This window comes from Hibiscus syriacus, unplaced genomic scaffold, assembly GCF_006381635.1.
Source record: "Hibiscus syriacus cultivar Baekdansim isolate YM2019G1 unplaced genomic scaffold, ASM638163v2 tig00110339_pilon, whole genome shotgun sequence".
NCBI classification, from domain to species: Eukaryota; Viridiplantae; Streptophyta; class Magnoliopsida; order Malvales; family Malvaceae; genus Hibiscus; species Hibiscus syriacus.
Genome location: NW_024062692.1, coordinates 925145 through 989486, shown reverse-complemented (window position 1 = coordinate 989486; position 64342 = coordinate 925145). Strand labels below are relative to the sequence as shown.

The 64342-nt window shown below is 35.4% G+C and overlaps 3 protein-coding genes and 3 pseudogenes across 3 annotated transcripts; 1 reads left to right on the top strand and 5 right to left on the bottom strand.

Moving 5' to 3' along the window:
• Window positions 1-22812: 22812 nt before the first annotated feature.
• Window positions 22813-24140, bottom strand: LOC120120546 (annotated as a pseudogene).
• Window positions 24141-35524: 11384 nt separating this feature from the next.
• On the bottom strand, window positions 35525-46051 carry LOC120120545 (annotated as a pseudogene).
• Window positions 38199-45719, bottom strand: LOC120120526 (glycine-rich domain-containing protein 1-like). Its single transcript, XM_039140159.1, has 6 exons — window positions 45704-45719; window positions 45290-45360; window positions 44943-45197; window positions 44305-44596; window positions 38829-38992; window positions 38199-38615 (listed from the first exon to the last, which is right to left on the bottom strand). Exons 1-6 carry the CDS (start codon window positions 45717-45719, stop codon window positions 38226-38228), a joined length of 1188 nt encoding a protein of 395 aa, XP_038996090.1. The 3' UTR covers window positions 38199-38225.
• Window positions 46052-46807: 756 nt separating the features above from the next.
• On the top strand, window positions 46808-48195 carry LOC120120544 (ras-related protein Rab5-like). The gene is made up of 4 exons (XM_039140167.1): window positions 46808-46916; window positions 47750-47811; window positions 47884-47977; window positions 48078-48195. The coding sequence occupies exons 1-4, from the start codon at window positions 46808-46810 to the stop codon at window positions 48176-48178; spliced, it is 366 nt and encodes a 121-aa protein (XP_038996098.1). The 3' UTR covers window positions 48179-48195.
• Window positions 48196-48721: 526 nt separating this feature from the next.
• On the bottom strand, window positions 48722-50220 carry LOC120120543 (annotated as a pseudogene).
• Window positions 50221-50757: 537 nt separating this feature from the next.
• Window positions 50758-53846, bottom strand: LOC120120457 (phosphatidylinositol/phosphatidylcholine transfer protein SFH3-like). Its single transcript, XM_039140089.1, has 13 exons — window positions 53684-53846; window positions 53319-53583; window positions 53135-53234; window positions 52779-53045; window positions 52629-52706; window positions 52422-52523; window positions 52291-52340; window positions 52083-52182; window positions 51860-51988; window positions 51686-51776; window positions 51217-51602; window positions 51050-51130; window positions 50758-50953 (listed from the first exon to the last, which is right to left on the bottom strand). The coding sequence occupies exons 1-13, from the start codon at window positions 53727-53729 to the stop codon at window positions 50930-50932; spliced, it is 1719 nt and encodes a 572-aa protein (XP_038996020.1). The 5' UTR covers window positions 53730-53846; the 3' UTR covers window positions 50758-50929.
• Between the last annotated feature and the right edge of the window lie 10496 nt (window positions 53847-64342).

The window sequence follows — 64342 nt, the reverse complement described above, 5'->3', positions numbered from 1 at the left end:
ACATCAACTTGTCGGAAGAAACTTTCAAGTAAGTGTAAAAATATATTATTTAAAGTATTTTACGATTTATTGTTAGTTACATTATTGATTTAGTATTTGTAGTAGAAATTTTAAGATATTTAGATGAACATATTTGATTTATTATTTGTAGTAGAAAAATAATATTTATTATAATGAGGAAAAATAATATTAATTATAATGACAAAAAATAATGGCACCAATAATTAATTATCTATTAATAATCTAGGTAGGTTGGTGGTTATTAATTATCCATTAATAACCTGAGTAGGTTAGTGGTTGGTGGTTGAACGGGAAAGTATAATGAATTAGAGAGTAATAAATTCGAAGTAATAATAAGTAGCTATAAAAAATCCGAAGTAATAAATTTAGTAATTATAGTAGAAAAATAAAATTTATTATAATGACCAAAAATAATTGCATCATTAATTATCCGTTAATAATATCAATAAGTTGGTGGTTAATAATTATCCATTAATAACTCGGGTAGGTTGGTGGTTATTAATTTTCTATTAATATCTCAGGTAGGTTGGTGGTTGCACGGGAAAGTATAATAAATTAGTGAGTAATAAATTCGAAGTAATAATAAGTAGTTATAAAAAATATGAAGTAATAAATTTAATCAGTATTATAATGTAATCATAATATTTAAGCATTATTTTTATAAAAAAAATTGTTAATATATTTACATTTATAATAAAATAAAAAATATTGTTAATATTTTTTATTTTATTATAAATTTAATAATATTAATTATAATTTTGCAAATAATTTATTTTTATTATAATTATAAATGTAATTTATTCTGATTTTTATGTGTAGAGAAAATGAGCAACAATTTTTTCACGATTGTCCATTACAATGGGCATATTACAGAAAATGAGGTCGGAGTTATTTTTCAGTCTGAAACACCTATAAATATGATGTTTAAAAGGGACATCACATTTGTAGAAATTAAGGAGATGATAGAAAGGAAAATCTGAGCTACAGTTGATGGTTTGAGGTACAGATTTATGGTATGTCCCAATCCGGTCAGGTATGCTGCAGTACCACTTCAAGAAGATGATGATATTATAACTATGGTTGAATTACATGACTCGACAAATACTCCAATTATTGAGTTATTTGTTGAGGTGTGTAACATATCTAATGTGCCTGGGTCATCAAGAATTGCGGTTGGAACTTCATCTCAAATGGATTTCGAGAGTTATTTCGATAACCCGATATATAGGTCGATGAACAACTTTGGGGCGATGCTAGAAAGTGAAAATGAAGTTGGTGGAAAATATGGAGCCGCAGAGTATGTCGCTGAAAACCGTTGGGAAGAAATACTTGATGATTCCAGTGGAGATGAAGAAACTGAGGAACCCCTTTTGGTTAAGGATGACGATATGTTCAATGGTGATGAAGTTGATATCAATATTGATGAATATCCGACACCGTATCAACCTACCCCTCACATGCAAGAGATAGATTATGAAGCAATAAGGGCACTTTAATTCCCATAGATGCCACATTTAACTTTATGCTACATAACTGAATCGTCCAATAACTCTGGTGAATTATCAGTTGGGAAGCAATACAGAGAAAAAAAGAAGTTACATTGGTGATTAAAGAGTATTGTATAAGAGGTCATGTAGATTGCAAGATTGTAGAGTCCAACCAGAAAACTATATACGCGAAGTGTGTTAAATATGAACCTGAGTGTAAGTGGTTGATCAGAGTGTCCAAAATGCAGAGGTAAGATGCTTAGGTCATCACAAGGTACAATGGTCCACACACATGTTTACAAAACTCTATCGAACAAGACCACCGACTACTGGACTCCGATGTGTAAAGGTATTGGTTAAACAAAATCCAAGGATCCTTTGGTCGGTGTTAGCTGCATCTATTCGAGACAAGTTCGGATACAATGTAAATACAAACCCATTTGGCATGCGAAAGAGAAGGCAAGGAGGTTGATATATGACGATTGGGATACATCATACAATGAGTTACCTGATTTGTTACAAGCTATGAAATAATTCATAGCTGGAACCATCGTGAAGTCTCATACCATACCTGCATACAACTACGAAGGTCAACTTCTTCAAGGGAAGAGAATATTCCATAGACTCTTCAGGCCATTCAAGTCATACATAGAAGGCTTTCCATTTTGCAAACGTATGGTCCAAGTAGATGGTACGTGGTTATACGATTAATATAAACATATATTGTTGATAGCAGTTGCGCAGGATAGTCAAAGAAATATATTCCTAATTGTATTCTTCATCGTTGAAAGAGAGACGATATAGGCTTGGGATTTCTTTATGACTAATCTACGTAAGTATATCGTCTGAGAAGATGGAGTTTCCTTGATATTCGATCGAGGAACATGCCTTTTGGCAGCAATTGAATAACCGAGAAGTCGTTGGACACCTCCGCACGCATATCCCACATATTGTATCTGTCATATTGATAATTGTATTGAGAAGTTTCATAACAGCCGTATTTGTAGGGAGATAGTGAGCATGGGTAAGTTTTATTTTCAACATTTGTACCCATTTATGTGTTTGTTTATAAATTGGCGTTAACATAATATATATTTTGAAACAGGATATGAAGTACGCCAACCAAAGTTTGACAAAAGATTGGACGATTTGAAGGTCATAGATGAGTACGTTTGGAAGTAGGCGTTGAAAATCGAGTGGGAGAAGTGGTCGTAAGCATACGATGGTGGTCGGTGATACAGACACATGACAACAAACCTTGCTGAGGCCATTAATTCAGTACAAAAAAGTACACGCCATCTCCCAATAGCGAGTGTGGTGAAAGAGACATACTTTAGGTTGGCTAAAGTTTGGTATGATAAAGGGAAAGAGATTGAGTGTCTGATAAATCAAGGTAAAATCTGGGCTCCGACGGTGGTAGAAGCAATGGAAGCAAATGAGCGTTTGGCAACCTCTATGTTTTTTCATGACTTTGATCGAATTGGACATACTTTTGTTCTCATCACATGAATACGTCGCAACGAATGAGCATATCAAGAATTATTTACAGTTAATTTACGACAAAGATGGTGTGATTGTGGTCATTTTCAGCCGTGGAGATATTTGTGTGCTCATACAGTCACTGCATGTATACATACTGGAATCAATTCATACACTTATGTTGATGAGTGCTTTCACCTATAGAGGATATTACATATATACAACCATGAGTTCAGACCGATCCCAAATGAATCATATTGGCTGAAACGACATCATGATGAATGGTTGCCAAATCCACTACTTCGTAGAAGTCCAACGGGTCAATCTAAGTCTGCTCATATTCATACCAATATAAGATATCCATATTAGAGAGAAAGAACAACTGAAGAGATGTGGATTATGTAGAGGTGAACTTCATTCAAAAAGAAATTGTCCAAACCTTCCACGGTATAGGCCTCACTAGTAATCTTATTTCTATTTGAACGAATAATTTAATTTCTTTCCTATTTGTATTTCAATGAATGTTTTATCTATTTTTTAATTAATATGATGGCTATTTGTTGACCCTATATTTTAATGAATGTTATTAATATTAATATTTGAATGAATGTGAATTTTATCAATAGTTGAATTAATGCGATTAATAACAATATTTGAATTAATATGATGAATATTTGTTGACGCTATATTTGAATTAATATGATGGATATTAATAGTTGAATGATGGATATTAATTCAACTTAAAATTTATTAATTCAAACATATAAAGTGTTTACAACTCCTGTCGGTGACGGGGTGTTGTTGAATAATAATGCTGAGGTGCACGTCAGTTTCGTTGTGGTCGTTGCAGTTGTTCAGGAGTTTGTTCATCATAACCAACCTGCTCATTCACCGAAGGCATATGATCTGGTGTTGTAAATGCATGCCCACTACCACTCTGCTCTCCCACCTGAGGACAAATACTTATATTTGATATCATAGATATCATCTGATCAAAATCACATGATGCTCAAAACATGGGAGAAAACATGGGTGATTGATGATGAATAAGTTGAGGAGTGTAGGTTGTAACATAAAAATCAACAAACACTTGATGAAATGATCATGTACCACCAAAAACTTCTGGTGGGATAGTATCCATTACCGCTTGTTATGCTCTATGGTGAGATAAACTCCCATTTTTCACTCCGTCTTGGTTTCTCGGCTTTACCAAATTTGTTGACATTCTATAAATTATCGTATTTTTCTGTTCGTTATCAAGAACGACTTTCCATGTTCCCAATAATAATTCAGGTAATCCAAATTCTGGATGTCAAAATCATCCGTTTGTATGGGAGTGAGCATTGGCAAGTATGAAGCCCTGTTGTTTCAACGATTGATATGGTTGGCACAGCCCAATCCTCACCGTGCCTACCCCGCCCATCTAATATAAGGAGAGCGTCATGATTCTCTGGAATTCTTGGAATAGGTTGGTGGAAGCCGAATTGCCTCAACACTCTATCGGAAAATTGGAACTCAACAAAAGCAAAATGGATCAATGGTGTAACATCACACCAATATTGACAATCTTCCTATACATGTTGTGGCACACACGACATAATTTCTCCATCATCGTACGACCTCCAAATAAACTATAAAACAAAATTATATAGTTATTAATTAATTAAATAATTATAAAATTTGATGAAATAAATAAACAATATTAGAAACTAAATAAAAATAAAATTCGCTAATTAATTATATATATACCTCAACTTTGTATTTGATGTTCATCTTAAATCTAAACTCTTTCACATTATTGTGCGCCAACCCTTTTTCTTCTATTTTATGTCTCCATCTATATACCAATCAAAATAAAAATCGGTAATTATTTTTTCTATACAAAATATTCGTTATTTAATTTAAGATAAAATACTTTAAATCAAAATATTACCTTCCGACAAAAGGAAAGTCAACTGCAGTTCGACTAATCAGTGTTAACCATGGAAGTCTGTACTAGACCCACGATTATAATAACATCAAACATCCACTGATTTCCATCGTACACATGTCATTTACAAGTATTGACACCTTGCACATCTCACGATACAAGAACGCCAATATTGCCTATCCCCAACTATACTGAAGGGTATTCAAAAAGTTACCCAAAAATGGAAGATATTGTATATGAACAAGATTATCGGATTTATCCAGCATCAAGACTCCCCCAATCAACCGTAATATATATGCTCGAGTTGCATATATAATGTCTTGCTCAGTACTATAACCACCGATATAATACCCAATTTCCCGTATATGTTTCCGTACACAAGTCATAGGTGTCACATAACTTATACAAACATTCACTCCATCGTAAAACCCATAAAATTTTGTTTCAAAATTCAAAACTGACATTTTAATACAATAATAAAACATTCATTGAAATATGTTTCTACAAATTATCACTTTAAATCCATTCCAAAGTATTTTACTTAATTTTGATTACATGCCAACTAAATTTCAAAATAACTATGATTGTCCTACTGTTACTGATGAGTCAACCTTAGATTGATGTTAGTTGTTGCTTATGCACTCCTTACTTGGTAAATCTTTAATTCTACCTACGTGTGAAATCAAAACACGTTAAGTATTTACTTAGTGAGGCATAATATTATAAATAAACTACAATTTATTCATAAACATGTCATGACTATCAAAATCCGAGATAATACATATACTTCATGAGAATCCTTTCCAATATCTTTAATTAAACCAATAAGTGACACCTTTTTATGCCAAAATACATTGTTTTAACTTTTCATCTAACTTGAATTAGTGGCACATTTTTGCCAAAATGCACCGTTAGGCATTTAACTTTTCATCTAACGTGCAGTAATGACCCCTTTCTCTCAAAATGCACCGTTAGGCATTTAACTTTTCATCTAACTTGCATTAATAACACCTTTCTGCCAAAATACACCGTTATGCATTTAACTTTTGATCTAACTTGCATTAATGGCACATTTCTGCCAAAATGCATAGCTAGGCATTTAATGTAACATCCTCAATACCCGGGTTAGTGACCAAATTGTAAAGTTTCAGAAATTGGTGATTAAAGTAGGATAATTGAATAGTTCAATGATTTATTAGAAATATGATGAAGGTTATTTAGTAATTATTGAATGAATTAAAGGGTAAAATGGTCAATTGACAAAAGATTTTTATATTTCTTTTATAAGATAAGGAACCAGGTGGGAAAAGAGAGAATTATCCAGAGTTTTCTTTCTTCTTATTCCTCCTCCCGTATCTCCAAGCTCAAAGGTGAGTTTTTTGATTATTGAGTTTCTTGTTAAATTTAAGATTGGGTTTTGATTATTAGATGATAACTAAGCTTAAGGAAAGCTTAAGTTATCTTAAAATCAAAGTATGATGGAGTTATGAGGGATTAAAGATTTGAGGTTCTTGGGTGAAATCTTGAAATAGAGTTCATAACTAGAGTTAGAAGTTAAATTTGACTTGCATCAATCTAGTTAAGACATATTAAGGGTTAGAAGTGGAATTAAATCATGTTGCAAAGTTGGTATAATTCTTGGATTTCACAAGGAGGATATGATTCTGAGGTTTAAGATGAAATAAATGAGTATAGATTGGTTTAAGTATGTGTACTGGAGTTAAGAATATAAAAGGGGATGAAACATGAAAGATTTAAGCTGAAATGGATAAGTTTTCGGGTTCAAGAACTGAATTCTGGGCAGAGTGCATCGGTGCACATTCAACGTGTAACGATGCATCAAGAGAAAATCTCAGAATTTGTTGAAGGTGCATTTGATGCACATGGAGTGTATCGATGCACTCATTTAAAATAAATGAACATCAAATGCCATTAGTGCATCGATGCATAAGGAGTGCATCGATGCACCTGCTTAAAATACAAACATCGAATAGGATTTATGCACCGATGCATAGATAGTGCATCGATGCACCCGTCAAGGGATGCATCGATACATGGTGTAGTGCATCGATGTATACCTTCATTAAAAGATAAAAATAGCTTTCGTTTTAGCCTAAGGAATGATAGTTTAGAATATATCAATTAGTATACTGATATGTATCAATGTATTACTATGTAGATTTAGAACGTAATCTCGTTCCGGAAAAATTGAAGGATTAGAATCGAGTCAAAGCAAGGCTAAGGTGAGTACATATTAGAAGTATGGTACAATGGAATAAGACTTGTGATAAGTCTAATTCCTATGTTGATTTTCATAGCATAATAGTTATGAACATGCATACATGATAATTATTATGATACATGCATAAAGTATATATGTTCATATGATTTGATAAATGATATATATGAATAGATTCAAATGTACAAGTGACATGGTAAATGATATAAGTTATGTGATCACAAGAGAAATGGCATGAATACATGAACATATGAAACATAAGAATAATGCCCATGGTATACGATATGAGAGCTATAGGTATAGTTGGCATGCCAAGAGTCGAGGGTTCTACATGGTCCTTCGGGACATATATGTATCCTTTGGAACATTTACAGGGTGTTTTGAGACAGATTTGATCAATTGGAATATGTATATAGTTCTTAAGGAGTGGTCTTTTGGGACAAATACAATACATAGGTCCTTTGGGACAAATACAATACATAGGTCCTTTGGGATAAATTTCATAGCCCCTAGTGGGACCCATGCGAGCTGTGGTGACAGCATAGTGCACAACCTCAATGTACTCGAATATCTTGAGTTCTAAAAAATGTACATGGGCCTATAAAAGATTATCAAAGGTAATTACATTGTTATAGTTATATGTTACCATATTATTATTGTTTACATTGAATTGTATACGACATGATTGAATGGATAAATTGCATGTTCATATTCATACTGAATGCATTATTATTATATTTATATTCCTCACTAAGTCTATGACTTAGCGTGTAAGTGATTTACACGTAGGTACCAAGAATCAGGAAGAGCGGAAATAGGGTGGCAAGAACAGCAACACTTCTAGAAGATCAGATCAGAAGTAACGGATAAAGTATGTCTTTTGTCGTGTATAGTGTTGGCATGTAAGAAAAGTGTTTGTTACAAATGCTATGATCAATTTTGTCTTGTTTTGGTTAACTTGTGTAAAGTGACAATGTTATTTTAATGAAAGTTTTAAATTTCCTTGATTTTTCGTCAAGAGTCAAAGTTTGAAAAGTCAATGTGACACTTCGGACTCGTATCTGGGTCAGGTACGGGTTGAGAGTGTTACATTTAACTTTTCATCTAACGTGCAATAATGACACCTTTCTGCCAAAATGAACCATTAGGCATTTAAGTTTTCATCTAACTTGCATTAATGACATCTTAATGCCAAAATGCACAGTTAGACATTTAACTTTTCATCTAGCGTGTATTAATGGTACCTTTCTGTCAAAATGCACTGTTAGGCATTTAACTTTTCATCTAACTTGCATTAATGACACATTTCTTCCAAAATGCACAATTAAGCATTTAACTTTTCATCTTAGAGCAATTCTTACTCTAAATATTATTCATAATATCAATTTAATACACATTATAAACATATATCTAATGCGGTAAAACATACATTAAATCAAAACATTAGAGGTTAACTCATTGTGAGTCTCCCTCATCCCTTATAATTACAATAGATAGACTCTCCTGATAAGCCTCTCTAATAAGCTGAAATGATGTCTGACTATTCGACAACTTTATCTTTGCCCCTTTTCTTGCTAGACTCACGAGCTTGGTTATGATCTACATAAGCATCCATTAAAGACACATAACATACCAATGTTAGTATATTCCCTAACATTTATACTTTAATAATACATAAAAGTACTATTATTTCAAATTTCTATTACAATTTCAGCCTATCTTACAATTCCATGCTCAATAGTATCGATACCCCTACCATGGAATCGATACTTCTATACTATGGTATCGATACTCATTTTCAATATCGATACCATTTCTGTATTCTAGAATCCATGGCATAGATACCTTTCTCTTAGTATCGATACTCACCTCAGTATCGATACTAATTGCATCAGTATTGACATTGTTCACCAAAATTCTTCAAATTTAAACCTATAGTATCGGTATTGTTCTTCTAGTACCGATTGTTCTTCTAGTACCGATACCATGACCTAGATTTTCCATTTTTCAGCTCGATGTTTACCCAAATTTCGTCAAATTCCCTTACTTTTACCTCCAATAATACTATTAAACTATTCTTTACTTATCCCAACTAACTTCCCTTCATTTTGCTTTTTATAACATCTAAAATCTCCAAAGAACATCTCCAACCAAGAATCATACCACTTTTTCTAACATGTTTTTAATCACATCCAAGGCTTCTAATCTCTTATTTACTTCTTTGACAAGTCAAATATACTATTAAGCCTATATAAAAACTCATATTCCAACATAACATTCAAAAACTCATTTCCTTAAATCTCCAATAAAACATCCATCTCTTAGTTTTAATCATCTTTAACCCTTTCTTAAGCCTCTATAACACTAAAAGTTTCAATAAAAAACCAAAAAAGAAAGGATAAACTAGTTAGATGAAGCCTTACCTTTGGTTTTGGAGGAGAACACGGAAATAAGGAGAGAAAATGGCTTAATGTGTTTTTCACTTTCCCTTTTTTCCTTACTATAATACCCTAATTAAAATGAATTTTAAATTCATTTCCCTTTAAAGGGCCAAAATACCCCTTTCATTCTTCCATTCTTACCAATTGGTCTTAAACACTATTTCTAAATCATTTCTTATCCTTTATCATTTATTCAAATAAATCCTCAAATTTAAAATCTTTTCAATAAGGTCACTGACCTAATATTTGGGGTATTACAATTCTCCCCTTAAGAAAATTCGTCATCGAATTTAAAGAAGTACCTGAAACGAAGAGATGTGAAAACTACTTTCTAATGTCCTCCTCTCTTTCCCAAGTAGCTTCTTCCACCTTATGGTTTTGCCAGAGCACTTTAACTAAATGAATCTTTTTGTTACACAATTTCTTGTTCTCTCTAGCTAATATTCGCACTGGTTCTTCTTCATAAGTTAAATCTGGCCGGATATATATTTCCTCTGGTGTGATAATGTGGGATAGATCTAATTGGTATCTTCTGAGCATAGACACGTAGAAAACATTGTGGATCTTGTCCATATTCAGAGGCAAAGCTAACTGATAAGCTACCGGTCTGACCCTTTTCAAAATTTCGTAAGGTCCAATGAATCTCGGACTCAACTTTCCTTTATGCCCAAACCACAATATTTTCTTCCAAGGCAAAACTTTCACAAGTACCTTGTCTCCCACTTGAAATCAATTTATTTTCTTTTCAAATAGACATAAGACTTCTGTCGATCAGAGGCCATCTTTAGATTATTCTGGATAACTTTCACTTTTTCCTCTAATTCTTTCATCAAATCTGGGCCAACTAGGTCTCGATCCTTTAGTTCAAACTGATTTATGGGTGTTCGACACTTCCTCCCATACAATGTTTCATACGGGGCCATCTTAATGCTCAATTGGTAACTGTTGTTATAAGCAAATTCCGCTAAAGGCAAATACCTTTCCCATGATCATTTAAATTCAATCACACATGCCCTTAGCATATCCTCTAATATCTGAATAGTTCGTTCTGACTGCCCATCTGTTTGTGGATGAAAAGCTGTGTTGAAATTCAATCGAGTACTCAATGCCTCATGTAAGGACTTCCAAAATCTTGAGGTAAATATTGGGTCTCGATCAGACACTATCGATATATGCATTCCATGCAGCCAAACTATTTCTTTTATATACAATTCTACATATTTATCCATCGAGTAATCTACCAGAACTGGAATAAAGTGAGTTATCTTGGTCAATATGTCTACAATGACCCATATTGAGTCCTTTTTTTCCTGGTGACAATGGTATTCCCGAAACAAAATCCATTTTAACTCGTTCCAATTTCCACTCAGGAATGGATATCGGTTGTAGCAATCCTAATGACACTTGGTGTTCAGTTTTCACTTGCTGACATTTCAAGCATCTCGCAACAAACTCTTTTCATACTAGGCCACCAATACCAACTCTTTAAATCCTATATATTTTATTCTCGCCTGGATGCATCATCAAAGGACATCATTATCGAGAATGCAAAGTCTTCCACAATAATATAAACATTCATCAGCCCTCATTTCGAAGTCTTTGACCTCTTTTTTTCTACTTGCGCCATTCTCGCCAAGCATTTTTCATCTTGACCTTGGAGCTCTTTTACTTGATCTAAAAGCATCGACTTTAACTTAAGTTCAGCAATCAAAACGCCATCTTCTTTTAAAGACATTCGCGCATCCAAAGCCTGAGCGACAAAAGTTTTTCGACTAAATGCATTTGTTACCATATTAGCCTTACGGGGATGATAATCAATGATCAAATAATAATCTTTTAAAAGTTCAATCCATCTTCTCTGCCTCAAGTTTAGTTATTTCTGAGACAGTTAGTACTTTAGACTCTTAGGATCTGTATAAATATGGCACCGCTCACCGTACATATAATGATGCCAAATACGACCGTTGTCAATTCCAAGTCTTGTGTCGGGTAATTTCTCTCATGAGTTTTCAACTGTCTTGAGGCATAAGCCACAACTTTTCCATCTTCCATAAGAACACATCCCAACCCATTATGAGATACATCACTAAAAACTACATAATCCTTACCCGACTCAGGTTGTACAAGCACTAGGAATTCTGTTATAATTCTTTTTAGCCTTTCAAAACTTTCTTGGCATTTCTCTGACCAAACAAAAGGAACATCCTTTCGTAACAACTTAGTTAGCGATGAAGCTAACATTGAGAAGTTCTTCAGGAACCGTCTATAATAACCAGCACGCCCCAAGAAACTCTGAACTTATAAAACATTCTTTGGGGTTTACTAATCCGCTATAGCTTGAATCATTTTAGGATCCACTCTTATGCCTTCGACAGAGACTATATGACCCAAGAAAGAAATCTCAGCTAACCAAAATTCGCACTTTGACAATTTGACAAACAACTTCTTTTATCGAAGTATCTGAAGAACCACTCGAAGATGAGCATCATGTTCCTCTCTTGACTTAGAATATACCAAAATATCATCTATAAATACCACCATGAATTGATCCAAATAAGGTTGGAAATCTCGGTTCATCAAGTCCATAAGTGCTGCAGGAGCATTAGTCAATCCAAATGGCATCACCATAAATTCATAATGTCTATACCGAGTTCGAAAAGCTATTTTGGAAATATCATCCTCTTTAATCTTTAATTGGTGGTACCCCGACCTCATATCTATCTTAAATAACACTGATGTACCTTTCAATTGATCGAATAAATCATCAATCCTCGGAAGAGGATACTTATTCTTTATCGTTACTTTATTTAACTGAAGGTAGTCGATGCATAATCATATAGACCCATATTTCTTTTTCACAAATAGCACAGGTGCTCCCCAAAGAGAAACACTGGGTCTCACAAATCCATTATTGAGTAACTCTTGCAATTGGGCTTTTAATTCTCTTAAATCCGTTGGAGCCATTCGATACGGAGCCATATAAACAAGTTCGGTACCCGGGTAAACCTCAATTTTAAATTCTACTTCAAGGTCTGGAGGCAAACCCGATAATTCTTCCAGAAAAATCTCTGCAAACTCTTTAACTGTTGGAATTTCATTTACTCTTGATTCTGGTACTCGAGTGTCTATCACATTAGCTAGGAAAGTTATACACCCTTTTGACATCATTTTCCTTGCAGTCATGACTGATATTACATTGGATGGTGATTTCGTTTTTTCGTCGATCACTACAATCTCTGAGCCTTCCACATCTTTCAGAAATAATCACTTTTGACAATAATCGACCCATCCATGATGTGGAGAATACCAGTCCATTCCCAAAATGATTTCAAATTCATCGAAAGGCAACTCCATTACGTTTTCCGAAAACACAATCCCTTGAATCTTTATAGGGCATTTTCTACATACCCTAGTGACTTTCGCAGTATGAACCACATGGTTTACCACTATCATCTCACCTAACAATTGGGTCTAAAAGAATTACTCTAGATCTAACCAACTTTGTACTAATGTATGAGTGTGTAGAACCAGGGTCAACTAAAATAAATACAGGCTCATCAAAAAGATGGAATGTACTTGTTATGATCTCCGGGTCATCCCGATCCTCGTTGGACTTAATGTTGTAAATTCTGGAGACTCCCTGAGTCTCTTGTTGATGCATTGATTTAGATTGTCCCCTGGATCTACCCCTTCCTCTACTTCCATTATAGGCTGCCGCAGTTCTTTCAGATTGTGATACATTGTCCCCAAATTTCTTAGGACAATTTTAGGCAAAGTGGACAGTCTCACCACATCGGAAACAAGCTCCACTAAGAAGTCTGCATATTCACCGGTGCATTCTGCCACATGTCTGACATAAAATTCTTTCTCCAATTTCTCTACCTGAGCTAGCATCAAAAGACTGTGAATGTTTAGTTTTTTGTGAAGCTGTAACAGAACCCTCTATGTCAGTATATCAGGAACTCGAGCCCTTGCCTCTCTTAGTATAATAGAGAGTTGAAAGCGTTCCAACTCTTTTCCCCATATGCAAACTCTGCTCAGCTGTTAATGTCTCTTTCTTGAGCCCTTTCAATAGCCTTGGCTCGGTTAATAACTTCTTGCAAGCTAGGCAAATTCAAAGCCAACGCCATCTCTTTCAACGTTGGCCTCAATCCTTCAATAAACCAATCACGTCGAGCCTTGTCATTGGGAACCACCTCAGTAGCAAAACGACTCAACTTATTATACTCAGTATTGTACTCATGTACTGCTCGGTTGCCTTGTTTCAAATTAAGGAACTTCAGCAGCATTGCCTGTCTAAACTGTTCACCAATATACTTATTGCTAAATTCTTCCAGGAAGAACTGCCAGGTCAATTGTTCCGGTGGTGCATACATTATAGTATTTGACCACCACACTCAAACTGATCCCCTTAGCAGCGATACAGCTCCACCCAACTTTTTCAAATTCGAGCAGTGAAGACTTTAAAGCATTATCATTACATCATTTAGCCATAAGTCAGCCTCCATAGGACCTTCATAATTTTCTCCCTGAAATTCTGGAGCTCCCAAACTCTTCAGCTCCTTTGGGATCAACATCCTCGGTACTATAGGAGAAGGGGGCGGACGAGGTTGAAATCGGGTAAAAATGGCATCGAGAGCTTGTGTAAAAGCTTCAAACTCAGGCACAACATCCCCTGATGTGCATAAGCACTAGCATTTTCTGATGGAGTCGGCTGTTCACTATTAGCCTCGTAGCTTTCGCTACCATTTCTTTCTCTAATTTCTTGTTCCCCCGCTCTTCGCAAGTTTGAGGATTCTGACCTCTATTAGGACATAAATAATAATAACAATAAAGGTAGTAAGGATCGTCATCAATCACACTCTAATAACACCATATCAGTAACCTTGTTAATCTTCATGACATGTAATCTCTTTTACTGATTCAATTTAAAACCGGTTTTGATCGAGAATCGGCTAAACCTGTAGCTCTTATACCAATAAATATAACACTCAATTTTTCGTATATATTTTCGTACACAAGTCATAGGTGTAACATGACTTATAAAAACATTCACTTCATCGTAAAACCTATAAAATTGTGTTTCGAAATTCAAACCAAACATTTTAATACAATAATAAAACATTCATTGAAATAAGTTTCTACAAATTATCACTTTAAATCGATTCCAAAGTATTTTACTTAATTTTGATTACATGCCAGCTAAATTTCAAAATAACTATAACTGTCCTACTGTTACTAACGACTCAACCTTAGATTGATGAAAGTTGTTGCTGCAACACTCATTACTCGGTAAATCTTTGATTTTACCTACGCGTGAAATCAAAACATGTTAAGTATTTACTTAGTGAGGCATAATACTGTAAATAAACTACAATTTATTCATAAACATGTCATGACTATCAAAATCTGAGATAATATATATACTTAATGAGAATCCTTTACAATCTCTTTAATTAAACCAATAAGTGACACCCTTTTATGCCAAAATGCACTATTCTAACTTTTCATCTAACGTGCAGTAATGGTACATTTCTGCCAAAATGCACCGTTAGGCATTTAACTTTTCATCTAACTTGCATTAATGGCATATTTCTACCAAAATACACATTTAGGCATTTAACTTTTCATCTAACGTGCAGTAATGGCACCTTTCTGCCAAAATGCACTGTTAGACATTTAACTTTTCATCTAACTTGCATTATTGACACCTTTTGTAACACCCCCAACCCATAACTGACCCAAATACGAATTCGAGATGTCACATTGACTATTCAAAACATATACATTTATAAATACCATAAAAATTTAAACTTTCTTTAATATAAAATTTACCTTTTACATCAATACGTTTAAAACATTACCAAACTCGATCAGAGCATACATACTTAACGATTTTATTTATATGCCAACTTATTTATTACATAACAAGACATACTGTGTAATTTACTTATGATCTGATCTTCGAGTGGAGATATGTTGTTCTGCTGAACTTATATTCGATTCTCCTGCTTTCAGTACCAAGTGTAAAATGCTTACACGCTAAGTCATAGGCTTAGTGAGGCATAAAATATGATAATAATGCACTTTCTATAAATATGAACATATAATCTAATCATCCATTCATGTTACATATGAGTCAATGTAAATACTAATAACATGATAACATATAATCATGCAAACACTTTTGATACCTTTTGTAGGCCCATGTACATTACTGAGAACTTAAGGTACGCGAGTACATTATGGTTGTGCACATATGCTGTCACCATAGCTCGTATGAGGTCCCACTAGGGGCATGTGAAATTTGTCCTGAATGACCTATGTATTTGTCCCGAAGGACTTCTGTATATGTCCCGAAGGACCACTCCTTAAGAACCATATACATATTCCAATGGACCAAATAAGTGTACCAAAGTACCGCATATATGTTCCAAAGGATTACATATATGTTCCGAAGGACCACGTAGAACCCTCGACTCTTGGCATGACAACTATATCTATAGCTCTCATATCATATAACATGGGAATTATTCTTATGTTTCATATTTTCATGTACTCATGTCATTTCTCTTGTAATAACATGTGTCTTTTCTTCTATCATATATCACATGAATCATATATCATTTATCATATCATGTAACATATATAAATTATGCATGTATTAGAACAATCATCATGTATGCATGTTCATAACTATTATACTATGGAAACTAATACAAGGAATAGACTTATCACAAGTCTTAATTCCATTGAACTATAATTCTATTAAGCACTCACCTTAGCCTCACTTGAATCAAATTGATTCTAATTCTTCGATTGTTCCGGAATAGAGTTACGTTCAATATCTACATAGTCATACATTGATACATATCAGTATATTCTAATCTTCCACTTCTTAAACTAAAAGAAAGGCTACTTTCATTTCTTATTTAACGTAGGTATCGGTATACTCTATAGGGTATCGATACATCCTTTATCTGATGTATCGATACACTGCCTATGTATCGATACATAAATTACATTTGAAAGTTTTCGTTTCAAGGGGGTATCGATACACTACCTGTGTATCGATACACTTATTATATTCGATGATTTTTTTTCAAGAGGGTATCGATACATGTTGAATGGGTACCGATACTCTTTGCCCAGAAATCACATTTTAAGCACAAAAATTCACTATTTTTAGCTTCAACACTTCATGTTTCCTCCCCTTTCATGTTCTTAACTCACATACATATGCTTAAACCAATTTATACTCATTTAATACATCCTTAACCTCAAAATCCATTCTTCATATGAAAATCAATAATCATACCAAATTTTGAATATGTTCTAAATCCAATTCTATCACTTCATATCACTTAATTAAGTTGATAACAAGTCAAATTTAGTTTCGAATTCAACTAATCAACTATTTTCCAGAAATTCATTTAGAAACCCCTTTTCTTTAATCTCTTATAATTTCTTCATCTTTTGATTATAAGACAACTTAAGCTTTCCTTAAGCTTAAGTATCACCTAAGGATTAAAACCCACTCTTAAAATCAACAAATAATCAACTAACAAAGAAACTCACCTTTGCTCTGGCTCTCTCGTATGAAGAAGAAAGGAGACGAAGAGAACTCTAGAAGCTTGTTTTGCCTTCTTCACTTCCACATGGGTTTCCTTATCTTATAAAGGAAATAAAAATCTTTCTTGTCAAATGACCATTTTACCCTTTAATTCATTTCATAATTACTAACAGTTCTTCATAAAATATTTTCAAATAAGTCATTAAACTATTTAATTATTTCACTTTAATCATCAAATTCTAAAGTTTTACAATTTAGTCACTAACCTGGTATTGAGAATGTTACACCTTTCTGCCAAAATGCACAGTTAGGCATTTAACTTTTCATCTAACGTGCATAATGGCTCCTTTCTGCCAAAATGCACCGTTAGGAATTTAACTTTTCATCTAACGTGCATTAATGGCCCATTTTTGCCAAAATGCACCGTTAGGCATTTAACTCTTCATCTAACTTGCATTAATGGCACCTTTCTGCCAAAATGCATAGTTAGACATTTAACTTTTCATCTAACGTGCAGTAATGGCACCTTTCTGCCAAAATGCACCATTAGGCATTTAACTTTTCATCTTAGAGCAGTTCTTACTCTAAATATTATTCATAATATCAATTTCATACAAATTATAAACATATATCAAATGCGGTAAAACATACATTAAATCAAAACATTGGAGGTTGACTCATTATGAGTCTTCCTCATCCCTTATAATTACAATAGATGCACTCACATGATAAGCCTCGCTAATAAGCTAAAATGATGTCCACTATTCGACAACTTTATCTTTGCCTCTTTTCTTGCTAGACTTAGGAGCTTGGTTATGATCTACACAAGCATCCATTAATGACACATACCATACCAATGTTAGTATATTCCCAAACCTTTATACTTTAATAATACACAAAAGTACTATTATTTCAAATTTTTATTACAATTTCAGCCTATCTTACAATTCCAGGCTCAATAGTATTGATACCCCTATCATGGTATCGATACTTCTATATTATGGTATCGATAATCCTTTTCAGTATCTATACCATTTCTGCATTCTGGAATCCATGGTATCGATACCTTTCTCTTAGTATCGATACTCACCTCAGTATCGATACTAATTGCATCAGTATCGATACTGTTCACCGAAATTCTTCAAATTAAAACCTATAGTATCGGTACTGTTCTTCCAGTACCAATACCCTAACCTATATTTTCCATTTTTTTGCTTGATTTTTACCCAAATTTCGTCAAATTCTTACTTTTACCTCCAACAATACTATTAAACTCTTCTTTACTTATCCCAACTAACTTTCCTTCATTTTGCTTCTTATAACATCTAAAATCTCCAAAGAACATCTCCAACCAAGAATCATACCATTTTTTCTAACATGTTTTTAATCACATCCAAGGTTTCTAATCTCTTATTTACTTCTTTGGCAAGTAAAATATACTAGTAAGCCTCAATAAAAACTCAAATTCCAACATAACATTCAAAAAACCATTTCCTTAAATCTCCAATAAAACGTCAATATCTTAGTTTTAATCCTCTTTAACTCTTCCTTAAGCCTCTATAACACTCAACGTTTCAATAACAAACCAAAAACAAAAGGATAAACTAGTTAGATGAAGCCTTACCTTTGGCTATGGAGGAGAACACGGGAAGAAGAAGAGAAAATGGCTTAATGTGTTTTTCACTTTCCCCTTTTCCCCTTACTATAATACCCTAATTAAAAAGGAATTTTAAATTCATTTCCCTTTAAAGGGCCAAAATACCCCTTTCATTATTTCATTGTTACCAATTGGTCTTAAACACTATTTCTAAATAATTTCTTATCCTTTATCATTTATTCAAATAAATCCTCAAATTTAAAATCTTTTCAATAAAGTCAATGACCTGATATTTGGGGTATTACAACCTAGCTTAAACTCATTCGCCAACCATGATAATCTTACACGTGACCCTTTTGTAAATGTTTTTTCTGGCACCTTCCCAAGGTATGCCCCACATATTTCAAACACGTCCTGATCATTTTTTCCCACCACTGTCATTCCATTTGTAGGCACTCTGAGTTGTAGAATCACATCCTCCAAAGTGATCGTATATTCACCACACGAATATGAAATGTATGAGTTTCTGATCTCCACTGTTCAATTAATGCACTGATCAAACCGGTGACCAACCTATATTCTCTTACAAATGTGACATCGTAAAAGCCCACCATTTACAAATTATCGACAATATGTTCATCTGACTTCTCACAAGTGGTCACTCAACTATGAAGGACTCGTTGTTCGTCATCCTGCAATTTGTTAATCCATGTTATTAGAATTAATTCATCGTTCTCAAATAAAATATATTATTCAATCATAATACCAGTGCTCCCAAATGACAAAAAATGTGTCGACCATCTAGTCTCAAAAGAATATTTTCTTCTGCCATGCTTCAACAAATCTATAAATAAAATTAAATATTTCAAATTATAATATTAATCATAATTAAATAAAATTTAAACAAAAATATGTTAAATCAAAATAAATAGTCTAATTATTGTATATTTACAATAAAAACAAAAACAAAACAAAAAAATTTAAAATAAACTTACCAAACTACTCAAATACGATTTAATATGTAAAATAAAGATAAATACTTCAATAATTTATATTACTCAATAAAAAAACAAAAAAACATTTTAAACTAAACTTACCAAACAACTCAAATACAACTTAATATGTAAAATCATAATAAATAGTCTAATAATTAAAATTTAAATTAAAAACAAATATTAGACTAAAAACTCCACGAAAATTTTAAATTAACTTACCAAACCACTCGAATACATTTTAATTTGTGAAATCAAAACAAATAGACTAATTAATTTATTTTCACAATAAAAAAACAAAATAAAACAATAAATTTTAAACTAAACTTAACAAGGTACTCAAATACGATTTAATATGCAAAATAAAAATAATTAGTCTAATAATTTATATTACTAAAAAAATTAATGTGATAATTTAAACTACACTCACCAAGTTTTACTCAAATACAACTTAATATGTAAAATTAAAATAAATATTCTAACAATTATAATTTAAGTTAATCACAAAAATTACACTAAAAATTACACAAAATTTAAATTAAACTTACCAAGCCACTGGAATACATTTAATATGTAAATTCAAAATAAATAATCTAATTAATTTATATTTTAAATAAAAATTAACTAAGAAACAATAAAATTTACACTGAATTTATCAAATTATTTACCAAAGCACTTAAATTCTTTCTTCCTTCGATCGAACTCTTAAGTTTACCAAACTACCCGAAATTTTTTCTTTCTCTCGGCCTCACTTTCTCCTTCACTCAAATTTCTCACCCAAAATCTAAACCCCCTATTTTATAACAACCCAACCCGGTACTCCATTATTACACAATAATGGCACCACCAACTCACCTGATTCCCACGCAGCTGATTCCCACACATTCACATGTTCCCATCATTGTTCTTATGCATGCATGCAGGTTGGTTCAGATGTGAAGACTTCGTGTATTCTCGAAGTCCTCTGTCTTGCATGAAGACGTCGTGTGTTCCCAAAGTCTTCAATTTGCCTGAAGACGCCAAGTGATCCCGAGAACTTTTAGTTTGCCTGAAGACGCCGAGAAATTCTGAGGACTTTAGACTTGTACTGTAGAAAAAACCCTAGATGGGGAAATAATGTTGAATTCACATTATCTTGGAAAATTAACTTCCCAGATGCATTATTGTGGCACTTTTGCCGAAAAAAGACTTTCCTCTCTGCCCTTTTTGTGTCTTTCTTTGTGCCCCCACCATTAACTTTTTGACACATTTTTTTATTTAAGGCAAGACTCATTCAATCGTTCAAAAGTTATTACTTTCCTATTTTACTTCGTCTTCCACAATTTACCTCTAGAGTCTCATCGTCCATGTTAGCGAAACAAAACAGAAACCAATCTGTTTCAAAGCATCATAACGAGGAACCAGGAGAAACATTGAGTTTCACTTTATTAATAATCACACATCACAACTCTAACTCTCTGTGGAGAGATTACTCTTTAAGGAGCTTCACTTTGACCATCATTTTAATACTATCACCGGTTGTTGTAAAGCATCGGGTGCTGGACATATTGGAAGAGGAGTGAATTTTATTGATGAATTTAATATTTAAATTAAATTCATTTAACTTTTAATATTATAAATTAAAAAATAATTTTAATTTGAATATTAATAGGATAATTTTGAATATGTCAAATTAAAAGGTATTTATTACCTATTTAAATTTGAATATTAAAAATAATTATATCCTTTTAAATATTTCAAATTAAAATTATATCTATTTAATTTTGAATAATAAAAGGTGGTTTTATCTTTTGAATATTTCAAATTAAAATTTATTATCTGTTTGAATTTGAATATTGAAGATATTTAGTTTGAGTAAATCTCTCTTGAAAATCCCTATAAATACTAAGTTAACCTGTTATGTTAAACACAATTTCGAAACAAATTTTCAATAAATTTTTTACTAGTTCAAAAGAAGAAAAGTTTTTCTCCATTAGTTTTGCGATGATAGATGAAGGCAAGGATAGTTTGTGGTCTCTACAATTGTGTTACTGTACCTGATCATTTAGTTGTTGTATCTTGGGAGAAAGACGACCAACGATCTCGAGCAACAAGGAAACTGTGTATCGACAAACCTCAATTATTTCCGATCAAAAGATCAATAAAAAAAGTATTTTTTTCTTTCTATTTATTTTATTTTCAAGAAGTTTAATTTGGTTTGTTTTATCTTCTTATGTGTGATTATAGTCTCGGATTGTTATAATTTTAACAATCCTAAGACATGGTGAATTCTTTATCATTAATTTTTTATAATTATATTTGATAATTATTATCATTATATTATATATCTATATTATTGTCAGATTTAACGAATTTTCTCCAACAAGACATCCACCCTTACCGTCAAACTTTAAGGATTACGAGGAAAGACTCATTCAACAATGGGTTTTATGTACCTCAAAACTCCAATCAGGATTCTATCATAGATTATGAGCTGTTGGATCGTGGGACTAATCTTTCTCCTGCTCCCGGTTATACCATTTGATGGTGTCAATTGCCTATTAACTCCACTAACTATCCACGCAAATTATACACTGTCAGATTACATGCCACAGACCTTATGAATTCAAGAAATTATAGTCTGCAATTATCCTAAAGGAAAACTTGTGTGCAAGTAGCATAAACAGGAATGAATGCCATTTAGTTTGTGGCAGGTATGTTAAAGCGTTGGTTGGTAAAGCTTTACCTTCTTCATCCATGCTGATGCATATGCTTTTACTTGAAGTGGACCAGATCACATCCCCAGTTCCCAATTACAGCATATTTTGTTACTTGTGCATACTATTGTTTCAAAATATTGTTACTTGATGGAGAAAAAAGGAAAATAATTTGTGATCAACTCATGGTACATTGGATTGTAAAAGATTTGTGTTTATTTTGTAAAAATTATGCATAAAGCATATATACTTGTTCTTTACAAGTCTTGAGCAAGAACATATATCATGGTTGAACTGAAATTCTAGTTAACAAAACAAAAGAAATATGGGGCAGACATAAGAGATGGTTTCATTATCTCAAAGGCAAGCTGAAACTAATGCATGCAATGTGATAATGCCAATCAAGATGTTGTGATGATCAATAACAGGTAGAAATTGTACAGGGGAAGGCGATGATTCCATCTTTTACGTGGCTTCCACCGCCATTGCCTCTAGACCGATGGTTCTCTGTTCCTGATAAGGTTGAAAACAACATTCTGTGGTGATAAGAAAACAACTTGACAATTTGCTACAACTGATTTGAAAATGTTACCTGTTGCATATTTCTGAAACAGTGAGCTGGAATATGGTTTCTCCACTGGCGTCAAGAGTACGCTGCAAATCACCATCCGTAAATGTGCCCAGCAAGTGATATTCATCGTCTATAACCAGCAAGCATCGGCATCCTTTGCTAGACAGCTCCCCCAGCTGCTTTATTATCAAATCTCCTTCCTTGCAAATTGGAAGTTCGTGTTGCTTCTTCATCACATCTTTCACCTACAACTACAAAATACCCCATCCATCATTCTACAAGTCCAACAAAATGTGAAAAGAAAAATAAAAGAATAAACTTGAAAAGAAGGCTTTTCCCAATCCTCCCAGCCGGATGATTCAAGTTCTTAGCCTCCATAAGTGCAACAGCCACGGTGTCCCCAAATACCATCTGGATCGCAGTCGAAGCCACCGGCGCCAGATCGAACGGACACAACTCCCTCTCCAACGGCAAATGCACATTCATATCGCAAGCATTGGACAATGATTTGGAAACGGAGGTAACCGAAATGAGATAACCCCACTTGGCTCTAGCACAGGGAACCAGATGAAGGAGTTCCTCGGTGGAGCTGGATTTCGAGAAGAGGGCGAGGATGTAATCGAATGAGAATGCGTCGATGTCTCCGTGGAGAGCGTCGATAGGGGAGAGGAAAGAGGAGCGGATGCCGAGGGAAACTAGCATTTGAGAGATCTTGCTGGCGACGAATCTGGATTTTCGGATGCCGGAGAAGAAAATGATACCCCGGGAATTGAGGAGTGTTTGAGTGAAGGACAATGCTTGGGACAGGTGGAGGTTTTGGTAACAATTAGAAAGTGAACCAAAAGTGTAGCAGTTGAAGAGCGTTGAAGGCGAGCGAGAGATCTCTTTCGGACTCAAATATTAACAATAGAAAGAAACTAGTTCTGAGGGAAGTTTAAAAAGCTTGGGATTTCAACAAAAAACTAGGATTCAGTATAGAGGCTGAAGAACAAGAGGTAATAGAGGAATTTGCCAGGTTGAAAAGTTTGTAATCGTGGGAACTGTACACGGTGAAGCAGGAGTAAAGGGCAAAGGTGAGTGTAGCAATGCAAGATGAGAGGATATCTTGGACCATTCGGGGACTTCGGTCAGATGTAAAAGTCTTGCAATTAGGGACGTAATAAGTCGGAACAAAGTGGATATGTGTTTTATTCAAGAAACTAAAATGGAGTCGATCTTAGTAAGGATAGTGATGACTCTCTGGATGGATGATGATTTTGAATACATCTTTTCTCCGTCTGCAGGGATATCAAGTGGTGTGCTGATAGTTTGGGACGAAAGTAAATTTTAAAAGCAAAGTGAAGTTATTACTGCTAGATATATTGCATTGCAAGGCAAGTGGACAATGGAAGGAAAACTAGCTACATGGTGAATGTGTATGCACCATGTGGAGTTGTAGACCAATGAAAACTTTGGTAAGAACTAAAACAAATAAAAATAAAAATGGAGGCAGATTGGATAATAGGAGGTGATTTTAATGTAGTAAGGAATCGAAGCTAGAGATATGGCGTGGGTGAGTGATTGGAGATGGAGATTTTAATGAATTCATTAGTGTATGCAGACTGATGGATATTGCTATGGTGAACAAAAAATTTACGTGGTTTGTACCACAAAATAGGAAGAGCAGAATTGATAGATTCTTGTTGGATGAAAAATGGCTAATACAATACGAGGGTCTTATTCAAAGGGGGCTGAAGAGATCAATATCGGATCATTGTCCGGTGTTGTTGACATCAGAAGAACTGATTGGGATCCTCGCCCATTCAAAATGTTTGATGCATGGTTAGCAAGAAAGATTGCCTCGAGTTAATTGCTAATACATGGAATAAAGTTAATGAAGGGAATGAGGCCAGCAATGTATCCATAAAACTTATAAGAATTAAAATGGCCCTTAAGAAGTGGGGAAAAATGGGGAGACTCTCAAAGATTGATTAATGAGCTGGAGATGAAGATAGAAGAAATGGATGTATTGGGAGAGAATTGAGAATTAGATGAAAATGAAGAAAAAGAGATTCGAAAAATAAAGGAAGAGTTGTGGACAGTAATGAAACGTAGAGAAGCCGAATGGAAGTAAAAATCAAGGTAACATGGATCAAAGAAGGTGATTCCAACACTGCTTTCTTTCATAGAGCGGCTTAACTCAAAGCAAAGAGGAAACTGCTACAAGGAGTGCAAGCAGGGAATCCAGCGAGTTTGGATCCGAAAGAGGTTAGAAAGAAAGTTTTTAAGAGTCATTTTAAATGTAAACAACGTACATGGAAAATTTCAGAACAAATTGAGCTCAATTTCAAAACTTTCAAAAGAGGAGGCAGCCAAACTTGAGGAACATTTTATGGTAGATGAAATCAAGGAGGCAGTGTGAGAGTGAGGATTGTAAAGCACCGGACCGGATGGCTTCAACATGTATTTTTCAAAACATGTTGGGATATAGTGCAGGGTAATTTGGTTGCTATGTTTGATGAATTTTTCAGGAGTGGTAAACTTGCGGAGAGTGTTAATTCTTCCTTTATTGTTCTTATACCGAAGGCAGAATGCCCAACAACTTTGAAGATTTTAGACCCATAAGTCTAGTAATCTCATTGTAAAAGATTATTACGAAGGTGTTTTCCTGGAGACTTAGGTCGGTTTTGGGAAGTATAATAAGTGAAACACAGTGTGCCTTTATACAAGAAAGACAATTTTTTGATGGGATCCTAAAAGCTAGTGAGGTAATTCATTTGATGGGTAAAGAAAAGATCTCCGAGGGAAGTATTGCTCTCAAATTAGATTTTTCTAAGGCATACGATTGTGTCCAATGGGATTGTCTAAATTGGGTGTTTAGTAAAATGGGGTTCGGAAGCAAGTGGAGACGATGGATATGGGAGTGTATTTCGATTGTAAAAATTTTTATATTAGTCAACGGTTCTCCGACAAAAGAACTTAGGATGCACAAAGGTTGAGACAAGGTGATTCACTGTCCCCTTTTCTTTATATCGTGGTAACCGAAGTTCTTCATTTGATGCTTGATAAAGTGGTAGAGTGTGGTGATATTGAAGGAATAAGGAATGTGATCCCAGGATACTCTTTTTCCCACCTACAGTTTGCGGATGATACAATTTTATTTTTGAAGGCGAACCACGAGTACATGGTTAAAATCAAGTATGTTTTGAGAGGATTTGAAGTCTTCTCCAGGCTGAGCATTAATTTTAGTAAATCAAATTTATTGGCTTTGGAGTGGAGGAGGTGATGCTGCACAGGCTTGCCGCGATCCACTGATGCAAAATTGAAAAACAACCCTTTTCTTATCTTGGCATTCCCCTTGGAGCCGATCTAGAAAAGGGTAGTTACTTGGGAAAATGTTTTGGGTAAATTCAAATCAGTCTGTCAAATTGGAAAAGTGAGAATTATCCTTCGCAGCCAAGGTAGTCCTCATTAATTCGGTATTATCTTACATGTCTCTTTTTGAAATTCCCAAAATAGTGATTCATAAAATAGAAGCAATAAGAATAAACTTTCTGTGAGGATCAACGACCAGCTGCAAAAAGATAGCGAAAGTTAATTGGAAGCGGGTCTGTTTGCCTAAAACGAAGGGTGGCGCAGGAGTGGTGAACATTCAAGCTAAAAATAAAGCGCTACCGGCAAAGTGGAGTTGGAGGTAGGTTGTAATACCCCGAAAATTGGTTAGTGACTAAAATGAATAAATTGAAAGTTTAGTGGCTAAAGTATAAACTTTTGAAAGTTGAGAGATCAAAATGTAATTTTAAAAGTTGTACTACTTGGTCCCGTAAATGAATAATTTATCCCCAAGAATGATGTTTGCGTGGGCTTCATATTTTTCGTACGGAGTTTGTGTTGAAAGTTATAAAGTGTAAAAGTTCGAGAAAATTTAGATAATCGGATTGAATTGAAAGTTTAGGAAATTTTGCTAGATGATAAAGCAAGGGGAAAATGTCTTTTCCATGCTTTAAAATGATAATATTTAATGTGGAGCATTGGATTTAAGTTGATTTTCATGTTAAATCTTAGCCATTAGATTAAAAAGGACAAGATTGAAATTTTGGAAATTTACAAAGGCAAAGTTGTAAACTACTAACTTCAGGGATTAACTTCAACCCTTGGATGATTAATATGATATGTAGCATGATTAAGATCATTGGATTTTAAGGTCATAATAGTCATTTTGGACTAAAATGAATTTTAAATTCAATTAGGTTATAAAAATCTAAAAAGGACTAAAATTTAAAAAAAATCAAGAACTTTCTTGATTTTGTTTGCTGCTGCCGCAAGTTACAACAAAAGAAAGGTAAGTTCTAAAATTGATTTTTAAGCATTTTAAATTAGATTTAAGATTAAGCCATGAAATTTAATTTTGTTCTCCATTGAATTTTCTTTCATTTGATACATTTTTTCATATTGTTCATGCTTAAAACCCTAAATTTATGAAAAGAGTGGATGAAGGGATGATGAAATTTGAGGTTTCGAGGCTTCAAAATGTTGACATAGGTATTGTGATGTTGATTTCATGTTCCAAGTAATGAAAAATCTATTAGTTTTCCTTTAGGGATCCATTTGTAAAAGATGAAAAGTTAAGGAGTTGATGTTTTGAATTGATTTTTATGTTAGATATTATGAGAATATTATGTTGTATGCCTTAGCATGTTTATTCAAGCTTAAAAATGTGAAGAATGGTTGAATCCTAGTAGTGACCAAAATGATACTTAGAAAAAGTTTGAGAATTATATTCAAAGCTTGAATTTGATGAAGGTAGAAAACTACAATACATGTTTAAATTTGTTGTTTGGATCTTCGAAACACCTTGGAAGGTGATGGATTATATTAGGTCATATGGTTTCTTAAGAAAAAATATAGGAAAATTCAAGTGACTTATTTATGATATTTATTATCTTTCAAGGATTAATTTAATTACTAAATTATTGGATTTAGATTTGAAATATGAAATTTTTATGATTAGTCCTTAAAACCTAAAAGAGAAAAATAAGGGTTTAAGGTGAAATTGTGATTTTAAAGGTAAATTCAAGTAAGTTAAGGGGGAAAGAAGTGTAGGAAACATTGTAATTACAATGTTGTATTGGAATGAATATTATGAATTTTTCCTACACTATATACGCATGAGTTATATGGATTCTAACATGTGCTTTTGATTATTTGTGTTGTACGTTTGATGTATTTATAGACATCTATCAAAATCGGGATCTAACTAGCAACAAAAGAAAAAAAAAGATCGAGCTTAAAACTTAGTGAGACTTATATTTTGATTTGTATTAAAAATGTCAATGTGAGTGCAATGCATACATAACATGATACATGGATGTTTTATATAGCATTAGGAAGACTTGTGATGAGTCTACCTTGTTTATATTAGCATGATATTTATGTCATTAATCATATATTTGACATGTTCTAAATATGTCAAAAGTTAATATAAAATGCATTGGATATTAGTTTATTTATGATGTTATATCATGAATGTTATTTCGTGTATGGACCGTCCAATGTTGAATTATGTTGATATACAATGCCATGAATGAAATAAATATAAACTATATGTCCAAGTAGGTCATTGAGGGACAATAGTATAGTTGGTATGCCATAGAGTCTAGCAACAGGCTGCATATTTGATTTAGCACTTCGGTGCATATTTGACTCATGTACCCAGGGTTCTCATAGACTTATATTTGGGCTATGGTTTATGGGTTAATAAATTATAAGCAGATGATTAAACTTATGAGCTTATGGAATAAATGACAAGTATACTGATAAGAAATTATATGAATTGTTTATTCATGTTAATATGTGTAACATGAAGGTAATACAAGTAAAGTGATCATGATGCATTGAGTATTGTTATTTCTTTATATATACATTGTATTGCACTGATTATTATTATTGCCTTACTAAGTGTATATTTAACGTGTGATAATTTTCACGCGTAGGTAAAAAACACAAAATTGGAGTAAGGAGTATCAAACATCACACTCATCAAGAGGTATATCTATAGTATCAGTAATTACATCAATCTGATGTAGTTTAAATTTCTAGATGATACATATATAATAATAATAGTTGGTTTCTACTAGTTTAGATATAACTGGTACTAAATTATAAGCTAGTCATATTGGTAATAATGGATAATGGTTAAAATAAACAATGGATAGTTTATATTAGTGTTGTATTTGTTAAATGAATTACAAGTTTAATAATCTGGTAAACAATAGAATAAAATGGAGCTACTGATTAAGGTTGAATATAGGTAATTTTAAGCAGCTATTAGTTATGTACTGCTAAGTTTCTACCTGAAATTGATGTAATTTGGTTAATTAAAAAATAGAAATTGATATTACTTGATAAATCGATAAATGGTTTAAATTTAAGAGAAAATAACCTCAGTGACCAAAAATGCCTTATAATATACGATTTTAATCAACTTTTTTTGGATTTTCCAAAATGACCAACTAAATCGCAATGCGATCGATAATTCGCAACGCGATCTCCGGTATCGCAAATCAGTTTCCAGATTCGCAACGCGATTCTGACTATCGCATTGCGATTTTTCAAATTCGTGTTGCGATTTTCCGACTATCGCAATGCAAATATGTAAATCGCAATGCGAGTATGACTATCGCAACGCGAGTATGACTATAGCAACGCGATTCTGACTATCGCAACGAGATTTGACTATCGCAACGCGATGCTGACTATCGCAATGCGATTTTCAAAGCGCCATTATTATCGCAACGCGTATTTTTTTTCAAATTCCAAACACGAATATTAATATATCGAAACACTGAACCATCCACAGTATATCCCGTAATCGTAACTCATAACCTAAAACCCTAAATCACAACTCAGCCCCATCTCAATCTCTTACTCTCTAAGGCGACATCCGTCCCCATCTCCAACGAAATCAGTCCCCATCTCCGACGAAATCCGTCTATCTCCATCTCTCAGAGCCACCCTCAGAATCATTCACGGTCAGAAATGGAAAATCAACCAAATCAACCACCGAGGGTTAGTTTTTTTAATTATTTTTATTTTGAAATTTTTGCATTATTATTAGGTTTTTCATATTGAAATTGATGATAAGTTTACTGGTAATTTCAATAATAGATTAACCATTTCATTTAGATTGCTTATTAAATTCATTCGATTGCTGCTAATACTGCTAAACTGTTTAGTCTTTAAACCCTGTGAATTTAGTATTTGTCTTTGTTTTGTCTTTTGGTTGAAATAATGCAATCCATTCAAGTTTCAATTTAGTATTTGAAACCGAGAATCGCAACGCGAAATAAAAATCGCAACGACAGAATCGAAATGCGATTTTAGTTTCGCGTTGCGATAGTCATTTTCGTGTTGCAATTTTCATTTTCGTGTTGCGATTTTAAGTTTCAGAAACTATTCTTCTTCTGCAAATTGAAACTTGAATGAATTGCATTACTTCAACAAAAAAATAAAGACAAATACTAAATTCACAGTGTTGCAAATTTAAGTTTGAAGAATAAACTACTACTCTTTATGTTTACTGTTCTTAGTATATATTCACAGTGTAGTTTTTGGTATATCTAACTTGGTATGTTTATTGTTTTTTAGAACTTTTATTCGACTCAATTGACCTTAAGAAATAAATTAAGCCTGGCCAAAACAATTGCGTCGAAGCTTTCACCTCCACAAAGAAAAATATTTGAGGATACTTGCTTCGGGCCATGACTGAAAGTACAACATCCGGGTGGATATGCTATGTTGACCCATCTGTTTCTTCAAACCATGACTAGCGATCTACTAGAGACTATACAATGTCGTGATGAAGAGATATGGTTTGATTTTCCACCGGCATATACGTGTTTTGGGCGGGAGGAGTTTTGCTTAATCACCGATCTACGCTTCGGACACGATGATGTAGGTCGGTACACTAGACATATTACCCGCCTATCATGGTTATCCCGGGTTTTTCCTGAGCTGTCAATGGAGAAGCCGAATTTACACGTGGAAGACTTGACGAGATTATTGAATAAGAAAGATGGTTTTACTCGGATGGATGACGTCGATGTTGTCCGAGTAAGCCTTCTAATACTTTTGCATGCCAGCTTTTTAGGCAGAGATGCCAGAAACTTATTCCTAATGATCTAATTAAATTGGTAGAGGACCTAAATGCATGGAACCTGTTTCCGTTGGGTTCGTATCTATGGAAAGCTACATGGAATAAGTTGTCGTTTGCCTTTGATGATCGAAAAAGTTTGCGTGGCGATGGTTCCAAATCACTTTGTCAGGCTTTATTTGGGCCTTTAAGGTAAGAATTTTTATATAATGTTTCCAAAATTATAATTAATTATTATTTAACAATTACTAATGTTTATTATTATATTGTTTGTAGATTTGGATATTTGAGGCCTTTCCCGCCATGCAGACATATGCATTAAAAACTTATAATGATATTCCTAGGGCTATTTCCTGGAAGAGGAAACGGACCTTGCAGCAATGGGAAGATTTACTACCGTATACGACAATAAATAATGTAAGTTAACACAAATACTACCATATGTTTATAAACAAGTTATTACTAGTACACATTTAACTTTGTTTGAGCTTTTATATTGTTAGGAGTCCAACACTCCATTACAGAGGCTGACACCCACGGAAGCTGAGCTTGCCACTGATTGGTGGCAAGCTAGTAAGCGTTTTTTTGATGGAATGGATGATGAGCAGCCTCCACTTCGAGAGCCATCACCTCACCCAGAGCCATCACCTGATCGACCCGACTATACACCTCCACAACGAGAGCCATCACCTACTCTGTCACATCATCGAGCCTCTTCTCCACCATCACCTTATGATAGGCTACCGGCAAAGATGCCACGACGTTTATCTCCCTGTTCTCCACCTCCACGGGATGAGTTAGGGGAGTTACGTGATGAGGTCAATTCCTTGCGTGAGGAGGTCGGTACTTTACGCGATGATAATGGTGCATGGCGTGTTGAGGTGTCTACTTTACGTGGTGAGGTAGCCGCTCTACGTGAGATGGTAGCATCGTTGCAGAATGAGGTTCATACTCTACGCAACGAGGTAAGTTTAATATTTTTCATATTTAACTTGATGATAAATTTACTCGTAATTTCACTTAGATTAACCATTTCACTTAGATGTACCATTTCACTTAGATTGCTTAGTAAATTCATTCGGTTGCTGCCAATACTGCTAAATTGTTTATTCTTTAACCCTGTGAAGTTAGTATTTGTTTTTGGTTGAAGTAATGCAATCCATTCAAGTTTCAATTTGCAGAAGAAGAATAGTTTACTATCGCAACGCGAAAATGACTATCGCAACGCGAATTTGACTATCGCAACGAGAGAATCGCAATGCGAAATGAAAATCGCATTGCGATTCTCTCGTTGCGATAGTCAAATTCGCGTTGCGATAGTCATTTTCGCGTTGCGATAGTCATTCGTGTTGCGATTTTAAGTTTCATATTCTATTCTTCTTCTGCAAATTGAAACTTGAATGAATTGCATTACTTCAACCAAAAGACAAAGACAAATACTAACTTCACAGTGTTGAAAATTTAAGTTTCAAGAATAAACTACTACTCTTTATGTTGTCATTGAACCTGCACTAAACCTATATGTTGTCCTTTTAAATGTTTATATAAGTGATTACTTCTGGAATGTTATATGATGCATTTTGTGAACAATGATAGAATAATGACTTGGGTGAATACCGTGCAAGTTTGAAATATATTTGTCTTTGTTTTCACTGTTTAATATCATGTCTGTTTATTTATTGATTTATGTATTAATTTATTTTTAGCGGCCCGCTAAGGTGGATGCTCTACGTCGGGTTTTTCTTGCAAGACGGAGTTCACGTATCAGACGGCGTGCACGTGCCATTAAGTCTTCGTTCACCCCAATAGTGCGAAGAATCCGTAAGAAAAAGCCCGACTCACCTGTCATCGTTCAAGAGGCCTCCCCTATCGTTCAAGAGGCCTCTATCATCCCTCAAGAGTCCCCTCCCACCGTTCAAGAGGCCACTGTCATCGTTGAAGAGGTCCCTCCCAACATTCTAGAGCTCGATTCACACGACATAATATATCGAATTATTGAGAAACCCCTCACGTGCCGGACATGATGGATGACTATTGGCTTTCGTATAAGTTACCGGCCAGTACCATTCCGACAGATGAAGTGGAGAGGAAACAACTACCGGAAACAATTCTGGATAATACCTTTTGGGCTAAGACCGCAGTTGATTTTTATCTACATGAGCGGAGCCAAGGGTGTTACGCTGACATATACAAACTCAACGATGATATGCATTTGTTGATTGAACGGTCTTGGTGGGGTGTGTTATTAGGGGTTGAAGACAAAGGTTATTTCGATGGGGGGTAAGTCTTATATTTCTTCTTATATTTCATTTTGATTAATTTTTTTTAATTTATGTAATTCACTAATATTAGATGATTTCATTATTGTAAATTAATTTACTAAACAAACGAGCTGCGAAACTAAAACCTGTTGCTGGATAGGGAAGGATGTCGTTGGATATAAGAACGGATGTCGCCGGAGAGAGTGATAGATGGAGATGGAATGAGTTGCGATTTAGGGATTTAGGTTATGAGTTGCTTCTGCTGTGTAGTTATATACCCAAAACATTTGTGTTGCGAAACTAAAACCTGTTGCGAATTTGAAATTCAGTGTTGCGACAGTCAGAATCGCGTTGCGATAGTCAGAATCGCATTGCAATAGTCAGAATCGCATTGCGATTTACATATTCGCATTGCGATAGTCGGAAAATCGCAACGCGAATTTGGAAAATCGCAATGCGATAGTCAGAATCGCGTTGTGAATCTGGAAACTGATTTGCGATACCGGAGATCGCGTTGCGAATTATCGATCGCATTGCGATTTAGTTGGTCATTTTGACAAATCCAAAAAAAGTTGGTTAAAATCGTATATTATAAGGCATTTTTGGTCACTGAGTTATTTTCTCTAAATTTAAATGTTATAAAATCAGTTTGTGACATTTTGACTCGTATTTATGAATTAAATACGGGTAAGGGTGTTACATATGTGGTTGAGAAAAATGCATTGCAGAGAAGAGTTATTAAATGAAAATATGGGGCTGTACACAGGAAGTTTAGTTGCTGAAGTATCAAACAATGACAGTTTTATTAACAATAATTGGTCCAATATCTTTAAGAGGTCGCTTAGGGAAGGGGAATTGATAATCCGAAATGAACTTGTGTCGAAGGTGATCAACATCAACCTAAGTCAAGAGACCGAAGATAAAATTGTGTGGGTTCGTGATAAGGTTGGAGCTTTCTCTGTTAAAAAACTTAGTGTAATGCTTGTAAATGATGGAGTTGAGAATCCAGAGTTTAACCTTGATGTAATATGGAAGTTGAATGTCCTTCCTCGTAGCTAGAGTTTTATTTGGATGTTGATCATCAATAAGTTTCCAACCGAGGAATTTTTGTTGTCGAGGGGGATTGATCTAGAACCTTTGTTATGTGACTGCCCTTGGTGTGATGCAGTAACGGAGAATGTCGATCATCTCTTTGTGGCTTGTGGATTTGCAAAACAGTTATGGTCCAAGGTTTTTGAATGGTGGAATATACCTTGGAAGGCATCTTTATCGATTAGACTTGTGTAATAATTGTTTTGGGGTTTCTTTGACAGGGTTGTTTAGAAGTATGTGGCTTATAGTAGTGGCGGCCACTCTATGGACGATATGGTTAACAATGAATGAACGAGTTTTTGAAGGGCGTTTAGAGGAGGACTTGTTGAATGTGGTAGGGTTTTAAGAGATTATCATGGGAAGGTTTGCGCAATATTTTATGGTCCGATTTCTGCATATTGTTCAGACCGTGCGGAATTGATTGCTATGAAAACAACCCTTGAATTGTTTATTGAATCCGGAAAAGGTGTTCATCATGAGCTGATCGTGGAATCAGATTCGCAAGTTGCAGTGTCATGGGTTACTAAGCCGTCATTGAGACCATGGATATTTTGGAATTTCTTCACAAGCTTTGATAGCCTTTAATTCAAAATGTAAATAAAGGAAACACAAGATCTACCGTTAAAGAAGAAGAGGAAGAAAAGGCAGTTTGGCTGCACAATTTGAATCTGTAAAAGACTAAATTTCTATTATTAAAATATTTTAGTAATTTATTTAATTATTCAAAAAAATAACAAATATTTAATTTTGAATCATATACTTTTAAATATATTACGTAAATATAATAAGAGAGAACGAAAACTAAACTCAATTGATGATTTATTATTATTTACATTTTCATAAATCTTTATCAACCTACCATTAATAGTATAATCACCAAAGCCGAGCTTATAGAAAACAAATTAAAGTCGAATAGAACTACGTGTGAAATTGCTGAAAAAGTGCTACTTACGGACAAACATGAAAAATGAGAATTTGCGTTAATATTGAAATCTGAGAATATTTACAAAATATTCACACTGAGAAATCAACAAATTTACTGGTCTTTCTTTCTTGATCATAATTAGATGAGTCATTGGAGTCTATCGAGTCATCATAGCGACAATGCGGTGCTGAAGTCCAACTTTGAGGCCTGACTCTCCATTGAAACTTAATGTCTTCTGCTACTTTTTTGGCGTCGGCGTCGAAGGCAGCACCCAGCAAACCACGCCTTGTAAACCCTACTGCCTATAACCCATCTTCTCCTTTCCACCCATTGGGAAATGGTTGCCTTGGCAGCCCATCCTTCTCCGAAAACAAATCTGCTCCCTGCACATTCACCTCATCAAAATAAAATACCAACAATGTTTCCTCCAAATACACGTGTTAAGATCATTTACCTTCAGCCATTTTGGTACATTGCTTTTGAAACCAGTGGCAAGAATGATGGCATCGAACCTCTCCTTTCTTCCGTCTACAAACGGATCAGCCCCAAGGGACGTTATCCGTTTTATTACCCGGAAAAACCTAACACGTTATATAAACACTAATTTAGTTTAATTAACAACACTTTATAGAATGCAAGATTTGTATAGACAAAAGTTTTGCATTGAACCCTAATATTTCCACTCTTGATCTTGGCTATCGTCCCAACATCCAAAACAGGTGTCTTGTCGGATATGCTCTAAGTTCCAGGGGACTGATTTTGGGACGATGGAAGCCGGATTTTTCTGTGTCTCCGAGCCACATACGGGACATCAGAAGCAAAAACCATTCCACGAATCGAACGGGGAACCACTTGAGCATTTGTACCAGTAATCAAAATGTTGATATTCCTAGCATTTCACGAGGCAAGACGTGCATCTACCACAATGCATCGAGAATGTCGATTAAAAAAGGGGTAAACAAGAGATGATTATGAGAAGAAAGAAAAAAAGAAACAATGCTTACCGAGTCTCTAACGACAAGTAATGTGCGGGAATTAAAGTTGGCAAAATTCAACGCAACCTCCATGCCTGAATTCCCACAGCCAACCACCAAAACATCTTTTCCTCCATACGATCTTCCATTTCTATAGGAGCTTGAGTGAATCATAGTCCCGCCAAAATCACGCATTCCTTCGATAAACGGCACCACTCATCAGCATTCTCTCCAATGGCCACAATAAGCCACTGTGACACATACTCAATCTGTTCTTGTTTCGGCCCCGAGGTCGTGACTCGCCAAGCCTCATGTCGATGATCAAATTTGTACTTACTACAACCTTATTAAAAATTGGTTCTAAACCAAAATGATTGAGGTAGGACTCAAAATAATCCAAGAATTGGTTTTTGGTTGGGTAAGTTGGGAAATGACACTAAAGCAAAACAGGTTTTTAGCGGTGTTTTTCAGTCTGTGCGGCATTTTTAAGCGCTAAAAACCTTTGTGGCGCAAAAACAAACGTTACAAAAAGTGTCGCTGAAACAAATGCCGCAAAAGGTAGCGAAATTTTTCATTCACAATGCTAAATGTAATGGTATTTAGCGGCGTTTTTTACAACGTCGCTAAAGGTTATGATATTTAGCGGCGTTATTCCAAATGTCGCTATTTATGTTTTCTTTTGTGGTGTTTTGTCCCAAAAATGCCGCTAAACGTTCTGACATATAGTGACAATTTTCCCAAAATGCCGCTAAATGTTATGTCAAATAGTGGTGTTTGTGAATGTAAAGCGCCGCTATTGACTACGTATATAGTGGCGTTTTCTATATAAACTCCGCAAAAGATCTAATGGCGTTTTTTATACAAACGCCGCAAATTAAGACTACTTTTCAAATTTTGTTTTCTACTCTTTTGTTACCCAAATAAACTTGACATCCATAACAAGAAACTTTAAATCCATAACAAGAAACTTGAAATCCATAATAATAAATTAAAGTTTACATTAACGTAAAATATAATGTAGTTCAACATTGTTAACTACAATAAACAATAATAACACCTAAAATGGTGGACTCTGAGCTTAATTTTATCGTTGATTTTGAAAGTCTTCACATTTTTTTAATATGTTGTTTCTCTCTCTGCTTCCACAGGGATAACCATGTGAGCCCCACATCTGGATGCTGGATGATGAGGAGGTGGTCCCCGCATGGGATAGGGTGGACCAAGCGGGACAATATGATTCGAGTAATGTGGTGGAAAGGCCATGATTGGTTTATGTGGATAACAACTCCTCTACATGTGATCTCTCTGCGGCCAGCTTCGATCATCCTACTTGGGCAAGATGTGTCTTCTATGCATTCTATATTTCTGCTTCACAAACAACAGGCGAATCATTTTCGCAAGAGGAAAAGGTTTAATATCCTAAACAACTAACTGTGCTGAGAAAAAGAAAACTGCATAGGCACTCTAAAATGGTTTTCCAAAGAATTATCATACTGACATAAAGTTCATCAAACAGGATTCAGTTATTTAATATCCTAAACAAATGAACTAAATCATATAGTAACCATAAACATTTATTTGTGTCATGAATTTTATCATGAGAAACAGTTTTCCTAGTCGAACAGTACTTTGTGTGATGAGAAAATTAAAGGTTATCAGTGGCAGACATCAAATCTAAGAAAAGTTAGAGCTCTTTTGGGAATAGCGTAGCATAAATATGACATCATCTCTTAAAGCTTCACCAATAGGTAAACAGAAGGAGCCGAAGAGACGAATACATGCATGCACATCCACGATATAAATATTTAACAATCCACTAAAATACATGGAAGGTAAACTTAAAGTTGCTTGCCAGCATAGAAACTGGTGTGAATGCAGTATACCTCATTTGGAGCCTAATGACCTCAGCTTGAGTTTCATCAATGACACGGGTGTAGCTCTTACCAGCTGAGACCGTTTCAGCAAGAGGGAGTTTTGCATGTCTTTTTTCCTGGTAAGGTGGAAACTGAATGTGATACGAGTTCAAAGAGCTGTTCACCAGTAGGTTCACACTGAAATGAAGCAACATGTTTCTGCCCAGACTCAGATAAGATAGTTTCTGCTTATTATTACAGAACACATCTGGTTGAGTTTTACTAAACAGGACAAAGAGGTTTCCCTTCTTTTCATTCGGTAAGTTCTTAACTTCAACAACATCCAAAAAGACCTGAAAAAAAGCATTGAACATAATGAGGAAGAGCCCGTTAAAACAGGAAAGCAGCACCAGTAACCTTGGTCGAGGCTAAATAAAGGCAAAACAAGTTGAAAATAAGAAACATTTACAAGCAAAAGGACAACAATAGGAAATAAAATGAAACCGGCTAATGAAAAAGATCTTGTACTTAATGAAATGCTAGAGGAAAAAGTTTCTATAAACTACCTCTACAGCCCTCATCTCAAGAAGCTTAATAATTTTCAGAAACTCGTCTGCAGCATCTACTTCCTTAGGTAAAATGTCAGGCACGCAAGTAATGGTTGTGATAGGAGATGGAGAATTCCCTCTATACATGGCCCCTGCCTTCCAGTATCTTGTGCCAAATGTATCTGTTGGGGAAAACGGGTTATTTCCCACACGAACGTAGTTTTAAAATTGACCTAAAATGTCAAGATTAAGACCACCAAATGTTGCACAGCGGATAAACCTGTCAAACTATTGATATTAAACACAATGGAAAAGAACCGAATAAAAAACAATAAAGGAGAGAACACACCAAATTTACGAGGTTCGACGAGAATATCGTCTACTCCTCGAGCACCACACCGGATGATAACTTCACTATATCGCCAATATTACAACAAATGGAATTCTTTAGAATTCCCAAAGTGGGAGAATGAAGAATACGAGAGGAAGAGAGAACTTGTTTTTGGGATGATTTCTAATGAAAATACTTATGCCTATTTATAGTTGAGTTTCAAGAACAATATGTTCAAAGTTTGGCCACCTACCAAAGAATTTTCCAATGTGTACAAGTTAGCCACCAAATATGAAATTCACATGTTCAAAGTTTGGCCACCAACCAAGATGAAATTTCCAATAAGTTGGCCACCAACCAAGATGAAATTTCCAACTTGTCAACTTAATTTCTAGACAAATCTAACAAATCTCCACCTTGGCTTGAAATTACCAAGCCTACTCAACTTCTTCAACCCCCCAAATTTGTAGTGCCTCTAATTGCGCTCACAAGCGCCACACACCCGAAGGTGTTCATACTTTCAGGATGTTAATCAAGTTCAAACAATGATTGAACTTGATTACTGTTACCACCTTGGTCATCATATCTGCAGGATTTTCTGATGTCGCAATTTTCTGAAGTAGAATCTTTCCTTCTTCAAAGATCTCCCGCACAAAGTGATACCTCACGTCGATATGCTTAGTCCTTGAATGGTAGACTTGATTTTTCGCTAAGTGAATAGCGCTCTGACTGTCACAATAGAGACTAATGTGACTTTGAACAACTCCCAAGTCTTCCATCAACCCGTTAAGCCAAATTGATTCCTTTACATCCTCTGAAACTGCCATGTATTCTGCCTCTGTAGTAGACAAGGCCACCGTAGATTGCAATGTAGACTTCCAACTTACTGGGGCTTTAGCAAGAGTAAATAAATACCCAGTAGTTGATCGACGCTTATCCAAATCACCAGCATAATCGAAATCAGCATATCCAACCATACACTGACCAAGTTCTTCATCCTGTTCAAAAACTAAACCAACATCCACGGTTTGTTGGAGATACCGTAGAATCCATTTCACAGCTTGTCAATATCCTTCTCCAGGATCATACATGTACCTGCTCACAACTCCAACTGCTTGTGAAATGTCAGGACGCGTACACACCATTGCATACATCAAGCTCCCAACTGCATTAGCATATGGAACTTTTGCCATATACACTCGTTCTTCGTTAGTTTTAGGAGATAATTGAGAACTAAGTTTCAAATGAGAAGCCAATGGGATACTTACATGTTTGGTATTTTCATTCATGCCAAAACATAGTAATACCTTTCTCAGATACTGCTTCTGTATTAAACAAAGCTTCCCTCTATATCTATCTCTGCTTATCTCCATACCAAGAATCTTCTTGGCCTCACCTAGATCTTTCATCTCAAACTCTTGATTCAACTGAGCCTTTAATTTGTCTATCTCCTTTTGACTCTTCGAAGCGATCAACATATCGTCAACGTACAAGAGAAGATAAATGAAAGATCCATATTTGAGCTTTTGCAAATACACACAATGATCATATTTGCTTCTAGTATACTTTTGCCTCATTATAAAGCTATCAAATCGTTTGTACCACTGCCTCGGAGATTGCTTCAATCCATATAGCGATTTATTCAGCTTACAAACCCATTTCTCATAACCACCATCTTTGTATCCTTCTGGCTATGTCATATAGATCTCCTCTTCTAAATCACCGTGCAAGAAAGCCGTCTTTACATCAAGTTGAGCTAGCTCCAAATTCAATTGTGCTACCAAGGCCAACAATATTCTAATGGAGGAATGCTTCACAACAGGGGAAAATACTTCATTGTAGTCGATTCCCTCCTTTTGAGCGTAGCCTTTAGCTATCAACCGTGCCTTGTAGCGAACATCTTTCTTGTTATGAGATCCATCTTTCTTTACAAATACCCACTTGCATCCAACGGCTCTTTTACCTTTCGGTAATTGTGCCAGTTTCCAAGTGTCATTCTTTTGGAGAGATTGCATTTCTTTATCCATGGCACTTTTCCACTTATCACTTTCCAAGCTTTGTATTGCTTCTTGGTAAGTGATAGGGATATCATCATCAACAACTGGAAGAGCATAGGCCACCATATCAACAAATCGAGCAGGTCTACGAATTTCTCTCCTTGGCCTTGTAACTGCAAGTGTTTCTGGTGTCTCCAATGGTTCTTGGGTTTGAACCTCTTCATCTTCTGATTCTTCTATTGGAGTTGAAGGATCAGCTGCATCAACTTCTGGGATCATCATCTGCTGAAACTCCACCTGTTTTGGAGTATGCTCCACCTGCTGCGGAGTACTACTTGTCTGGACAGCTTCACTTGTTACATTCTTTACTAGGGAAGATTCATCAAAGGTAACATCTCTGCTATAAATTATCTTCTTGGTGTCTAAACACCAAAGGCGGAATCCCTTCACTCCATGGGTGATTCCCATAAAGAGAGCCTTCTTTACTCTCGATCAAGCTTGGATTCCTTCACATGATAATAAGCAGTGGATCCAAATACATGTAAGGAATCATAATCAGTAGCAGGTTTTCCAGACCGTACCTCCAATGGTGTTTTTCCTCCTATCGCTGATGACGGCAGACGATTAATGAGATGGCCAGCATATGTCACAGCCTCAGCCCAAAATGCCTTGCCTAACCCAACATTAGACAACATACATCGAACTTTCTCCAATAGTGTTCGATTCATACGCTCTGCCACCATATTCTGTTGTGGTGTATGTCTAACAGTGAAGTGTCGAACAATACCATACTCATGGCAAACGTCAAAGAATGGGTCACTTTTTATATTCCTCTCCATTGTCCGTCCTAAGACGTTTGATATTTCTACAAGTCTAGTTCTCGATCATATTTTTCCATTTCAGGAAAATTTGAAGCACTTCATCTTTAGACTTCATCGGATACACCCAAACTCTTTTTGGAAAAGTCATCTACAAAAGTTACAAAATAATGGTTTCCTCCCAAAGACGATGTCTTTGAAGGACCCCATACATCTGAGTGAATATAATCTACAATACCTTTTGTATTATGTATAGTGGTGCCAAACTTAACTCTCTTCTACTTTCCCAGAACACAATGCTCGCAAAAGTTCAATTTGCAAGCCTTTGCACCTTTCAACAATCCTTTCTTTGCCAGAATTTGCAAGGATTTCTCTCCAGCATGTCCCAACCGCATATGCCACAACTGGGTTGCGTCCAAATCATCACCTCCGGAAGCTGCTGCAACTGCTCCAATAATTGTACTACCTTGGTAGTAATACAAATTATTTTTCCTGATGCCCTTCATCATCACAAGTGCGCCATATGTAACTTTTAAAACTCCATCTCTCATAGTGACTACTGAGCCTTTGGATTCTAAGCCTCCCAACGAGATGAGATTTTTCTTCAAACTGGGCACGTATCGGATATCCGTCAGAACTCTGGTTGATCCATCTTGATTCTTCAATCGAATTGAACATATCCCAACAGTTTTACAGGCATTGTCATTGCCCATATAAACAACTCCTGCATTTAGTTCCACTAAATCGGAGAACCACTCCCGATTAGGGGACATATAATAGCTGCAACCCGAATCTAATATTCACTCATCGGAATGGAATGTTGTTGATGAAGCAACCAATGATATGTCAGAGTCATGTGCATCATGCTCTGCAACACATGCATCTGGAGCAGCTTTTCCTTTCTTCTTCAGCTTCGGACAATCTTTCTTCCAATGGCCTTTCTCATGACAAAAGGCACATTCATCTTTTCCCAGTCTGGACTTCGACTTTGATCTCCCTCTCCACTTTGGCTTTTGACTTTTCGAGCGACCTCTTGCCACCATGGCCTCTGCTGCTTCGTACTTGCTCTCCTTCTTGGTTTTCTTCCTGAGTTCATAACTATACAAAGCAGCAGTTACATCTTTAAGGGTAACATTATCCTTACCATGAAGTAACGTTGTCTCAAGGTGCTCAAATTCATCTGGAAGAGATGACAACAACATCAAAGCCAAATCTTCATCTTTGAAGGTTTCATCCATGCCCAATAAGTCTTCCACTAGCTCATTGAACGCAGTGATGTGTTCATTCATACTGGTGCCTGATTGATAATCAAATCTGAACAATCTTTTCTTTATGTGGAGACGATTCTGAGAGCTTTTCTTCAGGAATTTTTCCTCCACAGCTTTCTACATCTTACTTGTAGAAGTCTCGTTCTTGTAGCCATACTTCTGGTCCCTGGAAAGACAAGATCGAATCGTGCTGCACGCCAAATGATTGATTCTTCCCCATTCTTTCTCCTCCATATATTCAGGCTTTTCTTCCTCAATGGCGATGTCTAGACCTTGTTAGAATAAAGCGTCTAACAGCTCGCCTTGCCACATGCCAAAATGACCGGATCCATCGAACAACTCCACCGAGAAATTTGTATTTGACATCACCCTCCTCACCGGTCCAGATGAAGAGCTTGATGTCTCAACTGATCCGTATTTTGGCATTTTAATTCTAACGAACAATATTCAATATCACGAACGGTATCCTTTCAGCAATGGAACCACCAGGATAACCTCAACCGAAGCTCTGATGCCAATTGTTGGGGAAAACGGGTTATTTCTCACACGAACGTAGTTTTAAAATTGACCTAAAATGTCAAGATTAAAACCACCAAAGGTTGCACAGCGGATAAACCTGTCAAACTATTGAATATTGAAACACAATGGAAAAGAACCGAATAAAAAACAATAAAGGAGAGAACACACCAAATTTACGAGGTTCGACGAGAATATCGTCTACTCCTCGGGCACCACACCGGATGATAACTTCACTATATCGCCAATATTACAACAAATGGAATTCTTTAGAATTCCCAAAGTGGGAGAATGAAGAATACAAGAGGAAGAGAGAACTTGTTTTTGGGATGCTATCTAATGGAAATACTTAGGCCTATTTATAGTTGAGTTTCAAGAACAATATGTTCAAAGTTTGGCCACCTACTAAAGAATCTTCCAATGTGTACAAGTTAGCCACCAAATATGAAATTCACATGTTCAAAGTTTGGCCACCAACCAAGATGAAATTTCCAATAAATTGGCCACCAACCAAGATGAAATTTCCAACTTGTCAACTTAATTTCTAAACAAATCTAACAGTATCCTCCCACTGTTTAGTAGTTCCTGAAAACCCAACATCAAGCTTCTTCCCTTTAGTTCGATCCGATTCAGTATCATCATGCTCCAATATCTTGCCAAGTGTTTTGTTCAAATCTATGCAGTAAGAGACAGGATGCAACTGGTGGGTGTGCCAGATAAGGTCGATGTCATAAGTTGGAACGCAAAAGCGTTTAATGGACTTCTCTCGATTCCTGTTGATCAAATGAAGGAAACCCTTATATCTAGCTACAGCTTCTTGAACAAATATATCATTATTCATACGCTCTTTGGATACCTGGAGTAGAAGACGAGTCCAGGAAGATACAAGAAAAATTGGAAGATGGCAAATTTCAAAATCTATATCAGAAATTTGAGTGACAAAACTGTGATTTATTACGTGAAGAAATTTCCTAATTAAATAATTATCCTCAAAGGAACCAGGTTGCCTTAGCATTGCATAAAGTTTTCAACCTGACAATCAACTTGGTGAGAGAAAACTGCATTGCATAAATCTAGTTTTTGACATTTCAGTCCCCAATTAGCAGACTAATTAATCTAATATTTCCTTCCTTCAAAAGTATGAGATGAATGCTACAAAAATCACACATTCAAAAAGCTCAAATGATAATTCTCAGAATTACCTGATAAAAGAAAGGACTCTGCTTTTTTACAGCTGAAATTAGATCATATTCGGTGTGTTTTTTGAGTCCTGAAATCGTTTCAGCGGCATTTTCAGATGATGCTCTAGTGAAATCGAAGTCATTAGGTTCATCCGGATAAAATATGTTCCAAATTTCTTCCGTTTTCCTTTTACACGTGCCTTGAAGAGAATATACAACACTAGAGTTGTCAAGGGTCATTCCATAAAGTTCCTCACAGCCAGAATTGTAACGAAACTGATTAAAAAGATAAAGAAATCCAGCTTAAAATATCAAAACAAACAAGCAAAAAAGAAGCAAAATTTCTTATATTAAGCTTATAGAGATACGGGATTAAGCTTATAAAGTTCAGCACCAAATTTCACATGAATTGGATTAAAAGAACTTAGAAATGTAAAATCTAGGTTAAAAAAATAATAGAATACCGTAATCACATCATAACAACAAAAAAGGGGAAATTACACTTCGATGATGGAGAAGAAAGGGAAAGCTTGCCGCCGAATACTAACGATTTTGGCTGCGAAGGGGAATCAAAAGAAGAAGATGTAAACGGCTGGAATGGAAAAATAGGTGAAGGAAAAAAATAAAAAAGGGTCAAAGGGGTGTGGGACTTAGAAATTGTAAACTTGCGGTATTTGTAAATGCAAACGCCACTAATGTATTGATAAATTGCGGCGTTTACAAAAAATGCCACTAAAGTATGAGTCTTTAGCGGCGTTTGTATAGAAACGCCACTAACATACGAGTCTTTAGCACCATTTATATAGAAACGCCACTAAATTACGAGTCTATAGCAGGGTTTGTATAAAAACACCACTAAAGTATGAGTCTATAGAGGCGTATGCTACTAAAGGAGTCACTAAAGTACGAGTCTATAGCGGCGTTTGTATAAAAACGCCGCTAAAAATACCGCTATAAACCCATTTTGCAGTAGTGTGACATGGGAATCCCATAAGAGGTAGCTCACAAAATTACTTTGGGAGATGAAGGTGAAGACTATCATAGGTTTTTAGCTTCTACAAGGAAGCTATGCAATCAGCACCGATTATAATAGGACATGTCACCCACAAACAATTTGCTGACTTTGTCATTGTTTTCTTGTTGAAGACTCAATTTTTGCTTCAAGTTGATAGTGCTGGAGCAAGAACAGTAGAACACGAAATATATGGTGGGGGAAAATGGATAAGTGATGCGTAAAAATCGGTTTTGGTGGATGATGACATGGGTTTCCATCTTATCTAGCTACATCGAATATAGAGGAGAGAGAAAATGTTTCAACAAATTCCTGGAGTTTTGGTGGAAGGAATTGAAAGAGTCTATGATAATATTTTGAAATATTTGTTTCTGTTTTGTTTAACTAAACTCAAGCTACTCGAAAACTAAAGTAATATTTCAAAGTTCATCTTATTTTGATTTGAATTTTTAAAAAATATATGTTATCTGTTTTGATGTTTATATTTATCAAATATTTAAAGTTTATCTTTTTTTTTATTAGATTTGATGGAATTTATTTTTTTAAAAGAAAACTCGATTTAACATAAAAAATTAAAGTCTCATCAAAATAATTTCTTAATTGTGTCCTATTGATGATGATGATTGATCCATTCTTAATATTTGTATTAGAAAAACACACAGAAAACAACTGACAGGAAAGTAAACCAAGTTAATTAGCAGTCACGTGACGTAAACCTACCAGACTATCTTAATGACATTTTCCTCAGGAAACCACAAAAAACTTCATGTTGCTACTCATTATTCTTCTAATCATTTATAGTTTTCTATCTCTACACCTCTCTGGTTTTCTTTTCCTTTTCTCTTTATTTCTGTTGATTCTGATCAAATAGTTAATGGCAAGGTCAAGAAATAAGAACATACAAGCCAAGCAGGTGGCTATGTCTTCCTCTTTTCTTTTCTTTTTGAACAAACATCAGCTTGACTTGGAAGTGCAAAAACAAGGTAACTTGACAAGCAATTAAATGTTTTCAATGTTTTATTCCTAGGACTGAAGTTCATTTGAGGTCTTTGTGCCATTTACAAATGAGATTTGGTGCTGTCTCTAAACTTTCTACAAACTTAAAACATTTGAAAAAAACGTATGAATTGAGCATGTGACGTCGGTCAGGATAGCGATTATCCTGCAGGCTAGTTCCAACAGATGATTCACAAGAGAAAATTCGCCCAAAGCAAGAGAAAAAATATCTCTAGAGTTTAACGGAATACTATAAAATCAAACAATGCGAAAATCAATTCACAAGCCGGACTGTTATAGCCAAAAATCGTCTTTATCCGAATTTTACCAAAAATAGCAAAATCTTAAAAATCACTCTAAATTGAAATTTGAAATAAATTAAGCAATCTGCAAAAAATCCGGCCCAAATCGGATTTAAAATGACTTTTTAATTGACAAACGAAATATTATCATAAATAGTAAAAAATAAATAAAACTAGTGATTCGGAGGGAAAACGACATAATTTGATGTCGAAAAAAGGCACATGGAGCCATGCTCAATGTGGGCAGCGTGCCCGTCAAAAGGGGCTTTCCGAATTGGGGTTTTATGCACAATTCTGATACCCATAGCTAAAGTTATGGTCAAAAGACTGAAACGCACTCAAAACGGTCCCAATGAGGAACATATCACAATCAACTCCCTCCTTTGCGCTGATCTGCCAACTCATAGTATCTCAGTGCCATCAAGGTGCAATCTGACAGCTCAACATCATCTGTCTCGGATCCCCTACATCAGCATGTTACGTGAATACGTTGTTTGATTCGTATATTTCTAGTTCAGGAAATCCGAATTTGATCATGTACAAGGTTGACTTGGAAGAAAAAGGAAAAGTGGGAAATGAGGTATCTGTAATCTGATACTTTCTCCTACTTTATTAGTTACATGCAATGAACTACTATTAAATTTTAATGCAGGAAGGTGAGCTATATGCCAAAGAAAATGGCTTGACATTCCTCGAAACATCAGCGAAGACTGCACATAACGTCAACGGACTCTTTTATGAAATCGGTAATACCGTTTTTAATATACTGTTTACCTCCTTATGCGATGCTATGAGTAGATCATTACGTCTCGCCCTTTTTTCTTACACGCACATTATATCCCGAAGCAAAGAGATTGGTGAAAGCTGCTCCTTCTAGGCCGACCAGAATGAGATTGCATAGCAGGCCTCGACAAAGTGGAAGAATGCTCTTTTGTTGCTCCTCGTGATATGAAAGTTTAGCTATATACTCTCACGTAGTTTGTGTTATCGAACATGGTTTAGACCAGCCATGCTTGAGGTTTTCTCAATTAATAATTGAAAATTTGATTTGCAGTTCATTGAAAGATTAACCTCATGAATATATGCAGTATGTACAGTGTTCAAACATCAGATCTTCATTTTCAGGTTCAAATGCATTCATGTTGTGTAATAGATATTCAATGTAATGAGTTTGTTAATTGTAACTATGGGGATGTATGCCCAATGTAGCCTGTAAATTAATGATCTCTGTGTAATAGATCTTTATCTGCCTTACCATTAATAGTATAATCACCGAAGCCGAGCTTAAAGAAAAAAAATTAAAGTTGAATAGAATTAGGTGTGAAATTGGTGAAAAAGTGTTACTTATGGACAAACACGAAAAATGAGAATTTGCGTTAATATTAAAAACTTTGAATATTTACAATATATTCACACTGAGAAATCAACAAATTTATTGGTCTTTCTCTCTTAATCATAATTAGATGAGTCATAAGAGTCTCATCAAATCATCATAGCGACAGTGCAGTGCTGAAGTCCATCAACTTTGAGGCCGCAGCTCTCCATTGAAACTCAATGTCTTCTGCTACTTTTTTGGCGTCGAATGCAGCACCCAGCAAACCACGCCTCGTAAACCCTACTGCGTATAACCTATCTTCTCCTTTCCACCCATTAGGGAATGGCTGCTTTGGCATCCCATCCTTCTCCGAAAATAAATCTGCTCCCTGCACATTCACCTCATCAAAATAAAATACCAACAATGTTTCCTCCAAATATACGTGTTAAAGTCATTTACCTTCAACCATTTTGGTACATTGCTTTTGAAACCAGTGGCAAGAATGATGGCATCGAACTTCTCCTTTCTTCCGTCTACAAACTCAGCCCCAAGGGACGTTATCCGTTTTATTCCTGGATAAACCTAACACATATATGAACACTAATTTTGTTCAATTAACAACACATTATAGAATGCAAGATTTGTATAGACAAGTTTTGCATTGAACCCTAATATTTCCCCTCTTGATCTTGGCTATCGTCCCAACATCCAAAACAGGTGTCTTGCCAGATATGCTTTTTAGTTCGAGGGGACCGATTTTGGGACGACGGAAGCCGAATTTTTCTGTGTCTCCAAGCACCAAACGCGACATCATAAGCAAAAACCAATCCACGAATCGAACGGGGAACCACTTGAGCATCTGTACCAGCAATCCAAATGTTGATATTCCTAGCATTTCACGAGGCAAAACGTGCACCTGCCACAATGTCATCAAGGATGTCGATTAAAAAAAAGGGTAAACAAGAGATGATTACGAGAAGAAAGAGAGAAAGAAACAATGCTTACTGAGTCTCTAACGACAAGTGATGTGCGGGTATTAAAGTTGGCAAGATCCAAAGCAACCTCCATGCCTGAATTCCCACAGCCAACCACCAAAACATCCTTTCCTTCATATGATCTTCCATTTCTGTAGGAGCTTGAGTGAATCATAGTCCCACCAAAATCACGCATTCCTTCGATAAACGGCACCACTTCATCAGCATTCTCTCCATTGGCCACAATAAGCCACTGTGACACATACTCAAGCGAGCTGTTCTTGTTTTAGCCCCGAGGTCATGACTCGCCAAGCCCCATGTCGATGATCAAATTCTGCACTTACTACAACCTTATTAAATACTGGTTCTAACCCAAAATGATTCTGGTAGGACTCTAAATAATCCAAGAATTGGTTTTTGGTTGGGTAAGTTGGGAAATGGCTTGGGAACCCCATAAGAGGTAGCTCACAAAATTGTTTTGGGAGATGAAGGTGAAGACGATCATAGGTTTTTAGCTTCCACAAGGAAGCTATGCAATCAGCCCTCTCGAGGATTAAGCTAGGGATACCTTTTTGTTTGAGACAAGCAGCAGTGGCTAAACCTGAAGGGCCAGCGCCGATTATAATAGGACATGTCACCCACAAACAACTTGCTAACTTTGTCATTGTTTTCTTGTTAAAGATTAAGTTTCTGCTTCAAGTTGATAGCGTTGGTACAAAAACAACAAAACACGAAATATATGGTGGGGAAAAATGGACAAGTGATGCGTAAAAATTGGTTTTTGAATGTAGAACGAAGATTAGGGGACGATGACATGGGTTTTCATCTTATCTACATCAGATATAGTGGAGAGAGAAAATATTTTTACAAATTCCTGAATTTTTGGTGGAAAAAATTGAAAGAGTCTATGATAATATTTTAAAGAATTTGTTTCCGTTTTATTTAACTAAACTCAGGTAATATTTCAAAGTTTATATTATTTTGATTTTGATTTTTTAATTTTATTTAACTAAACTCAGGTAATATTTCAAAGTTTATCTTATTTTGATTTGGATTTTTTAAAGAAAATATATGTTTTCTGTTTTGATATTTAATAGCCTGTTCATGAAGCTTTGGTGAGGCAAGTGGAACTGCTTGCATGCATAAACAGTGAAGAAGAAGCCAAATTACTAGTATATGTCATTTTATTGGTTTTTCCTATAGTTTATTACCCAGAATTTCTGTTTTTATGTCTGGTTTCAGAAAAAGAACTCAACCTCCATTTCGAGCCAATAATTGTTTAACATATAACTGTATTTAAGAAATATGCCAAACTCCTTGGCTTAAAGGGGCTGGGAATTGAATATTTTACAAAGCAAAACAATATTAGTTAGCCATTCATCTGTGGGCCGAAATCTCGACATTTAAGTTCAACTTAACCAGCGTAATGGGTTCTGCAGCCACACAAAACAAGAAAATTAGACGTCAGATAACCCTATATTTATATACATATATATGAAGTGTGAATGATTTGATGTTTGATAACATACAAACTTCCTCTTCTTCTTCTTCTTATACTTGTCAATGTAGGTTTGGAGCTCCTGCTGTTTATCAATGGTTGTCTCAAGTGCCTGCATGTAAGCAAGAAAGGAAACAAACGATTAAGATTCAGACACAGTGACGAATTCATGTTCTTAGTTGCAGATAACCAATGTACCTTCTTAGTAGCAGATAGCTCTTCTTCCAGGGTGCTGACCCTGCTTAAAGCAGCATTCAACATCTCCTTCTTTTCAGGTGGCAATGTTGCCGGTTTCTCGATGAGTACGGTCACCTTCTCTTCCAATTCGGCCATGCGTTTCATCATGGCAACCACGTCAGCGTCGTTGATAGGTGGTGCTTGTTGAGCTGCAGGGCCCTTGATCATCGAGTCATCGTAGTAAACTTGACCGCCATAGAAAAGAGATTCGGTTATTCTCCTAGGTATGATGCTGCGGGACAGGCGAACCAGGGCGATGATCCCCATAATGATGGCCACTATTCCTCCGAAAATGTTGGTTCCCATTCCTTGTGTAGCCATCCTAACATCCTTTGTCTGGTAACAATCTGAAATTTTGGGGACAAATGAATGGTGTCATCGGTATATTCGTAAAACTCGAGAAACGTATCCAAATGGCGAATGCAAGTACCTTTGGACATGGAAAATCCATCATCTTTCATTGAGTTAGTCCAGTAAGGGTCTTCCAATGGAACGAAATGAGCCTCTCTCTTGATAGGAGTCTGCAGCATATAAAAACATGTGGTTATGTTGCCATATGAGAGCTGCAGTATGAGATATCCTGTTTGATTATTTCCAGGCTTACTTCAGGAAAAGAATCTGCATGGCATTCGGCGCTATTCGTGTCGGTCTTTGCATTGAAAGGGAAGCTATGTTTCTGCTCTGCATCTGATATTTTCATCCTTGTACACTTTGCTTGACCGTTTTCAACCTTCTACGCTCATAAAAATGTAGTACTCAGGTTCATTATTCCAAGTATAATATTAGATAGATACTCGTCGAAAATCGATCAAGCTTTTGGAGACTACCTTCAATATATTGGGATCGTTCCATGGACCCTTGTCGGAAGTCATGCAACCGCCTTTGTCAGCACAGTTACAAGTACCCCCCAAGAACTCTGGCAATTGACTGAAGAACATCACAAGAAATAGATATTTTTTAGTTCTAGAAAGTTTAAAATGCATGGCACATTGTAATCTTGTCAACTGATGAGAAAAATGTTAAAAAAAAACTCACTCTGCATCAATTACTTCAAGCAATTTGCTCTGGTACTTGTTACCCAAAACCTAGTGAAAATTTTGTTTAGCAACATTATAGTACCAGAAATCAAATTTAGTGTCAGGTAATAATGGTGAATCAATACTTACATTGATCTTTGCAGCAGTCTTCGGGTCAAGGAACGATTTAACCGTGTTCCATAACAGCCTAAACCCGGAGCCAGCATTGATGATAAACATGCGGTTCAAAGTCTGCAATGTTGGAACCATTCAATTAGCTTTATTTTGGTGCAAGAAATAGACAGAGAATCTGCAGGCATGTAAAACTGAGCTTGTGGAGTAATGAGTATCGAGTACCTCGGGATAATTGTCACCGTCAATCTTCTGAAGGCTCTGAAGGAGCTCCCTTGCAGACTTGTTGAAGCTTGAAAGCCCCTGAAAGTTTATATATGTTGTAGGTGTTAGAACTGCAACGAAGCGAAACTATAAGCAGCAAATCGGACATACCACTCCTTCCACATCCAATATGGTTGTGCTCTGGTTAATTTGCTTCTTTGCTGCAACGGATGCAGCAGGAAACTTAATAGCAAAGGTCTTCTCAAACTCCTTTACATGGTACTTCAAATATCGGTCGATTGTTGTAACTCTAATCAGCTTGTTAACATTCACTTGACCAAGCCTTTCGATATAAACAGGTCGTCCATCCTTGTCCACCCCATGATATCCTTGTGGATAATACTTGATCACTTCACTGTATTCCTTGAAATCAAAGTCCTTAACAAAGAAACCCCAAGAAGAAAAGTTCAGACACAGTTCATAAGTTTGCACCATCTATACATATATATGGAAACAGATGTATATACCTCCATGATTGTGTCGGCCCCGAATTCCTTCCTCCATTGGAGCATATCAACCCACATTTGCTTTGCTTTATCAACATCAAATTTCCTAGCCCTAAGAAACCTGTATCATCAGAATGATCAAATCATGAGTCAACTGGCCTAATCTTTCATTCAAAGCTAACTAATGAAATGGAACGATTGCGACCTCAACATCATATGATGATCATCATGTTTAGCAGGCAATAATTCATCTAAGATGAGTGCTTGGCGGAACGCATCCACTGCTTGCAGCTCTTCAGAATCAAGGCCATCCTCTATGTTCACAACCGACATCACTCTACTATGTCTCCTGCCTTTCTTCCTAAATGAATGTTTAAACTTGCTTGAGGCACTCATTGCCTTTTTCTTAAGAGACGCAAGCTTTGTTCTCTTGTCATCTTCCGAGTTCTCCAAATCAAACGTTCCAGACTCTGCGAAAACGGAGATAAAAAAGCACCATCAAACCATAACAAGAAACCAGCATTGAAAAGAACTATCGTACCATGTACTGAATTACAAAACACTCACCGCCTATTCGAACTTGTCGTTCCACAGGTTGAGACAATGTACCAGCCATGATTACAGTTTCGTTGAGCTCAAAGTGCAGCAGGTTTAGCTTGTAGCACTCAAACAAAGATGTTCAATATGAATGCTCTTCTGCCTAACTAGGTTTTTACACCTAGAATCCAATCCGAACATCTGCAAATAAGCCAATGAAAAATCATTGGAAATAACATATGATAATGGGATTAAACTGATAACATATGATAAGAATGAAGAGAAAAAATATTATACCATATGATAGGAGTCTGAGACTAAGGCTAATAGAGAAGAGGGATAGGTTTATATAACAAGAGAATTGGATTGACATTGTCAAATATAGTTCTTTCTGAACATATATTTCTTTTTTCAGGTTTACTATTATTGACAATGTCTTAAAAGAACCTTAAGCAGTTGTTTTAGGGTTTGGCGATATGCATGCAACTCCATTCAAAATCCTTTGACGGTCTTGTGTCTTAAATTAACTCACCAACGGTTTTCACCCTTTTCTCGACAACAGATCGGATACAGAAATTTATGTAAGATAATATTAAATTTTAGCGATACGAAATTTAAGGAATGCGAGATTATATTAAAAATTTTCCATTAATGAAAATCATGTCATATCAAACATGTATATTTTACACAATATAAGATCTTTTCCCTTCACTAATCTCTCTAAAAGCTATAGTCAACAAACGCAGATTAGTGCATTTTTTCCATCATCAAGCGGCTACTCACCATCTTTCTCACTCTCCATCTCTTCCCCCAAACCCTAAACCACCCATTTACCAAACTCTCCATTTTGCCCTTCAAAACTTCCAAAAATCTCTTCAAGCACCATTCCTTCTCCTTCATAGCTGTCCTCTCTGAAAACCCTGCTAAAACCCTCAACACTGCTTCACCAAATCCACAGATGGGTTTTGTCGTAACAGGTTTTCGTCCGGGCACGAAATATTTACTTGACTGGAAAAGTGATGTGAATAAATGGTTTTGAAAATAATTTGGGAGTCGCCATCGGCCTTTTGGGTCAGGTAGGTCGAATACCTAAAAAATATCTTTTAAAAGAGTTTTTAAGAAAACATCAATTAAAAGATAAACTGATCTGCGTTTTAACCAAAAATTCGTTCTTTTTAATAATAAAAAGGGATTCGTGGTCGGTTACGTTTAGGGAATGATTAGCACCCCTACAACGCCCAAAATTGGTACTTTTTAATTATAAATTGTCTCTGTTATTAAAAATTAAAAATTAAAAATATATTTAATTTATAATCCTATTATTTCAAAATTATATAAAAAAATATTTATTTATTTAAAAAAATCAGAAAAGGACTTCTAGGTGCCTTAAGACAGCTCTTTTATTTGATATTAATAAATATTAATTTAAATAAATTAAATAATATTTTTTATTAATATTTAATTTTAAAATACCAGAATAGGACATCCAGTTGTATTAAGACTGCCCTATTCTTCGATATTGAAAAATAAAAAATAATTTATTGAAAAATATAAATTATTATTTATTATTATATATATATTTATGACTACATAATAATAATAAAAATATTTAAATATATAAAAAAGTAAAATTAAAACAATAAGAATACAATTAGAATTATATATTTAAAAGCAGTAAAATAAATGAAAATATTTAAAATTAATGACTAAATTATAGTAAAATTGAAATTAAATACCTAATTCATAATTAATCAAAATTATAGGGATTAAACATGCTATTTCCTTATTTATTAATTTAGTGACTAAAATAAAATTATATAAAATTCGGATATTAGATTAAAATAAATTAAAACATACTATTCAGATTAAAATATTAATTATTAAAATTAACGGACTAAATCTGTTATTTACCCTAAATATATTATTTTAATACAAAGGACTAAAATAAATAAAAAATAAATTTAAAGAACCAAATTAAAAGGATTATAAATTGATTTAGTGACTAAAATGTAAAGTTTACAAATTAGGATGACTGCGGAAAGGATTTAACCTTTATTTAATTACACAAATAGCCCTCCCCGAAACGGCGTCGTTCGGGAAGGGCTATTTAAAGCTCAAATCAGCTGGCCCGAAGGGCCAGCATTCATTTCATTTTTTTATTCTCTCTCTAACTGAGAGAGAAATGAAATGCTCTCCCCTCTCTCTAGCTTCCCTCATCGGAGGGAAGCCGGTCACCGGGCGGCAGCCGTCTGCCGCCGTGACTCTCACCGCCGGCCACCGTATCCGGTGGCCGGAAAAAATTATTTTTACACCACCATGTAGATCGGACCGTCCTAATGACGATTCCGATGCTCTTTTCTCCTAAACAGTTCCTGATCGGAGCAAATCTAAGAAAGTACCTTCGATTTTCGAAGGTTTCGGTGACATTTGAAGAGGTCCGGTGGTCGGGGCTTCCTCGGTAAGCTTCTCTCCCTTTTTTTTTGTTTGCTGGTTGTTGTGTTGTTGCTCTCCGTTTTTGTATCTTTGCTCTCGGTTTTGTCTCTCTGTGGCCTGTGGGTTTTTTTTTCTTTGCAGATGGGGTGATGGCTTTATAGCCATCACCGGTGTGACCATCGGACCGGGTAAAAGAGTGGAGTCTGGTGAGTCACCGGACTCCCAGTGGTGACTCACCCTAGGGCCATAACGTGGACGGCTGGCGTTGGAACTTCTGGAGCCTTCTGTTGGGGCGAGGCAGCGGCTGGAGCGACGTGGAGCGGCGACTGCTGGCGTAGTCCCTAGGGTATCATAACCCTAGGGTTTCCTGCTGGAGGTTCTTGGACCGTTGGATCATGCCAGATCCAACGGTGGATGGATGAGACGGCTGAGGCTTAGATACAAACCCTAAACGGGTTTAGGGTTGCACATTTGGGTTAACTGGGCCACTGTATTTGGGTTAACTGGTTGGGCCAGACTTGGCCCGTTTGTAATAATAAAATAATAATAACAACAATAATAATAATAATAATAATAATAGTAGTAAATGGAGGAAAAAAATAGTATCTTCAGCTGCCCCTCTTTGCTCATTCTTGTGTTAACAAGAATAGAGTAAAGATGAAAAGATAATAATATTTTTTTATCCATTTGAATTCACTTGACTATGATGGAGATGTTGAATAAATTCTTCTCTTTTTTCAGATGAGTTCTTCTTATTATGAACTTTCCGCTGGGGATGATGCTAATATATCTCCTTCTGTGATAAAATTATGTAAAAGGTTGAACAAGCTCTTCTTATTTTGAACTTCTTCTTCTTCAGATGAGTTCTTCTCATTATGAACTTTCTCTGGAAAAGCTGATCCATCAAGTGATGGATTTGAGCAAAAGGTTGAACAAATTCTTCTCATTATGAACTTCTTCTTCCTTCTTCAGATGACGAGTTCTTCTCATTATGAACTTTCTCTGGAAATGTCAATCCATCAAATGATGAATTTAAATAAAAGGTTGAACAAATTCTTCTCATTATGAACTTCTTCTTCCTTCTTCAGATGACGAGTTCTTCTCATTATGAACTCGACCTGGCAATGTTAATCCATCAAATGATGAATTTAAACAAAAGGTTGAACAAATTCTTCTCATTATGAACTTCTTCTTCCTTCTTCAGATGATGAGTTCTTCTCATTATGAACTCGACCTGACAATGTCAATCCATCAAATGATAGATTTGAATCTTTGCTAAAATCTTTGAAATTCCTGTTAAAAATTCAACATGGATGAAAATGAATGAAAATGCACCTATTTTCGCAAACACCTAAATATGATGCATGAATGTTAAGTTATTTGATTTCAGATTGGTGAACTGAGTATTTCTTCAGTTGTAGAAACCCAATAGATCTTTCTTCTTCAAATCAAAGAATCTATCATCTTTGACAAATGTAGATGTAGATATGATTTCACAAAACCTCTTGAGAATAAAACTCAATAGTATAGGCTCTTGAAAAGCTTGCATTCATGCAACATGTTGATTCTGATAACAACTCATCTGATTATGAAGTGATCTTTCAAGATGATTTCGCAGATATCGATAGTTTTTTTGATACTGAGAAAATCTTGAATTCTGATTCTGATGAGGAGAGTAAACTGTTATACTTGAAAAGAAATGGGATTCTCAGATGCTATGTCTTCAATAGTCATAGAGATATAATCCTGATTCATCAATTGTAGAGTTGACAAATTTTATATGTGCTACTCAAATGGCTAAGGCTGCTGACGCACTTCTTCCGGTAAAAGGTAGGAAGCCATTATGCAATGATCCCAATTACAAGAAAAGGCGAAACTTGGGCTATGATTTTTTTGGGAAAGAAATAAGTAGAAGAAGCTTGAAAAGAAGCTTCTTAATGAAGACGATCATGCAGTTCATCTTTTAATTCCAATGATTGGTTCTGTGGTTCCTACCAAACCAGATCAGATAACTCAAAGAACATTTCCAGAAGATGCTATTGGGTCTTCTTATTTCTACTATGAGCACATTCATCTTTCAAATCCAATGATTGGTTTTTGTGGTTCATACCAAACCAGATTAGATAACTCAAAGAACACTTCCAGAAAATGCTATGAGCACATTCATATTCCAAATCCAATTATTGGGTTTTGTGGTTCATACCAAACCAGATTAGATAACTCAAAGAACACTTCCAGAAGATGCTATGAGCACATTCATTTTTCAAATTCAATGATTGGTTTTTAGGGTTCATACCAAACCAGATTAGATAACTCAAAGAACACTTCCAGAAGATGCTATGAGCACATTCATCTTCCAAATTCAATGATTGGTTTTTAGGGTTCATGTTAAACCAGATCAGATAACTCAAAGAACACTTCCAGAAGATGCTATGAGCACATTTATTTTTCAAATTCAATGATTGGTTTTTAGGGTTCATACCAAACCAGATCAGATAACTCAAAGAACACTTCCAGAAGATGCTATGAGCACATTCATTTTTCAAATTCAATGATTGGTTTTTAGGGTTCATACCAAACCAGATCAAATGACTCAAAGAACACTTCCAGAAGATGCTATTGAGTCTACGACACTTGTTCTACTTGAATCTGATGAGGTGGAAATACTTCTAGGTTTCCCTAAAACCATATACAAGGATCTGTATAGAAACATGTTCCATGGTGGTATCAATGTCCTGTTTCTTTTCTCTGGGATCAATGATGCAGAGGTTGCCTTTTACTGTCTTGGCATACTTTTGAAAACAGATGTGCAAGAACTGAATGATGATCGGTTGGAGCAATTGATGAGTAGTTTTAATGGACTCAACCTTGTTGTTGGTGGCATCCATTGTAACAACCTTACTGGAAGAAATAAACATCATTCATGGGCTTAAAGATTTTTGTTGGTGCATTTACTTGCAATGATTGCTACAACAAACTGTCTATTCTACTGCTCCAATATATTCCACTCTTTTCGAATCATGGAACGGTTTAGTTGACAGTAAAACTTGTCATCTTCAACTTTTGGAATACTGTAACCAATGCTACCCTATATAACCAGAGTGCAAATAATGACTTGTTCATGGCTTTATGATGATGATGATTTGCTTACTTTGTATTCCATGCCTTTAAAAGTATTAACATAAAGTGATATTCAGAAATCTTTAACTTATTTCAAAATTATGTTAATCCATAAAAGAATAAATTGAATTTTCAAAAATAAATTAAATCTCAAATAAATTGAACTTGAAATAGATAGAATTGTATTCAAAGTTATGGCAAGCATAAGAATGATAAAAATTCAAATGACTCAACAAATTATTAGCATAAGTATTTCTAAATTAATCAAATTGACACAATTTAGAGTAATGATGTAAGCTTTTGTCTGGAAGATCTCAAACGTTGTCAAAATGCTTGTAGATGTGAAGTTTCTCCTAAACTGTCAAAATATTAAGAGAGTTCAATTGCCAGATGCCTAATATCAACATGCATTTGAGCCGCCCTTTCAGGTTTTCAACTCAAATCCTCCCTTTAGTTACAAGATGCCCTTTGCGGGTTTTCATCTTGACCCCTTTTTTTTCTTTTTCTTTTTTCTTTTTTTTTCAAGCATAATATTTCTTGACAGAATCCGAGTTTATTGGATTTTTCAGAAATTTTCCATCCATTTCTGCCAAGATCAACGCTCCTCCGGAAAAGGCATTTTTCACAACGTATGGCCCTTCCCAATTAGGCATCCATTTCCCACGGAAATCTTTATGTATAGGCAAGATCTTTTTTAGTACTATATCACCTTCTTGGAATTCTCTTGGATGTACTTTCTTGTCATGAGACTTCATCATCCGTTTCTGATACATCTGTCCATGGCAAATAGCTTTCAATCTTTTCTCCTCAATAAGGTTCAATTGATCAAATCTAGCTTGGGTCCATTCGGATTCATCTAATTTTTTTTCTCTCAGCATTCGAAATGATGGAATCTCAACTTCAATTGGTAAGACTGCTTCCATCCCCTAGACTAAAGAAAAAGGTGTTGCCCCAGTAGATGTTCGAACAGTAGTTCGGTATGCATATAAAGCAAAAGGTAACTTCTCGTGCCAATCTTTGTAAGTTTCAGTGGTCTTTGTAATGATTCTCTTGATGTTCTTATTTGCCACTTCAACTGCCCCATTCATATTTGAACGATATGCTATTGAGTTTGCATGTTTGATCTTAAACTGTGCACAAAGTTCAGTCATCATTTTGTTATTCAGGTTCAGAGCATTATCTGTAATGATCCTTTCTGGTAGGCCATACCGGCAAACTATCTCTTTCTTTATGAATTTGCAGACTGTGGACCTCTTAATATTGGCATATGAAGCAGCTTCAACCCATTTGGTAAAATAATCAATTGCCACAAGGATGAAACAATGTCCATTCGATGCTTTTGGTGTGATTGCACCAATGACATCTATTCCCCACATAGAAAACGGCCAAGGCGCTGTCATTACATGTAAAGGATATGGGGGTACATGAATCTTGTCTGCATATATCTGGCATTTATGACATTTCCTTGCATAATCAATGCAATCTGTGTGCATGGTAGCCCAATAGTATCCATATCTCATTATTTTTCTGGCCATGGAAAGACCATTTGCATGTGTTCCACATATTCCACTGTGTACTTCTTCAATGATGCTTCTGGCTTCGCTGGTATTTAAACATCTCAATAGCATTTGATCATTGCTTCTTCTATACATAATCTCGCCATCAAGAAAATATCCAGCAGCCATTCTTCTCAAGGTTCTTTTATCAATTTCAGATGCATTTTGTGGATAACTTTGATTTTTGATATATTGCAGGATATCATAATACCATGGTTTACCATCTACCTCTTCTTCCACACTATAACAGTGTGCAGGAATTTCATATACTTGCATTTTGATTGGCATCATATCAACTTTCTTAGTTGCCTGAAACATAGCAGCTAATGTAGCCAAAGCATCTGCCATTTGATTTTCTTCTCGAGGGAGATAATTGAAGGTGACTTTCTCAAATTCTTTCACTAATTCGAGGGTAAAATTTCGGTATTCCAACAATTTGGGATCTTTTGTTTCCCATTCTCCTCGTAATTGATACACCACTAACGAGGAATCTCCATATATCTTGAGACATTTGATTTTTCTTTCTATAGCTGCTTTTAATCCCATGACACAAGCTTCGTATTCCGCCATGTTATTGGTGCAAAAGAACTCCAGTCTACTTGTAAAGGGATAATAAATACTTTCTGGAGAAATCAACACTGCCCCGATTCCTCGTCCCAAGGCATTGGATGCTCCGTCAAAGTAAAGCTTCCAAAATGCAAATGCATCATTTGTTCTGACTTTTTCATTCATGGATATGCACAACAAATCTTCATCGGGAAAATTGAAACTCAAAGGCTGATAATCATTTGATACACGACTGGCCAGAAAATCAGCTATGACACTTCCTTTTATCGCTTTTTGGTTGACATATACAATATCAAACTCAGATAATAACATTTGCCATCTAGCCATTCTACCTGTCAAAGCTGGTGATTCCATTAAGAATTTCAAAGGATCAAGTTTTGATATCAACCAAGTAGTATGGTATAACATATATTGTCTGAGTCTTCGAGTAGCCCACACCAAGGCACAACATAATTTTTGTATTGGTGGATATCGAATTTCACAATCAGTAAATTTCTTGCTCAGATAGTAAATAGCTTTTTCTTTTCTTCCAGATTCATCATGTTGTCCTAGTACACATCCCATCGAATTTTTGAAGACCGTCAAGTAGAGAATTAACGGTCTATCAGGCATTGGTGATACTAAAATAGGGGCATTGGATAAATATTTCTTAATAATATCCAAAGTTTCTTGACATTCATCATTCCAGACTTCAGGATTATTCTTTCGAAGTAATTTGAACACTAGATCACATTTGTCAGTTAATTGAGAAATGAACCGAGATATATAATTTAATCTTCCCAAAAAGCCTCGAACTTCTTTTTTTGTATTAGGTGGTGGAAGATCTTGAATTGCTTTTACTTTATCTGGATCAATCTCAATTCCTTTTTTGCTGACCACAAATCCCAAAAGTTTCCCGGAAGTTACCCCAAAAGTGTATTTAGCGGGGTTGAGCTTTAATTGATACTTCCTCAATCTCTGGAAAAGCTTTCTCAGATTTTTAATATGTTCTTCTTCAGTTCGGGATTTGGAAATCATGTCATCCACGTATACTTCAATCTCTTTGTGCATCATGTCATGAAACAAAGTTACCATAGCTCTTTGATATGTTGCCCCTACATTTTTCAATCCAAATGGCATCACTTTATAGCAGAATGTGCCCCACATGGTTACAAATGTTGTTTTTTCCATGTCTTCAGGATTCATTTTTATCTGATTATATCCTGAAAAGCCATCCATGAATGAAAACCATGCGTGTCCTGCAGTATTGTCCACCAAGGTGTCTATGTGAGGTAATGGAAAGCTATCTTTCGGACTAGCTTTGTTAAGATCTCTGTAATCCACACACATTCGAACTTTCCCATTTTTCTTTGGTATGGGAACAATGTTGGCTACCCATTCTGGGTATTTGGCTGCCTGTAGGAAACCTGCATTAATCTGTTTCATTACTTCCTCTTTGATCTGTAACAACATTTCTGGCCTCATTCGCCTGAGCTTTTGTTGGACCGGTTTATATTCTGGATTGATTGGAAGCTTATGCATCACTATATCTGTACTCAAACCAGACATATCTTGATAAGACCAGGCGAAGATATCTTTGAATTCTTGAAGAAGATTTATCAATTCTTGTTTTATCTGGATTGTCAGAGTAGTACCAATTTTCACCTCTTTCATTTCTTCATCTGTTCCCAGATTCACAGTTTCAATCTCTTCTTTGTGAGGTAGAATTTGTTTATCTTCTTTTTCTACCAATCTTAATAATTCAGTAGGAACATCACATTCTAGTTCATCCTCACACCCATTGATTTCTTCCAGACATATGGGCTGCTCTAAATTTATCTCTTGATTAAATTTAGGAATGAACATGCTATTAACATGGTGACACCTGCAAATTTAAGTCGGACATATATTTTTGAAAGAATATAGTAAATTTATGAAATAAATAAATGTAAAAATGTAAGAAAATGTAAAAAATGATTGCCATCTGAAAATTTTAAAGAAAATTTCTTATATTTAATATTAGGTTAACATAATTTCCTTTACAAGATAACAAAAAGTTTTCATACTTTTGAGCTAAACATAAAGATTAGTTCTGAATATTACTCTGCGTTAATATTAAAAACTATAGGAAGATCTTCAGTGGTCCAATTGTTGAGTGTTTCTCCAGGAAAACATGGGCGAATCTTATCCAAGTATTTGCCAGTCTTGTTGTCATTCATGATCATGTTGATAAATAATCCATTCATAGCTTCTTCAACTATGCTTTGATCTTTCGTCAACTTTTCTTCTTCTTTAAAGGCTTCAACAAGCTGTTGTTCTACATTAATTGTTCCTCCTGATCTGAATGTGGTCTTCAATTGTGGGAAAAACATGTGTTCCCAAAGGATTTCTTTCCCTTTCAACCTTGCCTTTCTGTCTTCACATCTTCTTTTCATCTCTTTGTTCTTTTGCTGAAAATTGGGCTTAAATCCAAGCCCAAAACGGTCTTTCTTCATCTTTATACTTACAGGAACCGAAATCCCTTGAAGATTCTTTCCTAAACCTTTCCCAGCTTTAGTTCCGATGCCTAAAGTTTGTCGTACCGTCATCTTGGTACAATCAGATAATCTGGGATATGGAATTTTGCTTCCTTCTGCAATAAAAGTTGCATTGACAAATTCAAGAGCTCGGAAAGAGCATTCAAGAGCATCATCATTGGTTTCAATATATGGAACATCACTTGTTATAGACGCAATGATTTCTTCTTCAGCTCCTACGCATATTAGTTGTTCATCAACAACAAATTTCAATTTCTGATGTAATGAAGAAGGAACGGCTCCTGCTGAATGAATCCATGGCCTCCCTAATAAACAATTATATGTAGGGTGGATGTCCATCACCACAAAGTCAATATTGTACACGACTGGTCCAATTAACAACGGTATTTCCATTTTCCCGAGCACCTCTTTTTGAGTACCATCAAAGGCTCGCACTACATTCTGATAACTCTTCATGTGTGATTTATCCACAGGCATTCTTTAAAGTGTGACTAGAGGCA

Excerpts from the sequence above, each read along its gene's own strand:
- LOC120120544 (XM_039140167.1), top strand. The coding sequence starts at position 46,808 with ATGGCAAGGTCAAGAAATAAGAACATACAAGCCAAGCAGGTGGCTATG. Across the intron at positions 47,812-47,883 it reads AAGGAAAAGTGGGAAATGAG|GAAGGTGAGCTATATGCCAA; the intron begins GTATCTGTAATC and ends ATTTTAATGCAG. Across the intron at positions 47,978-48,077 it reads CGGACTCTTTTATGAAATCG|CAAAGAGATTGGTGAAAGCT; the intron begins GTAATACCGTTT and ends TATATCCCGAAG.
- LOC120120526 (XM_039140159.1), bottom strand. Across the intron at positions 45,198-45,289 it reads AACTTTATAAGCTTAATCCC|TTTCGTTACAATTCTGGCTG; the intron begins GTATCTCTATAA and ends CTTTTTAATCAG. Across the intron at positions 44,597-44,942 it reads AGAGTCCTTTCTTTTATCAG|GTATCCAAAGAGCGTATGAA; the intron begins GTAATTCTGAGA and ends CTTCTACTCCAG.
- LOC120120457 (XM_039140089.1), bottom strand. The coding sequence starts at position 53,729 with ATGGCTGGTACATTGTCTCAACCTGTGGAACGACAAGTTCGAATAG. Across the intron at positions 52,341-52,421 it reads AGACTGCTGCAAAGATCAAT|GTTTTGGGTAACAAGTACCA; the intron begins GTAAGTATTGAT and ends AATTTTCACTAG. Across the intron at positions 51,989-52,082 it reads ACGATCCCAATATATTGAAG|AAGGTTGAAAACGGTCAAGC; the intron begins GTAGTCTCCAAA and ends TTATGAGCGTAG.